The following is a 72,089-nucleotide window of genomic DNA, read 5'->3' on the forward strand; positions in this document are numbered from 1 at the left end:
AGTAGGCTTAGCAGATACTACAACATACACAAAATATTAGATTGCTTCAATGAAACTTAAATTAGAGTACTTAACATGGAAACACTTCACGTCCACAGCAATGTTACTAAGTATATGTTACTGTCTCTGAAGGGAGGGTCTTATGATTTGGTTCTACACAGAATGATGTCATATCTCTATGCACGATTGACTATAAACTTCCATAGACAGATTTGGTTTCTAATACTCCTTGCACTGCTGGATCTGAAGTAATACGATGCCGTTGTAGGAAGCGTTGCTTTCTAACGTACGTACCAATCCAGCAGCGGTGGCGCATTGATCCTCTTGAGGGCACGTCTGCGCCAACATCTCCCATCCGTTGCTCCGTGAGGCAGCGACTGTTATTTGTGGTTCTAGCGTGAGGTACCATGTTTGATATGAGACCTCGTTCTTCGGGAGCCACCACTGACCCTAGATTAAAAAAAAAATCAGGAAGTGAAAGGAAAGTTCCACATATATCACCGAATAGATGGAGAAACGGCGTTTGAAAGGTATCGGCATGTGAAAAAACTAGGAGATAAACAATGACCGAAAAAATTATCTATGTTAGCAAGAGAAAAAGAGATACGCCCATTGCAGAATGAAAAAAAAGTAGAAGAGGATATGTAACGAAAAAATCTCAAAGAATATTTGTACAATATTCGAAGTGTTACGGGTGGGTGGGGGTGGGGGGGGGGGGGGGGGAGGAAGGTGCAGTCGTCATCGTCAACTACACGCCACGATATTTCGACTGGACACTGGCCAGTCATTCACAGGTGAGCCATCGGAAACGGATGATGAATACGTCTTCACTTCCTCAAAATATAGCATACACTGAATATTCGGCGCATGTGTCAAAATTAAAAAACTGACAACTCTAGCCGGCCTCACTGGTGGAACCCCGAAGACAGCTGTCCTGTGCGTTACAGATCGCCACTGCATCCGCGCATTCTGTCGTCTTCCATTTGAGCAAATCGTGCAGATGGTAGGATTCCATGCGTTATCCAGCTAGTAGCCGCTCTCAAGGTTAATCAGATTTTCGGCACTGCGTATTTCCACGAAGTCTTTAATAACTGAGTCCCAAAAAGACACTGCTGTCACCAAAATTATTGTTTTATCTTACTCCTTGAATGACCGGTAGAAATGCGTTATTGGGCAAAAGCAAACTTACTTGGATGCAAAAGGCGAAACAGCGTTGATAAACAAAGCATTGTTCTACAGTGCGCTTGGTATGGCCCACCATACTGACCAGGTCTTTTTAAAGTCAAGTCCTCTGCAACACAAATTGCACTTCACTGATCCCAGCAGATCTGCAGTCTCAGATGATGGGCTTTCACCTGAAAATTGCGGGTGATTTTGCTATTTTACGTGAAACATTGCCAACAAAGGAATGATAGCGAAAAGTATTACCAGATTTTTCCCCTCTTGAGCAACTTTCTGGTTCTTGGTTTTAACTGATAGTACCATGCTAATCTGCTGCGTGGTTTAACCATTTTGCCTGAAAAACACTTATAAATATAGGTCGCAAAGTCTGAGATAGCGATAGTTTGCCTAAAGGGCTCACGTAACTGTAACAGTGTTCAGGGAAAATAGATAATCTGTCCAATAGATTATATAGGCTGTGCGAGTGCTTACCCTGCCCCACTACTTAGGTTCCGACTTGTATTTATGATCATCGGGTGATATCTCGATGGTCGTAAATACAAGTCGGGATGTGACTAATGGAGCAGGGTAAGTAGTCGCACAGTCTAGATAATAGTGCAGCCTTAATGACAGTCAGTCATGAATCATACTAATTAAGATAAGGCTAAGTACACAGCTGACCACTTGCCGACCAGTTTGCATCATAAATTACAATGATTAATGTGAAGCAGATCACAAATTACAACCATTGGGAATATGACAACCATGAAGACTGCATCGGCCCCTACATCTACATCTACATCTACATGATTACTCTGCAATTCACATTTAAGTGCTTGGCAAAGGATTCATCGAACCACAATAATACTATCTCCCTTCATTCCACTCCCGAACAACGCGCGAGAAAAACGAACAATTAAACCTTTCTGTTCGAGCTCACATTTCTCTTATTTTATTTTGATGATCATTCCGACCTATGTAGGTTGGGCTCAACAAAATATTTTAGCATTCAGAATAGAAAGTCGGTGACTGAAATTTCGCAAATAGATCTTGCCGCGACGAAAAACGTCTTTGCTTTAATGACTTCCATCCCAACTCGCGTATCATATCTGCCACACTCTCTCCCCTATTACGTGATAATACAAAACGAGCTGCCCTTTTTTTGCACCCTTTTGATGTCCTCCGTCAGTCCCACCTGGTAAGGATCCCACACCGCTCACCAATATTCTAACAGAGGACGAACGAGTGTAGTGTAAGCTGTCTCTTTCCTGGACTTGTTGCTTCTTCTAAGTGTCCTGCCAATGAAACGCAACCTTTAGCTCGCCTTCCCCGCAATATTATCTATGTGGTCTTTCCAACTGAAGTTGTTCGTAATTTTAACACCCAAGTACTTAGTTGAATTGACAGCCTTGAGAATTGTACTATTTATCGAGTAATCGAATTCCAACGGATTTCTTTTGGAACTCATGTGGATCGTCTCACACTTTTCCTTATTTAGCGTCAACTGCCACCTGCCACACCATACAGCAATCTTTTCTAAATCGCTTTGCAGCTGATACTGGTCTTCGGATGGGCTTACTAGAGGGAAAATTACAGCATCATCTCCGAACAACCTAAGAGAACTACTCAGATTGTCACCCAGGTCATTTATATTTGATCAGGAACAGCAGAGGTCCCAGGACGCTTCCCTGGGGAACACCTGATATCACTTCAGTTTTACTCGATGATTTGCCGTCTATTACTACGAACTGCAACCTTCCTGACAGGAAATCACGAATCCAGTCGCACAACTGAGACGATACCCCACAGGCCCGCAGCTTGATTAGAAGTCGCTTGTGAGGAACGGTGTCAAAAGCTTTCCGGAAATCTGGAAATACGGAATCAACTTGAGATACCCTGTCGACAGCGGCCATTACTTCGTGCGAATAAAGAGCTAGCTGCGTTGCACAAGAACGATGTTTTCTGAAACCATGCTGATTACCTATCAATAGATCGTTCCCTTCGAGCTGATTCATAATGTTTGAATACAGTATATGCTCCAAACCCCTACTGCAAACCGACGTCAATGATGTACGTCTGTAGTTCGATGGATTACTCCTACTACCCTTCTTAAACACTAGTGCGACGTGCGCAATTTTCCAATCTGCAGCTACAGATCTATCGGTGAGCGAGCGGTTGTGTATGATTGTTAGTAGGAAGCTATTGTATCAGTGTAATCTGAAAGGAACCTAATCGGTATACAATCTGGACCTGAAGACTTGCCCGTATCAAGCGATTTGAGTTGCTTCGCAACCCCTAAGGTATATACTTCTAAGAAACTCATGCTAGCAGCTGTTCGTGTTTCAAATTCTGGAATATTCCATTCGTCTTCCATGGTGAAGGAATTTCGGAAAACTGCGTTCAATAACTCCGCTTTAGCGGCACAGTCGTCGGTAACAGTACCATCGGCACTGCGCAGCGAAGGTATTGACTGCGTCTTGCCGCTTGTGTACTTTACATACGACCAGAATTTCTTCGGATTTTCTACCAAATTTCGAGACAATGTTTCGTTGTGGAACCTATTAAAGGCATCTCGCAACCATTAAGATAATGCCCATTTGAATCTATCGCCATGTATACCTCGCCCATTTGTCCTAGAGCAAACGGGATGTGGGGAAATGACGGGGTAAGAGGAGGTGGTGGGTGTGCGTGTATATAACGAGGGCTGGACACCATACAGGCTGTGTCAGTTTGTGTCTGCCACCGATTTACATCTACATCTACATCTGCATCCATACTCCGCAAGCCACCTGACGGTGTGTGGCGGAGGGTACCCTGAGTACCTCTATCGGTACTCCCTTCTATTCCAGTCTCGTATTGTCCGTGGAAGGAAGGATTGTCGGTATGCCTCTGTGTGAGCTCTAATCTCTCTGATTTAATCCTCATGGTCTCTTCGCGAGATATACGTAGGAGGGAGCAATATACTGCTTGACTCTTCGGTGAAGGTATGTTCTCGAAACTTTAACAAAAGCCCGTACCGAGCTACTGAGCGTCTCTCCTGCAGAGTCTTCCACTGGAGTTTATCTATCATTTCCGTAACGCTTTCGCGATTACTAAATGATCCTGTAACGAAGCGCACTGCTCTCCGTTGGATCATCTCTATCTCTTGTATCAACCCTATCTGATACGGATCCCACACTGCTGAGCAGTATTCAAGCAGTGGGCGAACAATCGTACTGTACCCTACTTACTTTGTTTTCGGATTGCATTTCCTTAGGATTCTTCCAATGAATCTCAGTCTGGCATCTGCTTTACCGACGATCAACTTTATATGATCATTCCATTTTAAATCACTCCTAATGCCTACTCCAAGATAATTTATGGAATTAACTGCTTCCAGTTGCTGACCTGCTATTTTGCAGCTAAATGACAAAGGATCTATCTTTCTGTGTATTCGCAGCACATTACACTTGTCTACATTGAGTTTCAATTGCCATTACCTGCACCATGCGTCAATTCGCTGCAGATCCTCCTGCATTTCGGTACAATTTTCCATTGTTACAAACTCTCGATACACCACAGCATCATCTGCAGAAAGCATCATCTGCAGAAAGCCTCAGCGAATTTAACGATGTCATCCACCAGGTCATTCATGTATATTGTGAACAGCAACGGTCCCAAGACACTCCCCTGCGGCACACCTGAAATCACTCTTACTTCGGAAGACTTCCCTCCATTGAGAATGACATGCTGCGTTCTGTTATCTAGGAACTCCTCAATCCAATCACACAATTGGTCTGATAGTCCATATGCTCTTACTTCGTTCATTAAACGACTGTGGGGAACCGTATCGAACGCTTTGCGGAAGTCAAGAAACACGGCATCTACCTGTGAACCCCTGTCTATGGCCCTCTGAGTCTCGTGGACGAATAGCGCGAGCTGGGTTTCACATGACCGTCTTTTTCGAAACCCATGCTGATTCCTACAGAGTAGATCTCTAGTCTCCAGAAAAGTCATTAACCTCGAACATAATACGTGTTCCAAAATTCTACAACTGATCGACTTTAGAGAAATAGGTCTATAGTTTTGCACATCTGTTCGACGTCCCTTCTTGAAAACGGGGATGATCTGTGCCCTTTTCGAATCCTTTGGAACGCTACGCTCTTCTAGAGACCTACGGTACACCGCTGAAAGAAGGGGGGCAAGTTCCTTCGCGTACTCTGTGTAAAATCGAACTGGTATCCCATCAGGTCCAGCGGCCTTTCCTCTTTTGAGCGATTTTAATTGTTTCTCTATCCCTCTGTCGTCAATTTCGATATCTACCATTTTGCCATCTGTGCGACAATCTAGAGAAGGAACTGCAGTGCAGTCTTCCTCTGTGAAACAGCTGTGGAAAAAGACATTTAGTATTTCGGCCTTTAGTCTGTCATCCTCTGTTTCAGTACCATTTTGGTCACAGAGTGTCTGGACATTTTGTTTTGATCCACCTACCGCTTTGACGTAACACCAAAATTTCTTAGGATTTTCTGCCAAGTCAGCACATAGAACTTTACTTTCGAATCCATTGAACGCCTCTCGCATAGCCCTCCTCACACTACATTTCTCTTCGCGTAATTTTTGTTGGTCTGCAAGGCTTTGGCTATGTTTATGTTTATGTTTGCTGTGAAGTTCCCTTTGCTTCTGCAGCAGTTTTCTAACTCGGTTGTAGTACCACGTTGGCTCTTTTCCATCTCTTACGATCTTGCTTGGCACGTACTCATCTAACGCATATTGTACGATGGTTTTGAACTTTGTCTACTGATCCTCAACACTATCTGTACTTGAGACAAAACTTGTGTTGAGCCATCAGGTACTCTGAAATCATTTTTGTCACGTTTGCTAAACAGATAAATCTTCCTACCTTTTTTAATATTTCTATTTGCGGCTGAAATCATCGATGCAGTAACCGCTTTATGATCGCTGATTCCCTGTTCTGCGTTAACTGTTTCAAATAGTTCGGGTCTGTTTGTCACCAGAAGGTCTAATATGTTATCGCCACGAGTCGGTTCTCTGTTTAACTGCTCAAGGTAGTTATCAAATAAAGCACTTAAAAAAATTTCACTGGATTCTTTGTCCCTGCCACCCGTTATGAACGTTTGAGTCTCCCAGTCTATATCCTGCAAATTAAAATCTCCACCCAGAACTATAACATGGTGGGGAAATCTACTCGAAATATTTTCCAAATTATCCTTCAGGTGCTCAGCCGCAACTGCTTCTGAGGCAGGGGGCCTATAGAGACATCCAATTACCATGTCTGAGCCTGGTTTAACCGTCACCTTCACCCAAATCATTTCACATTTCGGATCTCCGTCAATTTCCTTCGATACTATTGCACTTCTTATCGCTATAAACACGCCTCCCCCTTCACTGTCCAGTCTGTCTCTGCGGTATACATTCCAATCTGAGTTTACGATTTCATTACTGTTTACGTCTGGTTTCAGCCAACTTTCTGTCCCTAGTACTATATGGGCGTTGTGACCGTTTATTAATGAGAGCAGTTCTGGGACCTTTCTATAGACGCTCCTGCAGTTTACTATTAGCACATTAATATTGTTATTCCCTGTTGCATTATGCCTACTCCTACCTTGCCGCGACTCAGGAGGCGTCTTGTCGGGCCCTGGGATGGAATTCTCTAACGTAAAAAACCCCCATGTGCACTCCACACGTACTCCGCTGCCCTTGTAGCCGCTTCCGGCGTGTAGTGCACGCCTGACCTATTCAGGGGGACCCTACATTTCTCCACCCGATAGCGGAGGTCGAGAAATTTGCACCCCAGATCTCCGCAGAATCGTCTGAGCCTCTGGTTTAAGCCTTCCACTCGGCTCCAAACCAGAGGACCGCGATCGGTTCTGGGAACGATACTACAAATAGTTTGCTCTGATTCCACCCCGCGAGCGAGGCTTTCCGCCTTCACCAATTCCGCTAACCGCCTGTACGAACTGAGGATGACCTCTGAACCCAGACGGCAGGAGTCATTGGTGCCGACATGAGCAACGATTTGCAGTCGGGTGCACCCAGTGCTCTCTATCGCCGCCGGCAGGGCCTCCTCCACATCTCGGATGAGACCGCCCGGCAAGCAGACAGAGTGAACACTGGCCTTCTTCCCCGACCTTTCCGCTATTTCCCTAAGGGGCTCCATCACCCGCTTAACGTTGGAGCTCCCAATCACTAATAAACCCGTCCCCCCGCGTGCCTGCTCGGACCTTGCTGAAGGAGCAGCCACATGTCCACTCACAGGCAGAGCGGGCGATGCCACACGGCCAGCCTCCACATTTACCCTCCGCCTCGTGCGCCGCGAACGCCGCCGAACCCGCCACTCCCCTTGGGGAGAGGGTGGCCCAACCGCGCCCGGTACCCGCGAAGATGTCTCGGCAGCAGGGACAGTGGGTGAAGCATGTAACACCTGGGGTGTACCATGCGACGCACCAGACTCCCCACTGCCGCTACACTCCGAGGCAGCAGCCTGAAGACGGCTGACCGCGGCCATCAACACGCTCAGCTGTTCGCGAACAGTGGCCAGCTCCTCCTGCGTCCGTACACAGCAGTCACACATCCTATCCATCCTAAGGAATCAATTTACTGAAGAGAGTTAATCAACCTTTAACTAGACTGCTAATTCACTAAATGCGGCTGTTTATTGACTAAACTGTGATTGGCAGCCACTTCTTGTAGAAAACAATGAAAATAGCACTACCTGTCTCTGGACTGTATTGAAAACAAACACTAGCACTACTGGCACTATGGTTGACTAAAGGGACTCTCTCTGACTGTATTCAAAACAAACACGAAATCTATGGAACACTATTACTAGCACTCGACAATTAAAGCTTCCCAAAAGCAAAAACACACGGAAGAAGAAGTGACAAGTAAGAAAAATACAGTTAATACTCAAAGTAAGGTAGCTCGGTGCACAGCAGACGTGAAGCAGACGGCGGTTTACTTTCACAATCATCAATTTGTTATCTGTTGGAAACTATGAGTATGCTTAAAACACTTACGCACAAAGCGCACACAGTCACAGATGAGATAGTTTGCCTAAATAGTTGGTCCTCCTAAAGGCAGTGTCCAGAGAAATTGGATAATTTACCTGCCAGGTTAACAGAGCACTCTCCGTTAAAAACAATAACAAGGAAGTATTTAAAGAGAACAATAAGTCATCAAAATCCCTAGTTTTTCTTCTTCCATTTTTTCACAACATTTCGTATAAAATAGCACTAATTTAAACGCCTCAGGCTGTAGGCAGCCTCGTATTGCATTCTTATTTTCTTAGCACACAACGACCGGTATTACATGCGGGAGTGCGTGATGATTGTAGAGGATCTTCTTTAATTTCTCTTAATTCTAAAATGCATATAAAATTTGTGAAAAACAGTGTAGATCGCAATGGTTATTTTATTGAAAATGACCGGTTTCGGCTAGTCTTACGCCATCTTCAGAAAAGCACTGTAAATGATAAAAATCGTGCTAGTTACATATAGAAGTCTGTGAATTAAAGAAGTTAATAGCTATTAATATCGAAGAGTCCTTACCCATCAGTTGAAGCTGATGTCCAAAACTATCAGTAGGCCTTAGTTGCTGAAACTGTTGCCGTTGGATTGGCATCAGTTCCGTCATATTGACCTGGTGACGGAGTCTTTCTGCTGTATGACGTCAACGTCAACTGATGAAGAAAGATTTACGCAAATTACATACCATTTAAAGATATAGTTTGTCTAAAACTGAATAATTGTAAAAGAGTAGTGCCTATAGAACAGAACAAATTGTTAAAAATAGCGAGATACCGCAATAAGATGATTTAAAAAATATTGCTCTTATTTCTTGTAGTACCATCTGTCAGAAATTATTTATTTAACCAGTATAATATATCTACAGCATCGGCTATTTAATCAATAGAATTGTGTATAGAATAAACAAATGGATTTGCGTAAAATAGTTACGTACGACAATTATACAATAATGATACGGTTGTAAACAATGCGAAATTTAGTAGAACATCGGCACCTTCTTCTGGCTTGAACTTGCTATGTACGGACGTCGTTGCCATAGACACGGCGTAGTAAGACGTATATCACGGACGCCATGTGTTACCATAATGACTGACGTCGATCACAGCTGTCAGAGATAATCAGGATGACGTGTTCTAAAGAGGCGCCAGTGCCACATTTTATGTACGTTTCCAGCAAAAAGCTAGTCATACTCGTAATACAGACAAGTTTTGCACAAGAACAATAGTACTTGCAAGCCAATAAACCGTTATTCGTGGTGAAATTACGTCAACATTTAAAATCTGATTATAGAATAGCTTCTGGTCATATAATAAAATCGGAATGCTATTCATATTCTTTTACACAGAACTACTTTTTCACAAAAATCAATGTACTTGGAAGCTCATAAGCCATTAACTATTGTCGATAAATTACGCCAGCTCATAAAATATGACGATAAAAAGAGTGACGAATTATTTTTGTAATACACAAAGATTTCTAATTCTTCCAGAGTGTTCTGGCATATTCCAAAAGGCTAGTTAGTATAAATTACTTTATTTTAAGTCACTGACTTCTTTATATAACTAGCGCGGTTCCTATGCCTTACAGTGTTATTCTGAAGAGTGCCTAACACTAGGCCGAAATAGGTCATTTTAAATTAAATATCCATTGCGATCAAGACTGCCATTCACTAATTTCATGTAACTTACAAGATCGCTGTTCTAGGAAAATACTACCAATAATCTTAAAATGCATGTTGAACTCATTCTTCTGGTAGTCAGCACAGAGTGAAAGTATGGCCCGTGCAGTGTCCACTCGCTTCAGCTTGCCCTCAGGGAGTGAAGCGAGCCGTTGTGGCCGAGCGCTTCTTGGCGCTTCAGTCCGGAACCGCGTGACTGCTACGGTCGCAGGATCGAATCCTACCTCGGGCATGGATGTGTGTGATGTCTTTAGGTTAGTTAGGTTTAAGTAGTTCTAAGCTCTAAGGTGGCAGGGGTAAATATCCCTGATGTTATTCAATCTGTATATTGAGCAAGCAGGAAAGGAAACAAAAGAAATATTCGGAGTAGGTATTAAAATCCATGGAGAAGAAATAAAAACTTTTAAGTTTCGCCGATGACGTTGTAATTCTGTCAGAGACAGCAAAGGACTTGGAAGAGCAATTGAAAGGAATGGACAGTGTCTTGAATGGACGATAGAAGATGAACATCAACAAAAGCTAAACGAGGATAATGGAATGTAGTCGAATTAAGTCGGGTGATGCTGAGGGAATTAGATTAGGAAATGGTAGGACATGTTCTGAGACATCGAGGGATCACCAATTTAGTACTGGAGGGCAGCGTGCAGGGTAAAAATCGTAGTGGGAGACCAAGAGATTTATACACTAAGCAGATTCAGAAGGATGTAGGCTGCAATAAGTACTGGGAGATGAAGAAGTTTGCACAGGATAGGGTAACATTGAGAGCTGCATCAAACCAGTCGCAGGACTGAAGACCACAACAACAACAACAACAACAAGAACAAAGCTCTAAGGGACTGATGGCCTCAGATGTTAAGTTCCATAGCGCTAAGAGCGATTTGAACCATTTTTAGGCGAGCGACCGGATGTAGACGCCGGGTGCTAAACACAGTCCGCCGTATCCACTGTGAGTAGCCGCTCGCTGTCAAATTCACTGAGGCAGAGGGTGGGGTGCGTCTTTGGCAAGATTAGCAATCCAGAATGAGATTTTCACTCTGCAGCGGAGTGTGCGCTGATATGAAACCTCCTGGCAGATTAAAACTGTGAGGCCGACCGAGACTCGAACTCGGACCTTTGTCTTTCGCGGACAAGTGCTCTACCAACTGAGCTACGCAAGCACGACTCACACCCCGTCCTCACAGCTTTACTTCTGCCAGTACCTCGTCTCCTACCTTCCAAACTTCACAGAAGTTCTCCTGCGAACCTTGCAGAACTAACACTCCTGAAAGAAAGGATATTGCGGAGACATGGCTTAGCCACAGCCTGGGGGATGTTTCCAGAACGACAGAATGAGATTTACACTCTGCACTGTGCAGCCTCAGTGAATGCGACAGTTCGAGGAAGAAAACAGTGGCATGCTGAGTTCAGTTAACTCGCGCAGACCTTGACATAGTGCCGAATATGTACAGGGAGTTTCCTCCACAGGAATGGCCGCCGGCGCCGCCACCGTAAACATTAAGAAGGCGAAGTTACAGAAAGTTTTGGCGGGACACCCTTTGATAGGTCATGACTCGGAATATTTGGGAGCTACAATTTGCCATTCGTTGCCACTGACATGTTTTAGGACGAAGGGGTGGCACAGATAGTCGATCGCAATCTTTCGAAAAGCCATTCCGAACCTTACAATACAAAGTTGTTAAGAGCTTTCGGATTTGAGAAATGAAGTACGCAACTTCATATTGGCCAAATTAGGTGGAAAGCCAAGTATCAGACACTTATTCGCCGGAAGCCGTACAGAGGACACTTTATTATGGAAACTCCAACGTCTCGTGGAGGAGAGAGCAGACTCCTCTGCCGTCATTGGTAGAGGGAGGAACGCACTTGGAGAGGAGCAGTCGATTCACGAGTAAATGAACCGTTCTGTGCCAGCGTCCATCTCTGCCTAATTAGTTCTAAGTTCTAGGCGACTGATGACCTCAGAAGTTAAGTTCGATAGTGCTCAGAGCCATTTGAATCATTTGAACCTTGAGGAGCCATTGATTCTTATTTGTTCTGAGCATTCACTGAATTCGGAACCTATAAATGTAGGTGATTCGCTGACAGTACCCATACTCAGCAACTATTGACGTTTAATGCACCTATGATCGAGGGGTAGAGTCTTTGGTTGGAAGTTTGCCTCCAGCAGAGTAGCAGTGCAAATGTGTTATTTGTGTCATCGCCGCGGAGTGAACGCACGTGTTTGTTTACTCAGTACTTGGCTTAAGCATATACTAGCTGAGGCAAATAAAAGTGGCTCGGACGAGTTGATACCATTGGACATGAATGTATGCATACATCGGTACGCGAGGCCGGCGCTGCCCTCGACATGCCGAGGTGCGTGCACCCGTCCAGTGCCCTGAAGAGACGATGGAAAATGGTCTTGCTCTGCGTTTAACGGCGTGGGGGGAGCACAATGACGCCACACAAGTTACACCTACAGGACCCGCGCCGGTGACGCCAGCAGTTTAGGAACGGTTCCGGCCGTGGTTTCTGGGGTTGCCAGTGGTAACGAAGCAGGATGACACACAACAGGCATTTTCAACCTAATGAATAACTTGGAACCCGCAGTTCGACGACAGGATTACCGTATCGCCGCGATTAACTTCAATAGGATTGGAACGATGGTGAAGATCTATCTGCTTCTAGAGATGCTTCCTGCGTCTGATATAGACTTTGCCTCATTACAAGAACTGCATCTCTCTTCACTCCTCGACTTACAAGGTTGTGCGACATGTATGACACTGGGTGATCAGTGCGGCCATGCCGCGCGGGATTAGCCGAGCGGTCTAGGGCGCTTCAGTCATGGACTGTGCGGCTGATCCCGGCGGAGGTTAGAGTCCTCCCTCGGGCATGGGTGTGTGTGTTTGTCCTTAGGATAATACAGGTTAAGTAGTGTGTAAGCTTAGGGACTGATGACCTTAGCAGTTAAGTCCCATAAGATTTCACACACATTTTTTGAGTACAGCCATACTAGTGCGTGACGCTATTGCCATCGTAGATATGACTTACTTCCTCTCCACCAAGAGGTACACGGCGCTGGTTACACGTATTATTAACGTGTGTTCTCCATTGGGAACCGCGAGGGATCGCTGTTCTACTCAGGAAATCATCCCCTTCTTTCTTGTTCGCTACGATCAATATATAAGGGACGTTCAGAAGGGAACGCGCCGGAGTCTGAAATGCGCAAACTGGTAATACCGTGGCGCGTGTAACGAGGTGTGGTTCCAACCAGAACGTGGATGTTGACAGCACATCGCTAGAGGGCACGCGTGCACGTCACGTGACTATGCATCAATCGTCCAACGCTGCCAGTCACATAGCAAACAGTGACATGGGGCTTCAAAAGAAGAGCAAAGAGGTTTTGTTCGTTTTCTGACAGCGGAAGGAATAGAAGGAAGGGACATTCATCGACGAATGTCTCTAGTGTACGGCGAACACTACAAGTCTCTTGCAAGGGTCAAGGCCTGGCACAAGTGCTTCATGGAAGGATGGTTGCTAGCCGATGATGCACGTTCTGGAGCACCACACTCCATTACGAATTACCTCGAACAGCTGGTGGATGCACTCATTACCGAGGACCGGCGAGTGACATTGAAAGCCATAGCTGCCGTGGTCGGATTGAGCGTTAGAAGTGTTCACACCGTCACGAAGGAACGACTGCACATGCGCAAAGTGTGTCCCCAATTGGTGCGCCACAATCTTCAACCATACCAGGAAGTATGTCGAATGATCCACTATCTTTCTCATCGGCAGCGCTATTCTCGGGAAGGGAAGAAATGTGTTCCTGGCACGTGCGGTGGCTGGAGATGGGTCACAGTGCCATCAATTTGAACCAGAATCAAAACGATGAACTCTCCAGTGGAACCATCCAGGATCACCACCACCACCAAAAAAAAGCCAGGGCCATCCACAAGAGTGCAGGAAAGGTTATGCCGGTATTCTTCTTTGACCAAGATGGCCCGCTGCTGATCCTGCAGCATGGGACAACAATGAATGCCCAGCGCTACTCACAAACCTTGACCACCCTTCGCCTAGCGATCAAATCAAAACGACCAGGCAATCTCACCAGTGGGGTAACTCTACTCCACGACAATGCAAAGCCTCATACGGCCAACACAGTCGCCGCACTCCTGCAGAAATTCAAATGGGAGATTCTCAGCCACCCTTTATGCAGTCCGGACCTGTCTCTCTGTGATTACGTCATTTACTATCTCCTTGAAAGGCTGTGAGGAGCAAACGATCCACGTGGGATGACATCATCCAGCTGTACGTTCGGAACTGGTTAACATCGCACCCCTGGGAATTTTATGAGACAGCCATCACCGCCTTATGCCACAATGGGATAAGTGTCTCAACAGCCAGGGTCAGTACTTCTAACATACAGTACTCATTTCTGTAATTATGCTTCGGCTTGTTTCTTTTTGAACGCCCCTTATATCCTCGGCGGCGATTTTAACTGTGTGCTCCGCCCAATAAACCAGGTACCACACTTTTCGACTTGTTAAGAACTTCGGATACTGGTGCGAAACCTGCATTCCGTCAGTACTAGGGCAAAGTGTAAGGTGACCATATCTTACTAGTCACTCTGCCAGTCGTCTTGATCGTGTGCCAAGAGTGTTGGACACCGACCATAGTGTCTTCAGTCGCATGGTCACCCTCCAGCGCAGGGGTGGTATGAGGAAGATAAATGTGACACACCTCCAGGATCCAGAACACCGTCAGATTATCGCCACCGCGTTCGCAGACAGAGAAACACGTCTATCACGTGGCACTTCGACTCTCGCATGGTGGATGGACTGTGCAAAACCAGCGTTCCGGCGAGTGCTAATGGAATATGGAAAGGACGTTGCTGCATGGTCGTGAACTCGCATCCCAACCGACAGACGGCAGGCCCCGGAATTAAAGCCAAAGTATTGTCTCTTACATGACGAAAATTGGAATGGGTCATCTTTCGGTCGTGGCGTCAAGACCCAGCGAGCGGCGAAATTCTATTTATGCACCACATCGAGCTTGACACCGTCAAGGCCGGCAAAAGTTAATCATGGACTTGATTTTGCCGGATGGTCGATCCTCAACCACCCAGGCAGTCATTGGAAGTGTTCGCAGATCATTACTGACGTTTTTACCATGACGAGACTATAGAGGAGGGAGACGATAACGGCGTATTGCAGCACGTGTCCTACACCCTCAACGGCACAGCAGCACCGTCGCTGTTAGCGGAGATTTCGCAGGATGACATTGAGGGATATGCTAGATCAAGGAGCACTGAACAAGTCGCCTGGGCCAGACGGACTGCCGGCCGCGGTGGCCGTGCGGTTCTGGCGCTCCAGTCCGGAACCGCGGGACTGCTACGGTCGCAGGCTCGAATCCTGCCTCGGGCATGGGTGTATGTGATGTCCTTAGGTTAGTTAGGTTTAAGTAGTTCTAAGTTCTAGGGGACTTATGACCTAAGATGTTGAGTCCCATAGTGCTCAGAGCCATTTGAACCATTTTGAACCAGACGGACTGTCGCTCGAATTACATCGGACTTTCCACACCCTGATGATGCAACTTTGGTTCACTATGCACCAAGAGCTGATGTCTCCCGGTTCTTGCGTGCCATCTGCCTTCGTTGATGGCCTACTCAACCCGATACTTTAGCCTTCAAGAGGTCGGCCGACCGAGGATTATGGCCCCATTACAATGTTAAATTCGGAGCACAAGATCTTTGATCGGCTCCTGGCTGCCCACGTAAAGAAGGTCCTACCACTAATTCTTTCAACGAAGCAAACAGCACAAGGAGGAGAGACCAACACACAAACGGCCACTGTCAAATTTCGGGATTCGACAGTTCTCGCCACAGCCTGTCGCCTTCGTGCTGCTATTATCCGAATTGTCTTCGACCATGCTTTCTTTATGTCAATCCAAGGCCGCATGGGCTTTCCATCTGACTCTCTCGTGCCTAATTTTGCGCCTCCTTCGCGGAGCATCATCTCATGCACAGTTAAATGGCCACACTATGGGTCTCTTGCCAATCCGACGTTCGATTCGCCAACAATGCCCAGTCTTCACATTTCACGCGATCGCACTGGAACCGTTCATAGAAAGTCTTACACGTCAGGTTCTCCCAATGCCGACAGTGACGGCACGCAGGCTAAAGGCGGCATTTGTATACTACCACACTGCTGGATTCCTGTTTAACGACCGCTACGACACCCTCAGACTCCCTCCGCGAGAAGGTGGACTGGGACTTATAAATGTACGAACGCGGACTGCAGCCTTATATTTGTGCACAGTGGTGAAACTGAAGATTCGCCGCCGACCGCGGTAGCCGAGCGGTTCTAGGCGCTTCAATCCGGAACCGCGTGACTGCTACGGTCGCAGGTTCGAATCCTGCCTCGGGCATGGATGTGTGTGCCGTCCTTAGGTTAGTTAGGTTTAAGTAGTTCTAAGTTCTAGGGGACTGATGACCTCAGATGTTGAGTCCCATAGTGCTCAGAGCCATTTGAACCAAGCACAGTTGAGGTGTACCAGGAAGAAGACGACCCCAGTAGTGGGCCTTAAGACGAAGCTAAATGGTTGTCGACTTGGAAGATAGGAAGTGCGCGATGGTCGGCGTGCAGGATTAGTTTTTCATCGTTATTTAAATTTTGTTTTGACCGTGTGGTCGTTTAGTCAATACAACTGTAGAAGTTTCAATTCTCTTATTATTCTTTGATGCATTTCAATTCACTCGCGTGTTGTAAGATAGACGCAAGAATTAAATGCGATTTTTTTAATGTATTTCATGTTTGGATTATTCATGTTATTTAATTTGTTTAATGTGTCTTCCTGCTAACAGAAACAATTTGTATAACAATTATATCACAAATTATGGAGTTGAAGAACAAAACAAATAAATCAATAAAAATAAAATAACAAAAGGAAATAAAAGTGGACGGAGCGTTCAGAGACGGGATGGGAGAGGCATCGCGGCCTGGCCTCGGGTTTCGACGCCTGCACACCCAGCCGCCATCGGCCTGTGGCTGACCGCTCTAAAACAGAAAATAAATAAAAAAGCCGTTAATGTGGTTAAAAAAGAAAGAAGGAATAAAAATAAGTGATCAGAGCGTAGGAAAAATGTCTGTAGAGCACTAAAAAGATAAGAAGACAGGAAAAAATAATTTAAAAAATATCGGTCGAGCACTTGCTCGCGAAAGGCGAAAAAAATCAGTTACGAAAATGTCCTCAGTTCCTGGTTCGAACACCACTATTGCCTAAAAATTTATCAGCAACGGCAGTCGAAGACTTCAGGCATAAGAAGTCAACGGCCTTGTCAAAGACGGCGCAGGATCGGAGCCAACCTCTTGTCCATGGGGTAGGAAACTGCCCCTAAAGGCGGAAGAATCATCAACTGTCAACGGTATAAGTTTGTAGAGCGCAATAGAAACCACTGCATCTAACACAGATATGGTGCATCCGCATATGATACACGAATGAAAGAGATATTTATTGAACAGGTTTTGGGATATGCCAACGTATGTGCTAAGGATATTGCATAGAAAGCACCAGCGCGACCTGTTCTGGAGTAGGGCTCCAGGACTTGAGTCTGTAACAAGTGGTTAGGGCAGCAGTTCAGAATTAAGTGACATCCAACGAAATCTGTGATGCAAATGTCGTGAAAGCCCGAAATATCCAACACGAAAGTGTAACACAGTTGATCGGGGAACTAAATGAGAATTTTTGGGAATAGGCGAAGTTGTTACAATGACACACTGTTGAATATACTGTAAAGAATATCGAAATACCTGCCCTTCCAGCGTAGTATACGTCGCGTAGAGATCGGGAGAGAGAGATGAATGAGACTGGCGTGGATACAGAGGACAACAGAAAGTAACTTTTCCTTCGATAAATACGGGAATGGAGTACTACAGACATTCTGTAATGATACATCTACATCTATACACAATCTCTTCAAATCACTGTCAGGTACATGACAAAGGGTACTTCCGATTGTACTAGTAACTGGGGTATCTCCCCGTTTCGTTCACATAAGAAGCGCGGAAAGATAGGTTCATTAAATGCCTTTGTGCGCACTGTTATTAAACTAATCTATACGGGACTAACGCGTTAGGAGTGTAGTATATTCCCAGATTCATTATGTAAAGCTTGTTCTTGAAACTTTGTATGCAGGCTTTCTCGTGATAATTTGCGTCGACCTTCAAGTGTCTGCCAGTCCAGTTTCTTCATAATCTCTGTGGCACTCTCGCAGTACGTGGGGAACCTTCCTAGCAACAGTGGCTAGTTAAGAGAGAGAGAGATGGACTTCCCCTAAAATTCCGTCAACCCCTGAGAACAAGCCAAGTGCGCGCCGCCGCACGTTCTTGTAGCTGACATAGTTATGCAGCTACGCAACATAAAATGTTGATGTTCCTATAGTTATATTTGTTGATAGAATGGTGTAGACTTATGTAGAAGTAAGGAATATAGCGTTTGAGCGTCATCACAAATATTTTCTCACACTCGCCATTTTACGAAATTACATATATCGGGTTTTAAACATATACAGGTGAAATTTTGACAATGTAGATGTATAAATATAATGCAGAAATGTTTTATAAAGTTACCTCCAATAATTTTGGAGTTTTTAAGGGAAATGTAAGTGTTAGATTAAAACAAAAATCAAAATAAAAGCGGATTATTCACTATTTAGATGTAAGCGAGAACATAGAGATCACCGCAGCGTATTCTTTATAGGAAATGATTAATAATTCAGAAAAAGATTTTAGACATGTAACAAGAGTAAATTGATGACAGAATTGACAGTTCAGAGAGTAAATATCAATTAAACTTCCACGCAAAAAATGGCTCCACCATTATTTATTAAGATTTAAAAATGAAATTATAATGAAAGTTTCCGCAAATAATAGATTTATTGTAGCCAAACTGGCCGTTTAGTGTGTGAAGTACAGGGATTATTCTCCATTCAGTATTATTAATCTTAGTCACTACAGAATTTCACCAGAGGTTCTGTTCTCATCCTACAGATTAACACATGTATGTATGACACTGGTCACCGAGCCTCACACATACACGGCTCGTGCTGGGCTCCCGAAAACTCTGGTTGTTGCAAAGTCTGTGGTGAAATCCATGCACGGAAATTCTTGTCACTACGTGGCGCAGTTCGTATCCTCCCTGCGTCCATACACGGTTTGTCATGCTGCCTGTAACATAGAAATCCTTCCATTTCTTGCGTTTCTTCTCATGTAGTTCCGTCAGTAAGTCCGGGTGGGCTGTCGTCACCAGCAGTAAGTGCTTCAGTTCAAATGGCTCTGAGCACTATGGGACTTAACTTCTGAGGTCATCAGTCCCCTAGAACTTAGAACTACTAAAATCTAACCAACCTAAGGACATCACACACATCCATGCCCGAGGCAGGATTCGTACCTGCGACCGTAGCGGTCGCGCGGTTCTAGACTGTAGCGCCTAGAACCGCTCAACCACTCCGGCCGGCGTGCTTCAGTCGCAGCTCTTCTATGAAGAAGTGCTCTCTGGCCAATTCATACAGAAGCCGCGAGAGTGTGTTTTTCGAGAGACAGAGCACCCTTTTTAAGTAAGTAGCCTTCAGCTTCTCTATTTTTTCGAGATCTGTCTTCTTCAGATGAATCCATATGTTTTCCAGTCTGTAAAATTGCAACAGGTTCACCTTTGAGTTCAAACAGTCGTAGGGTTGTTTCCAGGCAGAGTTTACCTGTCGGCTTGATATCATTTGTGGCTCTCGTTACTGCGCTGGTTCTGTAATTTGTGTGGCGTGTGAACACTGTTCCCTGCGACTGAAGAGTAATTCCTAGGTACGTAAAACTGGTGACTGACTATAGCGGTGCCTCTACACCGTAGAAAGTGCCGGGTCTCCCTCCTCTTCTGAAGGTCATTGAGGCTGTCTTCTCTTCATTCAAGGATAGGTCGCTTTTCGTTCCCAGTTCACTAACTGGTTGAATGTTACCTGCAGATCATCCTCAGAAACTAAGGATAATGCCATGTCGTCTGCATACCTAAGTAGATCGGGTTTTATTGTCTCAATAATGTCCGTCGTAGCTAAGATGAATACTAAGGTGCTCAGCGGGTCACCTTGCAACACTCCAACTGTTTGCTGTATCAGGCTGGACTTACACACACCATCATGTATTTCCACTCGGTTGTTAGTGAGATCATCTCTAATGACTGGCAACAGGTAATGTCTTGAACCTAAGGCGGTTTCCAGTTTCTTCATTAGAGTGGATCTATTGATTGGGTCGATCGCGTTGGTGTAGTCTATGAAAATTATATGAAGCTTTCCCCCTCGGATCACTAAGGCCATTCCTATATCGGTTTTGGAGACAGTGTACAGCTTGTGTCATTGATCTCCCACATCTGAAACCAAACTGTGAATCGGGGAGTTTCTCATCGATGATATCTCTAAGACGCTTGCACAGTAATGTTGTAAAGATCTTGAGAAGGGTGCGCTCTAGAGCAATGTCCCTGTACGCATTTGGGTCAGCCGTGCTACCTTTTCCCTTGTACAGCGTTATCACCTTTGAATGTTTCCACTGATCCGTTACAATTCCTCGTTTCTGGCACTCACTGGGGAGCGCTGTAGTACAGGGAGCGTAGTTTTCAGGTGCTCGTTATAGATGTTGTCTGGGCCACACGCTTTATTGTTCTTCCTGCTCATAATTATGTGGATTATTTCTTCTTCTGTGAAAAATTCAATCTGCTGCGTAGGGGCTTGAGTCGCCGTGTGGCTTCTTGCCGGCGGGTGTGTGCCGTTAGCCTGAATGGTTGAGCTTAAATGTCTTTCCCACACTTCCATTGGAATGTTCTCTGGGAAATTTAGGTTGCTTCGGCTGAAGAACCTTGTACGGTTTCTGTCTCGCTGATTCTATTTGACGTTTTCCCTCTTCCTCGATGTTAACAAATTTCTCTTCTTGCGAAACGCTTTCCTTGCCATTGCCAGTCTACATTTTATATCCTCTCTACTTCGACCATGATCAGTTATTTTACTCCCTAAATAGCAAAACTCCTTTACTACTTTAAGTGTCTCATTTCCTAATCTAATCCCCTCAGCATCACCCGATTTAATTTGACTACATTCCATTATTGCTTTTGTTGATGTTCGTCTTATATCCTCCTTTCAAGACACTGTCCATTCCGTAATATGGACCTACAGCTGGATAAATCAGGGAGTCGTAAAAATCACAGCTTGGCAAGTAATTAGTAATTTAGTATGCTGAGAGGTCCCTTTTAGAATACTGACGCAGGTGCGCAGGCATTTTAGAGGCAGTAGATCTGTTTCGCGTTCCGTCTCTGATCGCACCGGGGTTGTAGAGGGACACGTGATATTACATACTTTCAGGGATGATGGCGAAGGGTAAATGTTTCAATTTGAGGTATGTATGTATGTACGCATTAAACCGGGGACTTAGAAACGACAGAGATGCTTCATCCTGCTGCAGCCATCAGTGGTTCACAACCCCACGACAGGCCACAGCAGTCCACCCACCCCACCGCCGCCCCACACTGATCCCACGGTTGTTGTGAGGTTCGGCCCCCAGTCGACCCCCCCCCCACCCCACCCCTCTCACAGCCCACACCCCTTGAACGTCTCGTACCACCAGACGAGTGTAGCCCCAAATGCTTGCGTGGTGGAAGAATTATGGTGTATGCGTACATGGAAACGGGTTTGCCCAGCAATCGCCTACACAGTGTAGCTCAGGCGGAATAAGGGGAAGCAGCCCGCATTCGCCGAGGTAGATGGAACACCGCCTTAAAAACCATCCACAGGCTGGCCGGCACACCAGACCACAACACTAATCCGCCGGGTAGGTTCCTGCTGGGGACCCGCTCTCCGCCGGCCGGAGTGGCCGTGCGGTTCTAGGCGCTACAGTCTGGACCGCTGCGGTCGCAGGTTCGAATCCTGCCTGGAGCATGAATGTGTGTGATCCCCTTAGGTTAGTTGAGTTTATGTAGTTCTAGGAGACTGATGACCTCTGAAGTTGAATCCCATAGTGCTCAGAGCCATTTTTGAACCCGCACTCCTTCCTGCTCGGGAAGCAGCGCGTTTCACCGCGCGGCTAGCCGGGCGGGAATTTGAGGTAATGGACCCGAGTCCAGAGACGACCGGGGCGAAAGATATAAGTGAAAATCGTTTTCAGTTTCCTTGACACTGTACCTCTTCTAGTCTCTACTCTTTGCTTTCCATATTTTTGAAGGAGGAAAAATGGACAAGAACAAGTACAAACATCTAGTGATCATGAGTTCTAAAATGCATACCTTAAAACCTAAGGGCACTTGTCCACCTTCCATACTGTGGAACTCATCTCTTCTACCACAGGCTATTTGGAATATTTTTCTAGTACGCAGTATGAACCAAAACAAGAAAAAATGTCTACTAAACGAGGGTTTAAGATACACTACTGGACATTAAAATTGCTACACCAAGAAGAAACGCAGATGATAAACGAATATTCATTGGACAAATATATTATACTACAACTGACATGTTACATTTTCACGCAATTTGGGTGCATAGGTGCTGAGAAATCAGTACCCAGAACAACCACCTCTGGCCGTAATAACGGCCTTGATACGCCTGCACATTCAGTCAAACAGAGATTGGATGTCGTGTACAGGTACAGCTGCCCATGCAGCTTCAACGCGGTACCACAGTTCATCAAGAGTACTGACTGGCGAATTGTGACGTGCCAGTTGCTCGGCCACATTGACCAGACGTTTTAAATTGGTGAGAGATCTGGAGAATGTGCTGGCCAGGGCAGCAGTCGCACATTTTCTGTATCCAGAAAGGCCCGTACATGACCTGCAACATGCGCTCGTGCATTATCCTGCTGAAATGTATGGTTTCGCAGGGATCGAATGAAGGGTAGAGCCACGGGTCGTAACACATCTGAAATGTAACGTCCACTGTTCGAAGTGCCGTCAATGCGAACAAGAGGTGACCGGGACGTGTAACCAATGGCATCCCATACCATCACACCGGGTGGTATGGCAGTATGGCGATTACGAATACACGCTTCCAATGTGCGTTCACCGCGATGTCATCAAACACGGATGCGACCATCATGATGCTATAAAAAGAATATGGATTCATCAGAAAAAATGACATTTTGCCATTCGTGCACCCAGGTTCTTCGTTGAGTACACCATCGCAGGCGCTCTTGTCTGTGATGCAGCGTCAAGGGTAACCGCAGCCAAGGTCTCCGAGCTCATAGTCCATGCTGCTGCAAACGTCGTCGAACCGTGCAGATGGTCGTTCTCGTGCAAACTTCTGTTGACTCAGTGATCGAGACGTGGCTGCACGATCCGTTACAGCCATGCGGATACGATGCCTGTCATCTCGACTGCTAGTGATACGAGGCCGTTGGGACCCAGCACGGCGTTCCGTATTACCCTCCTGAACCCACCGATTCCATTTTCCGTTAACAGTCATTTGATCTCGACCAACGCGAGCAGCAATGTCGCAATACGATAAACTGCAATCGCGATAGGCTACAATCCGACCTTTATCAAAGTGGGAAACGTGATGGTACGCATTTCTCCTCCTTACACGAGGCATCACAACAATGTTTTACCAGGCAGCGCCAGTCAACTGCTGTTTGTGTATGAGAAATCGGTTGGAAAGTTTCCTCATGTCAGCTCGTTGTGGTGTCGCTACCGGCGCCAACCTTGCGTGAATGCTCTGAAAAGCTAATCATTTGCATATCACAGCATCTTCTTCCTGTCGGTTAAATTTCGCGTCTGTAGCACGTCATCTTCTTGGTGTAGCAGTTTTAATGGCCATGTGTGTACATACATCAAGAGCTATGAGCACATGGTCATCATCGCTACTGTGAATCATCTCTTCTACTGACCAAATACTCATAGCTCTCATGGTATACGTGTTAGAGATCATATTTACCCGACACTTTTTCTTGCTTTGATCCACATTACCTACTCCAAAAATTCCGAAACCAAAGAGGTTGCAGTAGAAGAGATCTATTTCGCAGTATCTAAGCTGAACAAGTACCCCAATCTCTTAAGGCACACACTTTAGAATCCATGTTTACTAGCCTTTTTCCGTGTTTTTGTCCACGCTACTGCCTCTGAAAGTCGCCTCCGCTACAGTCTCAACAACAACAGTACCAGACATTTATTGCACTGTCAGATGTATCACAAAGATTTCCTACTCTGTCGTTTCAGGAGCATAGTCACGTACCTAGAAAGACACATTTACCCTACATCATCCCTGCAAGTTTGTCGTCACGGAATGCCCCTGTATGAGGAACTCCGGAGCTGACTTGTGGATTCATTGTTGCTAAGGCTTTTGTCAACTGTCTATATAGCCGTTAGTAGCAAGTCAGTGCCGACCTTCGCGATTTTGTGTGTTGTGCAGTTAAGAGGCAACCGAGAACACGAGCACTGGATGGCTGTTTACGGACACAGTTTGGTCGCGAATGTTTTCCCCTCTCGTTTCGGGCCTGGTTCAGCAACTGTAATCCAGTTTAAAATAAAAAAGGCAATCTATGTTGTAGGATGGAAATTGAACTATCGCTTGGACTGTAAATAATTAAATACCTTTTCCGATTGCCGTCTGGCATGGTTTGGCGAGTGGAGCACTAAAACTTACCACTTTCAGGCGAGCTAAAACATTCCGTGAATTACTCTAACAATTTGTCACTGAAAAGGAATCTATGGACAATGGTCAACTGAGCACATGTAGATTCTAAACTGTTCCAAGTGATGATGAGCGTAGAAGAAATTCTATGATTTACGGAAAATTATTTGTGTGTAACCATTGCGATTTGAATATAATACACGATTACTGCCAACAGTGAACTAGCTTCTTGTCGTTACTTCCTCACTCTCTCTAAAGCGTTGAGTACGAATGTATTTTTCAGCCTCGACAAGCTGAAATGTATGTAAGCGGTATGTTGTTGTGGTCTTCAGTCCTGAGACTGGTTTGATGCAGCTCTCCATGCCATACAGTAAAGCTGCATGCCCTCGGGAAAAACTATGGCTGTAGTTTCCCCTTGCTTTCAGCCATTCGCAGTACCAGCACAGCAAGGCCGTTTTGGTTATTGTTACAAGGCCAGATCAGTCAATCATCCAGACTGTTGCCCCTGCAACTACTGAAAAGGTTGCTGCCCCTCTTCAGGAACCACACGTTTGTCTGGCCTCTCAACCGATACCCCTCCGTTGTGGTTGCACCTACGGTACGGCTATCTGTATCGCTGAAGCACGCAAGCCTCCCCACCAACGGCAAGGTCCATGGTTCGTGGGCGGTATGAAGATTACAAGTAACACGATTAGGACCACTTCCTGGTTGGTCATTTATGTAATTTAAAGGCCCTCTCTCACGTGACTGAACTTTCATTCTAGTTAACTGACGCACGCGCAAAATACAACAAGACATCTGTCACCTCACAATAGGGCAAAAAAACCTGTGACCGTCCATTAAATTTCGGGCATGCAGTCGCGCAAATAATTTCTTTTTATTCACTTCTTTGCGCGGCTGAGCGGCTGCATGCCAGAAATTTAATGGACTGTTTATTACGCCGCGAGAAGTTGAAAATGCACAAACCTATAACCGTTCGAGCTGCCTTTCTCAGTAAACATTGATTGATTCTGTACGCATAGTTTTTTCGTTTTACAAGTGCAGAATTTTAGGTTTCCAAAATATTTAAACCAAATTACAAATCGCTGTACCACGTTGATACGATATTCGACTGAATATTTGTGCTGCTTTAGTGGTATACGCCATCCATCACAAATGTGAGCAGTGACTCGGGGAGTGTAAACAAATGCTGGGTAGGCACAGCGTTGAGTCATTACTAGATCTTCATACTAATTTCGTCCACAGACTGAAATAAATCGAGGGAGAAATTGAAACGTCCAATTAGAAAAATTATAAATGACTGTGCTTAAACTGACACACAATATTTTTAGCGCCACGCAATCTGACTTTTAATAATCCCTACAAATGACTGGTCCTGACTGATAATAACCTATTCCTTTCGTGAATCACTTACCTCACAAAAATCTTCATTACTCGAACTACTTTAATACAGCGAGCGCCAATACTGCCAGCTAAATAAAAGATTCTAACTACTGAAGTCACTAACTACTGATAGGCATAGTTAGCAAATGAAAGATTTTGATAAAGAACAAACAATGTATTTACCTTAATAGTGTTCAAAAGTCATTATATATATATATATATATATATATATATATATATATATATTATGAGTTCATGACATCCAGTCTTACAAATTTACTGTCTCTGATGGACACACGTCCAGATCATCCGCTCTCAAAACTCCGCCATCTCTCTCCCCACATCCACCACTGCTGGCGGCTCACCTCCAACCGCGCAACACTACGCGCTGTTAATAGCCAACTGCCCACTACAATAGAGAATATTTCAACAATGCCAACCAGCCACAGACTGCACAGGATTTTCATACAGGGCGCTAGGTGACGTTACCAACATAAAAACCTAAACAGCCTACTTACAAAATTTACGGGAAGATATTGCTACTAGGCAGAACAGATGATGGTTCGTGAAGAGTGCTTGGGAATTAAGTACTAAACATCAAGGTCAAAACGTTCTTTCAGTAGTCAGGAGAGGAAAGACTACAAGATCTTGGAGAAAATTTCTCACCGTCGAGTTGACGTTAGTGCATTTCATTAGCAATAGCTTAATCATCTACAAGATTCATTCATAGTCTGCGGCTGTGGTGACGCACCACACTCGGTCAAAATTTCCTTTCAGTTAAATGCCTTCGTTCACATTATGTTTTGCAAATAACTTTAGATTTATCGAAGAAAGAATATCTTATGCCAGATTATACAAATATCACAGGTAATTGACGAAGTTTCTGCTGGATAACATTTTGATAAGGGAACAATAGTTCCACACACGGTATTGTGAGTAAGGAGTGTGTCACAATGTGGCAATATAACAACATTTTAATTAAGTTTACAAAAATATTTTCTGTTTCTTATGCTGGTACAATGGGAAATGACATGTCAAATGCCACTTACTCAATACTTTTCTATATGTGGCTTTTTTTCAGTAGAAAATCCTTTCATACAAACTGACGGAAAAAATCACAGCACCACAAAATAATTAATGTAGAGTAATGAAATGTCGGGAACACATTTGTCTAGGTAACATATTTAAGAGATTAACATTCGAAGATAACAGATTAATGTAAGCACGAGATGAGCCACTGCAAATGTGAAACGCTGGTATCTTAATAACCGATGTAAATGCTAGAACGTTGAATGCCAGCATGGTTGCGTGCATTGTGTTGAACAGGTTCAAATGGCTCTGAGCACTATGGGACTTAACTTCTAAGGTCATCAGTCCCCTAGAACTTAGAACTACTTAAACCTAAGGACATCACACACACCCATGCCCGAGGCAGGATTCGAACCTGCGACCGTAGCGGTCGCGCGGGTCCAGACTGTAGCGCCTAGAACCGCTCGGCCGCCTCGGCCGGCTGTTGAACAGGTGCCGGATGTCAGTTTGTGGGCTGAAGTTCCACGGCTGTTCCACTTCGTCTGTCAGTACAGGAACCGTTAACGCTGTATGTGAATGACGCTAGAGTTCACCTCCAATGATTTTCCATATGTGCTCGACTGCAAAAAGATCTGGTGATCGAGCACGCCAAGGCAACATAATAACACCCTGTTGAGCATGTAGGATTATGACAGTGGTATCTGGACAAGCGTTGTCGTATTAAAAAAAAAAAAAAAAAAAAAAAAAAAAAAAAAAAAAAAAAACGCCCTGGAATGCAGTTCAGCACAAAAGGTCGAATCACCAGATCGACGTAAAGAATGGAAGTCAGGGTGCGTGGCATAACCAAGAGAGAATTCCTGCTGTCAGATGAAATCGTATCCCAGATTATAGCTCCACGTCTAGGTGTTGATAATGTCGTCTTTGTCGCCTTAAAATAATTATTGACTAACATGAATTCACCACGGCTAATCCCGAAGGTAACTAACGCACACAACCGTCACGACGTGTGTTTAAAGCGCCAGCGCCAACCTTACGTGACTTGGGTGAAATTTGAATTGCCATAATCTTTGAGATTACAAGCAAGCCAACCAACTTTTGTTTATGTTACACAACTCCTTCTTGGTGTTGCGAAATTTTTCGTTGGTGTATTTACTTTGTGCACAGACAGAATAAAGTTACAGGGTTCCTTTCCGTTGAAGGCAGCAGCATGTGTGTCCACTGCTCGAATGCTAGAATACCCTGTCGACAAAAGATTCTTTATCTCCAGAATTCCATAAGTTTATAATAAGACTTCTTCCCTAATACCTTTACGCCGTCAATCCATTTTAGGTCGGTCCTACGTATTTTACGACTGTTAATGCTTCAACTGAATTTTCCGAAATAGCACAATAAACAGTAATAGACCTATTAACGAGCAAAACGAACATTTATTTACTTTGAGTATCAACCGCCAGTTCCTACACCAATCATCGACCGACTGCAGGTCTTTCTGCATTTCGCAGCAATCTTCTGGACTTGAAATATTCATATAAAGTACAGCATCACTGCGACATAAACCTTGGAGCTTATTGGAAACAGTAGCGGTTCTATAACCCAACTACCCTCGAAATTACATTTGCACATATCGATTTCGTTGCTCTAAGAACGACATGTCTAGTGCTATCTGCAAGGAATCGGATCACATCATAAAACAGTACCGTACTTCTCGATAGATGATTAAGAGCGTATGAACTAGCAGACTGTCAGCCTAGAAAGTACGGAACGTTTTACGTGAAGATCTAACTGGAAAAGCATTTTGGAGAATGGGTGTCGACTTTGATGGATGAGGACCAAAATCAGTTGCGAACACTCATCGTTCAGCCCCGCAGGAATAAAGGCTAACTCGGTTTTGTCGGCGTCGTCCTCGTCGTCGTCATCTTCTTGTGCTAAGCCCTCGTGCATGTCCGCTATTTCGTCTGCAAATGTCTCTCCTTCCGTTCAGATTCTAATTCAGAATTTTTTGTGTAGTCTTTCATCTGGAACTGGGTGTATGTTTTTGTACCTATCTCTGTGCCCAGTTATTTCCTCATTAGGCTATACGCTGCATTCTTAACATACGATTTCACTTATACTTAGATTTCTGCTTGTACTGCCTTCGCCTCTGTTCAGGAATTTTCATTGCCGGCTTAATTTTTCTGTCCTCTTTCTTGCTTGAGTACCACAGTAATGGGATCACCACAGCGTTATAAAATTACTTTTCGTATTTGCAACTGTATGCTCGTTTTTCCACAAGTACCTTCTAAGTTTATGCAGCTTTCCATCTTATATTATTATCATAGTCATAACTCGTGCCGCAAGCCCAATATTTTAAAACGTGAAGCCAGTTACATTATTTCATTGTTAGTCACGGCCATTAACTGGCAGCTGACTGCTCTAGGAATGGAGTCGTTTTAAATTCTGGAGGGATCACTTTCAGGTATTCACAGTCCTCACGAAGACTATCTGGATGGATCTATATTTAAAAAAATAAAAAACATTTATACCCTCAACTACGTGTATGGAATGTTCCCTGGGATCCAGGACAAATTATTATAATCTACTGTCTTACTGGGAAGGTGTTCTGAACGAACTGGACGAGGAACTAAATACAGAGAAGGCCTGGATCGCAATCGCAAAACAAAAATCACAATTGACTTCCCTCGATGATGAGAAAATTAATATCGATATGAAGCTGCTGCAACACTAATGCAATTCACAGAATTTGGCACCTTCTTTGTTCTGCCTATTTCAAAATCCTATAAAAGTTTGTCGCAGGGAAAAGTCTTGAACCTAATAAAAAATTTCTTCACATCTTTCTTTTACATATCTGTAGATCATCAACTACTTCTAGAGTTTGGTCCAATACTGAACTACATCTCTAGCCCATTTTAAAGCTGCCCATAGCTTTTCAAGGGTAGTCTGGATCTAAGGAGCAAGAACTTCAGAATATACTCCATGTCACTGAGCGATCACAGTCACGAAGGAAGCATTCCTTATTCTCCAGGTCCCATCTTGCTGCTTGTAGCTGCTGGAGCACTCTCCTAGTCTTCTAGGAGGTTCATCTTCTTTATCTAGGTACCAGCTTCGAATTAGATGTTAAGTTGTAACATGAGAGTGTTCTTTGATTTTAGTCGTATCCTCAGCTCCATACATGGCTTGTACGGCTGGATCAAGACCATCTGCATAAAAGAAGTGTTAGGCAATCCGTAGAACCTGCTCGTCGTTGGTAAACGGGGTTAAAGGTTTTCATGGTAATGGACAGCATTGTCGGAAGCTTTTCTTTTGATTTTTCCATTTTCTGTTTTCTGTCACCAAACCAAACATAGATTGTTTTCTTTTATTTAAACCTACATGTAGCTCAGAAGGGTTACGGAAATCATTCATGACTTTTTTCCTTACCTTCATTAAACACAGTTCAGCTGTTTTAGCATCGTCAGCCGATATGGAAGCCCCTATTATTGCTATAGCTTTCGGCTGTCACTAATCATGAACAAAAAGAAATTTTTCTGTAGCACTATCTGTGTAGATACAGGTTATCACATCGCATCTCACACTACATAATGTCAAATCACGAACCTGACTAGATGATGATATTTGGTTTGTGGGGCGTCCAACTGTGCGCTCATCAGCGCCCGTATATAGTCTTAATTCTTTTCACTGTCCAATTTCTTACACACTACAATCTAGTCACTGTCACAAATGGTGATGATGATAAAATGACGAGGACAACACAAACACCCCGTCCCCGGGAACAGAAAATCCCCAACCCGGCCGGGAATCGAACCCGGGATGCCATGATCCACAGACATCAACGCTAGCCACTAAACCATGAGCTGCGGACAACCTTACAATTGAAGTAAGTACATAGAATTTAAACGTTGATCACTGTACTGAGTTACGTTGTTCGTATCTTGAAAGCTATGAAGACTCTTGTATGTTCCTACATGGACAATGAAATTTAAAAATTTCTTTTCCCTGATGTTAATCGTAAAATAATTCAAACGTGTGTCAAATGCTAAGGGACCAAACTGCTGAGGTCATCGATCCCTAGACTTACACACTACTTAAACTAACTTACCCAACAACCACACACACACACACACACACACACACACACACACACACACACACACACACACACACACACACACACACCATGCCCGAGGAAAGACTCGAACCTCCGGCAGAATGGGCCGCGCAATCCCTGACATGGCGCCCTAAACCGCGCGGCCACTCCTCGCGGCGACAATAGTAAAAAGCGAAATTGATAGTGGTAATAGTCTAGAGTTTTTTGTACCTGCTGATTAATGATACTATTTTCGACAAGTGGACCAAATAAATTTGTATGTCACAGAGAGATTATTACCTTGCATTTTCACTTTGGCTAAGAAATATGGGAACTGAAAATGAGAGTTTGCTTTTCCATAGAAAAATGTGATTACAGTTCCACTAGACTGTGTACATGGCACAAAAATTCTACACGTTTTCAACAATATGGCTCTGAAGTCGTAATTATTGTATTAATAAGAAACAAAATTCAGCTGCACATGTATTTTTATCCAAAAAAGACTTTGCCAGCATGCAACGCAGCACCGATTGCATGCCACAGCGTTCGCTTAGCTGCTGGATAGGGTGGGTAACTTAATTTCGCCTCCTATAAAACAGCACGCGGAGTGTAGCTGGCTTTAACCGACAGCCGACCTTCTGAGTTTACAGTGCCGCTGAAACAACAACGGAGCTGTTGCCTGTAGCACCCACTGGGGTGGAATTGGCTTTGCTTTCCTGTACCAAATAGATTTGCTTCTTTCCGAATGATGAAGTAATACTGTACATGTTAACCTTTTCGCACGTATTTACCTTTTTTGAATTTAACAGCATACTTATCAATCTATTGGGTTTGTGCTCTGATCTGTTTCATAGTTGCAATTTATCGAAGTACACTTGCGTCCTAATTACGCTTTTTCGCATCAAATTTTAAAAAGCAGCATCGTTGGAAAACACTATTATGTGAAATAGCTGTTTCTTGTTTATTATTATGTTGCGACTTAAATATTTGAAGCTCATGAGTTACAAAATTTTGTTGCCTTCCCGCGTCCTGGTGCCACAAATACAAAGAACTGCCTTTTCTTACGGACTACTTTTAGGTACTAAAAATGACAGCTTCAGTGAGTTGATAAAATCACAACAAACAGAGTGGTTACAAAATTGGTGCTGGCTTATACAGAAAATACTAAGAACGAACAAAAAATTTCTGGTTTCAAGATAGCTGATGAACTGCTCACACTCTCATGAACTTTATAAAAGTATATTTGTGATAAGTTAAAGAAAATTTCAGACGCCTTTTTTAATACTATTATTCATTTTCAAAACATAGCGGGCTACTTTTGTAGAAACAAGTGGGACGTAAATGTATTGGATGAACGTATGAAACTCCACTTGCGCTGTTGAACGATTCACAAACATAGCATACAAATACATTTATTCTTATTGGATGCTGTGTATCGACTTGAGCAGTTACGAACATTTAACACTCCGGACTGTTATGTAATTCTGTTCCCGCCCCAACTTACAAAGGCGCTTTAGCGGTATCCCACCTATTTCTGTATCGATTCAGACTCGTGGTAGCAAAGAGTGCTTCCTTACAGTGGTTTATCAGAAGAATTCTAAGGAAATAGCTTTTACAAAATTGTTGAGGCTTTCGTGGCCACTTGTTGACAAACTGCCTACTGGCTTCTGCCTCGGGTTCTTCGGCCGACGTTCATCTAATGATTTTTCTGACGTTTCGCCAGCACGAGTGGCTGGCATTGTCAAAGCTTCACCCTCCATTGCCGGGGGTGAACTGGAGCCGAGCTCGCGGCCGCAGACTATATGTACCTGGGGCGCCAACGTCCGAGGGCTTCTCCGCGGTCATTTCCGGTGCGGTTCTCCTCTTGCTACCTGCGACGGTCGTTCGCTGCAGTACGGGAAGCCAGGATCCGTTTACCTTAAGGCTTTCCTCCTTCTTGTTCAAACTGTTCGCGTGTTTTTGTATTTCTACAGTTTCTCTAAACAAGCGCGTGTGATAGTGCTTCTCTACAGCCAGATCACACGCGCTTGTTCAGAGAAGCCGTGGAAATACAAAAACACGCGAACAGTTTGAACAAGAAGGAGGAAAGCCTTAAGGTAAACGGATCCTGGCTTCCCGTACTGCAGCGAACGACCGTCGCAGGTAGCAAGAGGAGAACCGCACCGGAAATGACCGCGGAGAAGCCCTCGGACGTTGGCGCGCCAGGTACATATAGTCTGCGGCCGCGAGCTCGGCTCCAGTTCACCACCGGCAATGGAGGGTGAAGCTTTGACAATGCCAGCCACTCGTGCTGGCGAAACGTCAGAAAAATCATTAGATGAACGTCGGCCGAAGAGCCCGAGACAGAAGCCAGTAGGCAGTTTGAAATAGCTTTTAATTTACACACGAAGAGGTCATCCAACTAAAGCTTTTTCGACCGATTCCTGTGCATAGCTCGTCATTCTGGAAAATTCACTATCTTGGATTTGGCCCATCAAAACAACGAAAGTCACAATAACAGAAACTGAGATTGGCGGTAGCAGTATAGAAAATCAAATGAAGCTGTTCAAGTGAAGAAACTCATCTGGACTCAACGAGACACGTAAAAGATTCTATGTACATGTACATTATGTGAAGTAACTCGCATTCTAACAAGCAATAGTTCATCACGGAACGCTGGAGCAAAAAATTCAGTACATAGCGATGGCAGAAACGTTGCAGGTCATTACCCTCTTCAAAAAATGGTTCAGATGGCTCTGAGCACTATGAGACTTAACATCTGAGGTTATCAGTCCCCTAAACTTAGAGCTACTTAAACCTAACAAATCTAAGGACATCACACACATCGATGCCCGAGGCAGGATTCGAACCTGCGACCGTAGCAGTCGCGCGGTTCCGGACTGAAGCGCCTAGAACCTCTCGGCCAACGTGGCCGGCATTACCTTCTTCAAGAAGGGTCGCCAGACAAATGTACATATATACAGCCCTATATTTTCACTACAGTCTGATGTATAATTGTTCTACATGTTTTATGCTCTAGAGAACACATACAGTTTGAAATGAAAGTTTTCTCAGTGGCAGTCAATTCGGATTCTGCAAGCAACAAAATTATGAAATGCAACTCGCTCTGTTTGACCACAACATCCAGAAGGTTGTAGGCACAGGCATTCACTTTAGTTGAGGCGTTCCTGTACTTCCTGAAGGCACTCAGTACAATTGCTTATTTGATGAATAAAATACGACCTAGAAGAATATGCTACCAGTTTTGCAGCAGCATTTAAGGCTTCACAACACGTGGAGAATTCTTCTGGCAATGAAGAAATTTCTAGAGTGCCGCAATGGATTGTTAAAGGACCATTACCGTTCACAGTATTTATGAGAGCCGTCGCGTATGTCACTGTTAGTTCCGTGAGCCTGTTGACGGATAATTCCGTAATTCCGTTCCTTTCCGGAAAGTCACAACGCCGGAAAATTATAGCGAAATACAGGGAGCCTGTTGAGGATCATTTACTAGTGCAGGGAATGGCTATTGACAGTCAATGTAAGTAAATGTAACGTATTACTGATAAATATGTGGAAATAGCCATTATTATTCGATTACACTATTAACAAGAAATCATTGGAAGCAGCAACAACCATACAATATCTGAAGTAACATGAAATGGCGAACGACATTTAACTAATTATGAGAAACATGGATGTGAGGCTGAGACTCATTGGCAGAATCCTAAGTTGTTGTTATTCACTAAGAAAAGTGTACTTTTCTAACTTTCGTTTGACCGTTTTCTGATGCATGCTCCTCGTCCTACTTAGATTTAAGGTAGGAAATGTGGTAGATCTGAAGAAAAGTAGCACGTTTCGGGATTGTTTAGTTTGCGCGAGTGCGTTACGCAGATGCTCAAACTCCTATGACAGACGTTGCAAGAGAAGTGTTGCGCATCACGAAGAAATTTACTTACGAAACGCTGAGCACTCAGGTTGCATGAAAGCTCAGGTGGCACAATACTTCATCCCGCATACGTATCACTATATCAACACGACAATAAAATAGCGTGCAGCGCGTATGGAGGATGGAAATGGAGACGGATGTAAGTAGTGTATCCGGGTATGCTCTGGCACAGGGGCAAGGTACGTAGGCAACCCGCACTACAAACTGTACTGCAAAGGGAACCACACAGTATCAAAATGTTGCAATTTTGATCAGCAACCCGCTCCACACCCAAAGAAATCTCAGCGACCTACCCCAATCCTCATGAATGAATGGTGGAAAATACAAACAGAGTTGGAACAAAATGGTTCAAAGACATCCTTTATTCCCGTCAGGCCTCTGCCAATGTCAAGGTGAATTTCATGTCTTTTCTAATCTTTCCACCTCCTTCCAAGCCAACTGATGTAGGGAATTCTGAAATGGGGGATGTGGCATTGTTCTATTCGTTGCCGGATTTTTTCCAAAATGACCGACACTATCACTTCATAACCAAACATGGAGGATCCAGGATGGCGGAAGGTCACCAATACATCGCATACGTGATGCATTAATCCACCCAATGACATATATGCGAAATTATTTGGCCACCGCGTGATCTCACGATTTGGTAACATTCCCTGGCCCCCTATATCGCCAGATTTATGAGTTTGTGAATTCTTCTCTTTGGGGATATCCCAAGAGCAAAGTCTACACGACTCGACCAAGAACCCTGGATGAGTTAAAACAGAGAATTCGGGATGCAATTCACGGCATCCCAGCTGAGATGTTGCAGCGGTCAATGAGGAATCGGAACAACAGATTTCACGAATGTATTCCTACAGGAGGACGCCATCTAAATCGCGTAATTTCTAAAAAAATGATAAATGCCATAAATGCTTCGTAAATGGCAAAGTTGTAAGGTTTCAGTTACTATGAATCCAATTTCTTTCCTTCAACACTTCTAGTGTTATTGGATTGTTGAAATGTCCCCCTTTTTCTGCATCACCCTGTATTATCTCCTTGAGTGAAATGTATCATGTTTTGCTACCATAAAAAGGAGGACAAGGCTACGGATCTCGGATCCAAAGATCCACGGTGAGCCGTGTGCGACTCGTGTTCATGACGTTTATTACTTGACATTTTGTCTTTGCGTTACTGCACTCCCGTTTCTTATTCAATTTACTGGCGTCACTAAGTTGCTGGCTTGCCTTCCCGTGAGTGGCAGCAGCAACGCTGTCGATAAGAGCACTGTCGTACTATCTTTGGAGCGACCCAGAGTCTCTCCGGGTCGTGGTGTGTGGTGAGTTGAACGCCAGTGAGGTCCTGACAGCCAGTACTCGCTCGACCACTACGCACACACACGCACAGTCCGACGGAAGGAGACTTGAGTGGCGACGACCGTTGGCTGGTCGTTCGGTCGGTCGTCTCACGGGTGACGTGTATTTAGTCTTCCGGTCACTTCTGGGCCCCTTCAAGTGATTATCTTGCGGGACGTGGGTCGGTTCCTTGCTTTTGTGGAGAAGTCGAATGGCCAATGGCGAACCGTTCCCTCTGCATGGTTGGGTCCGAGCCAACGTCTCTGGGTCGGCGTGACTCTGAAGGGAGTCGGGACAGAGCACCAGAGAGGTCCGGACAACCAGTAGTCGCCCAACCATTTCTGGGCTCCCTCAGTTTGTCATCTTGCGGTACTTGGGTCGGTTCCTTTCTTGTGCAGAGATGTCGGTTGACCAATGGGCAAGGGTTCCCTCTGCATGTCCGGACAGCCGTGACTCGTCTGGCCGTTGGTGACACACATGACTTGAGTGGGGACGATCTCGGTTCGTCGTTTGGTCGGTCGTCTCATTGGACGACGTGTATTTGGTGTGTGTCGACATGTGATACCTCCGAGTTGTTCCACAGCGACAGGTTTTGGTATTGTTCGAGTTGTTTGTGGAAGTGTTTCACGGAACCATGTGTAGGTTGTGTGGTTTTGACATAGCAGTTATTTTAATGCTCTCAGCGCGCTGGATTGAGTCAGTCGGTTGGGACGGAGCAGCGAAGAAGTCGCCGCAGTGCGGGGCCAGGCTGGGACTGCTGGGGGCGTCCATGTGCTTTCAGATTGAGAGGCGCTAGCTGCGACAGCTACAACTTCGTTGCCCACCGAACCTGGACGCTGAAGTTGAGTGATCAGCTAATCTGTTACCATACCTTAACTACTGTGACACTTCTTTGTTCATTTGCGGGTTGTTGCCCCCTTGGCCGTTCAGGCTAACAGCATCGAATGACGTGTTGGAGTAAGAAAAATCGTGCATCCCTCTTCCTATCATGTCCATTATAATTATCCGGGCTGTTATGCCGTGGTCGGTTGATGAATTCTGAGGTGATTCCCAACGTTTCGTCTCCGACTGCGGGAGACATCTTCAAGGGGGTCCGTAGCTTGATGGAAGGTCCAACACACACACTGGCTCGCTACTGACTGCCGCTAAATTCCTTGTCCGCGCACCCCCGCGCCGCGGCGTGACGTCACGTGTTTTGAAAACGTCAGTGCAATTGTCCGCTGTCCGTCGCCGTCGATCGCCGTTGCCATCACCCAGTAGTGGACGAGTGGTACACATCTTCTTTGACACCGGCATCCATATACCGTTTAATTTGACGCCCTCCTCCTTTCGGTTGAAATTATTTGGGTGTTTAGCGATTTCGATTGCCTCCCTGTAGAGCCTTTCGTAGTATCCGCTCGTGGCCGCTAGTACTTGCGTCTCCTCGAAACGAATATTGTGGTTCCCTGGCTGGAAAGCATGCTCCGCAACAGCTGATCGTTCCGTCTCTCCTCTTCTACAATTTCCCTTGTGCTCTTCCAAAAGTTTAGAAACAGTTCTTTTGGTGGTACCCACATAAACATCACCACAGCTGCATGGGATCCTATACACTCCAGATTCTTCCAATGGTTTGCGAGCGTCCTTGGCAGGCCTAAGGTATTCCTGTATCTTCCTGGTGGGCTTCTAATTACGGAAATATTCCGCTTCGTCAAGATCCTCCCTATTCTTTCCGTTACATTTTTAACAAACGGCAGGAAAGTCTTAGATTTTGCAGTAGCCTGTACGTCAGTATGATTTCTGCGTGGCTGCCTCAAAGCACGTTTTATTTCGGCGGACGAATATCCGTTCTTCGTTAGTGCATTGTGGAGATGTTCCATCTCAGCGTCGAGCAACTCAGGTTCACAAATATTTCTAGCTCTGTCCGCTAACGTCTTGATAACACCCCGCTTCTGTTGTGGGTGGTGGTTCGAATCCCGGTGCAAATAACGGTCCGTGTGCGTGAGTTTGCGGTACACTGAGTGGCCCAAACTACCATATTCGTTTCTAAACACAAGCACATCGAGGAAATGTAGTTTGCCGTCTACCTCCTCCTCCATAGTAAACTGAATTCTTGAGTTTATACTGTTCAGATGTTCGTGGAACCGGCTTAGTTCCTCCCTACCATGTCTCCACAACACAAACGTGTCATCCACGTATCGGAACCATTTGGTTTCTTGCTGGCAGTACCTAAGGCCTGTTCTTCGAATTTCTCCATAAAGAAGTTTGCAATTACGGAACTTAGGGGGCTTCCCATAGCCACGCAATCCGTTTGCTCATAAAACTGTTCATTCCACTTGAAGTATGTGGTCGTCAAACAACACTTAAACAGCTCTAAAATATCGGCAGGAAATATTCGATCCAGCTGTTCCAATCCATCATTAAATGGAACCATGGTAAACAGCGATACCACATCGAAGCTGACCAATATGTCCTCCGGCTGGACCACTATGCCATTCAATCTGCTGATGAAATGTGTCGAATTCTTTATATACGAGTCCGAACGGCCCACATGTGGTTTTAACAGCGTAGTCAAAAACTTGGCTAACGAGTAGGTGGGCGAACCAATGGCACTTAGTATCGGTCTTAACGGAACATTTTCTTTATGAATTTTGGGCAGTCCATAAAGCCTCGGTGGTAGCGCAACGGAGTCGGAGACGAAACGTTGGGAATCACCTCAGAATTCATCAACCGACCACGGCATAACAGCCCGGATAATTATAATGGACATGATATTTCCGGCCGTGAAAGTTTACATTTTAGTATCCCTCTTCCTATGTTGTGACCAATTGTTAAATTAACTGTTGCATCAGTGACGTGCACGAGTGGTATTTTCTACCCTGTGGCCGTTAACGCTCCCGTTATCTGCCCTGGTTGTTATCGTAGTTTGTAGGCAGTTTGCCTTTTCCACGTCGTGTTGTTGCTGGTCAGCGCTGCGTGTAGTTCGACAGCCCTTTAAGTTGTTTGGTTCATATTTGCTTAGAGTTGTTATAGTCCCCCTGGCAGCTTTTAGACGCCAATTTCTGGAGGCGTAGTGCTCATCGTTGTGCTGTTGGCCGCAAGGGAATTGGATAAATTCTTGGTTTCTCCTTGGGCCGTCCCTAGGTTGGGTTGCCATCCGATTACCTAACTTCACCTCTTGGCTGTCTGTCCCCGGTAGCTGAGTGGTCAGCGCGACCGAACGTCAATCCTAAGGGCCCGGGTTCGATTCCCTGCTGAGTCAGAGATTTACTCCGGTCAGGGACTGGATGTTGTGTTGTCCTAATCATCATCATTTCATCCCGACGCGCAAGTCGCCGAAGTGGCGTCAACTAGAAAGTCTTGCACCCGGCGAACGGTCTACCCGACGGGAGGCCCTAGTCACACGACAAAAAAAAAAAAAAAAAAGAAAAAAACCCCTCTTGGCTGCCTGTCTCACCTCAACTTATGTTTGAACTACCTTCCCAGGTCGACCCTTGAAACACTTCTGAGCAGCACTCGTTCTGTTTGTTTTAAATTTTGATTTTCATTTTACCTGAAGTATTGTGCAAGGCCTTTGGCCGTGTATTAATTCAGATTTTTTTTTTTAATTTTACGTAAAGGCCTTCAGCCGTGTTAAATTAAATTTTTTTGCATTGATTGTTTTAGAAAAAAAATTGTTTTTATTCTTAGAAAATGTTCTACCTGTAATTTATTGTAATCCAGGCCCTAAACCGTTAGTTGTTCCATGTGTTATGTGTGGCCATCAGCCGAGGATTTGCGTGAACCCCTTAATAAGGTTCAAGTGGTTCAAATGGCTCTGAGCAGTATGGGACTCAACTGCTGAGGTCATAAGTCCCCTAGAACTTAGAACTACTTAAACCTAACTAACCTAAGGAAAACACACACATCCATGCCCGAGGCAGGATTCGAACCTGCGACCGTAGCGGTCGCGCGGTTCCAGACTGTAGCGCCAGAGCCGATCGGCCACCAGCGGCCGGCCTTAATAAGGCCTTCAGGCGTGTGTATACTCTATAGGAAAATCCTGTGCGCTCTCTGGTTACCTACGAACCAGGTTCCACGCCGTTTGAGTCCTGTAACGATCGCTTAACGTTTTAGCCGAGCGCTGTGCAACTATGGCAGTGAATAGCCCCGTGCATTTTCTGAGGGTCGTTTGTTTCGCCTCAGACGTCGGCGAAGACTCCGGAACAGCGAAGCGGCGACACGGGAAGGGAAGAAAGGAGAGGAAAGAAGAGCAGATACTCGCGGCTGTATATCGACTGCGGAGCCTCTCGACCTTTCGACCTCTGGCGGCGCGCGACTCGAGAGCTCCGGCCGAGTGGAGAGCGCTCCAGGGCGGTGCCAGGCAGACGACGAGTGTTTGCTGCTTTCTGGAGTCCGTCGCGCCGCACCGCGCCGCGCAGTGCTCACTCTTCCCGTCTGAGTCTCAGACGCAAAACGGCGCCGCGACCCCTAGCAGACGACGCTCCTTACCTGACCCGTATAGATCTCCTTCCGGTCTTCTTTTCGTCTCATTCTTTCTTCCGTTTTCATATCGTCTATCTTTCTTTAACTATATGAACTCAACATCTAAACGCCATTACAGGGTGTTCGGATTTAGGTTATGATATATGCTGTAGCCTTCTCCACCAGCCATCACGGCGCCTAGAGTATCAGCAACCAGACTGACAGCCTGCAGCCGCGGGTTGCCCGACTCGCAGGCACACCGAAGCACTATATAACCGACAGGCAATATTGATGAACGGTCACAGTAACAAGCACAACAACAACACCGCAAAGACACCAGCGGCCACCAGGGGCCACTACCGGCCCACAGAAACATAAGGAAGAGGTCGCTGCAGATCCCGGAACTATTTTCACACGTCAAACCACGTGATGGAAAATAGTTCCGAGGTACTCATCCGCCGGAGCGCTGTAAAGGTCGGCACTCGGTCGCACGTCGGCAGTTCATCGACCGCCAGCAGACGAGGAGAGCTGCCGCCCCGGCAGCCCGGCTTGGATCTTCTCGCCGATCTCTGGATTAGGATTGGTATATCGGAGAAGTCTCTGGTGGAGACTAATAGGAAATATATTTCAGTTGTTTTCTCTCTTTTTCTTGTATGTAGTTGTGATTCGAAGACGGACCACTGTTTGTGTTGGTGTTATACTTGGAGAATTTGCTTTGGTTAATTGAACAGTCCAATAAATTGTTTTCGGCCTTTGATCGTTGGTTTTTTCTGTTTACGCAGACATATCAATATGTTCGATATGCCTGTCATCATTGGCGATGATTAGGCGCAGACGAATAGCGACTTTCTGCATGACCCCCTTAAGGTGAAGATACATCGATGCTGTCGATGATGTCCTGAATGGCTGTTCTCAGCTTAGTAACAGTTTTTGGGTTGTCTTTAACATAGCACCACAAAAAGGAGACGCATGTGTTCAGATCCTGAGAATGCGGCGGCCAAACGAGGCCCATTCCAGCCGCCTCTGGGTAACCCAGAGCAACAGTGCTGTCCCAAAGTGCTCCTCCAGGACATTTCTCCTCGGAGGGGTCGAGCTCCGTCTTGCATGAATCACGTCTTCTCGAATGACAAACATAGGTGGAAGAACAAGCGGCCAAAGAAACTACTAGCTACGGCATAGCCACCTACGGCAAGCTAACATACACCAACAAGCGACAAACGTCGGCAAGCCCCTGCATATCAGCAACACTGACTGGTAATTACCACCAGCTATTAGAACCGACCAACAGGCCACAGCAGGGACACCGACGAGCTCGCCCACTGACGCACAAACAATTCGCTGACATCACCCTACACTGTGCATCCGATACATGACCTATCGGACACAAAAACGATGATGAACCCAGCTGTTGCAGGTTGCTGACGCTGATTGAGAGTTCAACACCGGCATCCAGTGGCAGCCGCCGAGCAACAGGACTGCACAACGTCAAAGGTATCGACATGCATGATACCCACTACTAACACAGCTTACCCTTGCACGACCTATCGCAGGCAGCAAGACACCCGCTTCTGCTCTTACCACCCGGCCTAACTACGGCAGAGGTTTTTTTTTCCCTTGGCTCTTGCCTTGGCATTTTTTTTTCCTGTCCCCTTCAAACCGCTACCCTTAGTTCGACTTCGACCCAATATATCTCCGATGAACGCGTATAATGGTTAACGTTTGCTAGACGTACGCAGACATCGCAGTACCCACATCCTGCGGCACCTCACTCTAGTGAAAACTAGCCCTTACGCAGAGATGGCAGTAGACGTTTTGAGTTGGTCATCATGACGGTGTGGGCGTGGAGGGGCTCTACCTCTATACATAATTTTTAAATGTCTTGTCTAAATCATGGTCACTTTGCCTGATGGGGATGAAATCATTTTCCAAAACCCATACGTACCTTTCGGTAGCCACGGCACCGATTATTCCGTGACTGGACATTGCACACCACACAGTCACCCGTTGACTGTGAAGTGACGGTGAAGAGATTTCTCGATCGCGACGTACGGATTCTCAGTCCCCTAAGTGCGCCAATATTTCTTATTGACGGACCCATCCAAATGAAAGTGATCTTCGTCGATAAACCAACCCGTACATGGGCAAACTAATTCCCATCATGCACCGCGGTCAACCGTGCAGTTTGAAGTCCTAACGCAAACAGTTCTGAAGTTATGACGATTTTATGTAGTTCAATAACAGTCACTCTGCAAGTAACGTTATGTCAGCTGCTGTGGGCGACCTGAATTGTTATTCTGAAATAACAGCTACGCCCAAATCCCTTGTAACCTTTTAAATTGTTTACCGGTTTCGGCAGATCTGTGCTGTCATCATAGGATTTTTTAACAAGTTCATGGTCTCTACAAACTATGTGATTCACAAGTCTGTAAAGATCGCAAATTTCTGTTATTGCGTTACATGGCAGCACATCACCTTCCAGTCCAACGAGGAAGGTATGCGTTGTTCTGCTGCTCGCTGACATTAACAGTGAAGTGGGCTGGTGAACCGCCGTGTTGAAACATCGTTCTGCCGACGACAAGGGGTACAGCCTTTGAGAACTGTGGCAGCAAGTTGAAAATACATGTATTGAGACTGGTGGTCGTCGCATTCAACAAGTACTATGAGTTTCGTTGTTATGATGTGTACGCTACGTATGTCCGTACACAAAAAATATGCATTTTCGATCGTTGGTTCTGTATCTCATTATAATCGGGTGTGGACACACTAAGCACCAAAATGGCTCTGAGCACTATGGGACTTAACATCTGAGGTCATCAGTCCCCCAGAACTTAGAACTACTTAAACTTAACTAACCTAAGGACATCACACACATCCATGCCCGAGGCAGGATTCGAACCTGCGGCAGTAGCGGTCGCTCGGTTCCAGACTGAAGCACCTAGAACGTCTCGGTCACTCTGGCCTGCCCACTATCACCTGTTTCAAACTAACCCCAAAATATTTGAGATATGCTGTACAGTACATGGTGGAGCAAATCATGAAAGCATCAAATAAGAACAGAATAATAATAAAAGTTTTCGAAAAGGAAATATCTCTCTATGATAAGTAAACAACATGACGTTGTCATAGATGGAAATACTATCGAGGCATGTAAAAATTATAAATATGTTATAATCTCAGATCAGGATTCCGATAAACCAGAAGACAACAGAAGCTAAACAAGCAGTCCATTGTCGAATTCCATCCTTTGGTCCGATTAAATGAAGAGAAAATAAAAAAATGTTGTATTAATCAATATCACATAAACATTGCTTTATATGGAGCGGAATCCTGTTGAATGAGAAAGCAAGGTACTAGAAGACTTGCAGCCGTGTAAATGGATTTTTTGAGAAGTTGTAAAACTTTAGAGCAAGAGTAGATCGTGTAGTGGTGTTGTGGCAATTCTAGATTTACTTCTGCAGTAGGCTTAGCAGATACTACAACATACACAAAATATTAGATTGCTTCAATGAAACTTAAATTAGAGTACTTAACATGGAAACACTTCACATCCAGAGCAGTGTTACTAAGTATATGTCACTGTCTCTGAAGGGTAGACCTCATCACTTGGTTCTACACAGAATGATGTCATATCTCTATGCACGATTGACTATAAACTTCCATAGACAGTTTTGGTTTCTAATACTCCTCGCACTGCTGGATCTGAAGTAATACGATGCCGTCGTAGGAAGCGTTGCTTTCTAACGTACGTACCAGTCCAGCAGCGGTGGCGCATTGATCCTCTTGAGGCCAGGTCTGCACCGACATCTCCCAGCCGTTGCTCTGTGAGGCAGCGACTGTTATTTGTGGTGCTAGCGTGAGGTACCATGTTTGATATGAGACCTCGTTCTTCGGGAGCCACCACTGACCCTAAATTTAAAAAAAAATCAGGAAGTGAAAGGAAAGTTCCACACATGTCACCGAATAGATGGAGAAACGGCGTTTGATAGGTATCGGCATGTGATGAAACTAGGAGATAAACAATGACCGAAAAAATTATCTATGTTAGCAAGAGAAAAAGAGATACGCCCAGTGCAGAATGAAAAAAAAGTAGAAGAGGATATGTAACGAAAAAATCTCAAAGAATATTTGTACAATATTTGAAGTGTTACGGGTGGGTGGGGGTGGGGGTGGGGGGTGGGGGGTGGGGGGTGCAATCGTTCATCGTCAACTACACGCCACGATATTTCGACTGGACACTGGCCAGTCATTCACAGGTGAGCCATCGGAAACGGATGATGAAGACGTCTTCACTTCCTCAAAATATAGCATACACTGAATATTCGGCGCATGCGTCAAAATTAAAAAACTGACAACTCTAGCCGCCCTCACTGGTGGAACCCCGAAGTCAGTTGTCCTGTGCGTTACCGATCGCCACGGCCATCGGCGCATTCTGCCGTCTTCCATTTGAGCAAATCGTGCAGATGGTAGGATTCCATACGTTATCCAGCTGGTAGCCGCTCGCAAGGTTAATCAGATTTTCGGCACTGCGTATTTCCACGAAGTCTTTAATAATTGAGTCCCAAAAAAAGGACACTGCTGTCACCAAAATTATTGTTTTATCTTACTCCTTGAATGACCGGTAGAAATGCGTTATTCGGCAAAAGCAGACTTGCTTGGATGCAAAAGGCGAAACAGCGTTGATAAACAAAGCATTGTTCTACAGTGGGCTTGGTATGGCCCACCACACTGGCCAGGTCTTTTTAAAGTCAAGTCTTCTGCAACACAAATTGCCCTTCACTGATCCCAGCAGATCAGCAGTCTTAGATGATGGGCTCTCACCTGATAATTGCGGGTGATTTTGCTATTTTACGTGAAACATTGCCAACAAAGGAATGATAGCTAAAAGTATTACCAGATTTCTCCCCTCTTGAGCAACTTTCTGGTTCTTGGTTTTAACTGATAGTACCATGCTAATCTGCTGCGTGGATTAACCATTTTGCCTGAAAAAAACTTGTAAATAGAGGTCGCAAAGTCTGAGATAGCGATAGTTTGCCTAAAGGGCTCACGTACTTGTAACAGTGTTCAGGGAAAATAGATAATCTGTCCAATAGATAATATAGGCTGTGCGAGTATTTACCCTGCCCCACTAGTTAGGTTCAAAAAATGGTTCTGAGCACTATGGGACTCAACTGCTGCGGTCATCAGTCCCCTAGAACTTAGAACTACTTAAACCTAACTAACCTAAGGACATCACACACATCCATGCCCGAGGCAGGATTCGAACCTGCGACAGTAGCAGTCGCACGGTTCCGGACTGCGCGCCTAGAACCGCGAGACCACCGCTGCCGGCACCACTAGTTAGGTCCCGACTTGTATTTATGATCATCGGGTGATATCTCGATGGTCGTAAATACAAGTCGGGATGTGACTAATGGAGCAGGGTAAGTAGTCGCACAGTCTAGATAATAGTGCAGCCTTAATGACAGTCAGTCGTGAATCATACTAATTAAGATAAAGCTAAGTACACAGCTGACAACTTGCCGACAAGTTTGCATCATAAATCACAATGATCAATGTGAAGCAGATCACAAATTACAACCATTGGGAATATGACAACCATGAAGACTGCATCGGCCCACCCATCTACATCAACATCTGCATGATTACTCTGCAATTCACATTTAAGTGCTTGGCAGACGGTTCATCGAACCACAATCATACTATCTCCCTTCCATTCCACTCACGAACAGCGCGCGGGAAAAACGAACAATTAAACCTTTCTGTTCGAGCTCTGATTTCTCTTATTTTATTTTGATGATCATTCCTACTTATGTAGGTTGGGCTCAACAAAATATTTTAGCATACAGAATAGAAAGTCGGTGACTGAAATTTCGCAAATAGATCTCGCCGCGACGAAAAAGTCTTTGCTTTAATGACTTCCATCCCAACTCGCGTATCATATCTGCCACACTCTCTCCCCTATTACGGGATAATACAAAACGAGCTGCCCTTTTTTTTTGCACCCTTTTGATGTCCTCCGTCAATCCCACCTGGTAAAGATCCCACACCGCTCAGCAATATTCTAACAGAGGACGAACGAGTGTAGTGTAAGCTGTCTCTTTCCTGGACTTGTTGCTTCTTCTAAGTGTCCTGCCAATGAAACGCAACCTTTGGCTCGCCTTCCCCCCAAAATTTTCTATGTGGCCTTTCCAACTGAAGTTGTACGTAATTTTTACACCCAAGTACTTAGTTGAATTGACAGCCTTGATAATTGTACTATTTATCGAGTAATCGAATTCCAACGGATTTCTTTTGGAACTCATGTGGATCTCCTCACACTTTTCGTTATTTAGCGTCAACTGCCACCTGCCACACCATACAGCAATCTTTTCTAAATCGCTTTGCAACTGATACTGGTCTTCCGATGACCTTACTAGACGGTAAATTACAGCATCATCTGCGAACAACCCAAGAGAACTGCTCAGATTGTCACACAGGTCATTTACATAGATCAGGAACAGTAGAGCTCCCAGCACGCTTCCCTGGGGAACACCTGATATCACTTCAGTTTTACTCGATGATTTGCCGTCTATTACTACGAACTGCAACCTTCCTGACAGGAAATCACGAATCCAGTCGCACAACTGAGACGATACCCCACAGGCCCGCAGCTTGATTAGAAGTCGCTTGTGAGGAACGGTGTCAAAAGCTTTCCGGAAATCTGGAAATACGGAACCAACTTGAGATACCCTGTCGACAGCGGCCATTACTTCGTGCGAATAAAGAGCTAGCTGCGTTGCACAAGAACGATGTTTTCTGAAACCATGCTTATTACCTATCAATAGGTCGTTCCCTTCGAGCTGATTCATAATGTTTGAATACAGTATATGCTCCAAACCCCTACTGCAAACCGACGTCAATGATGTACGTCTGTAGTTCGATGGATTACTCCTACTACCCTTCTTAAACACTAGTGCGACGTGCGCAATTTTCCAATCTGCAGCTACAGATCTATCGGTGAGCGAGCGGTTGTGTATGATTGCCAAGTAGGGAGCTATTGTATCAGTGTAATCTGAAAGGAACCTAATCGGTATACAATCTGGACCTGAAGACTTGCCCGTATCAAGCGATTTGAGTTGCTTCGCAACCCCTAAGGTATCTACTTCTAAGAAACTCATGCTAGCAGCTGTTCGTGTTGCAAATTCTGGAATATTCCATTCGTCTTCCATGGTGAAGGAATTTCGGAAAACTGCGTTCAATAACTCCGCTTTAGCGGCACAGTCGTCGGTAACAGTACCATCGGCACTGCGCAGCGAAGGTATTGACTGCGTCTTGCCGCTTGTGTACTTTACATACGACCAGAATTTCTTCGGATTTTCTACCAAATTTCGATACAATGTTTCGTTGTGGAACCTATTAAAGGCATCTCGCAACCATTAAGATAATGCCCATTTGAATCTATCGCCATGTATACCTCACCCATTTGTCCTAGAGCAAACGGGATGTGGGGAAATGACGGGGTAAGAGGAGGTGGTGGGTGTGCTTGTATATAACGAGGGCTGGAAACCATACAGGCTGTGTCAGTTTGTGTCTGCCACCGATTTACATCTACATCTACATCTACATCTGCATCCATACTCCGCAAGCCACCTGACGGTGTGTGGCGGAGGGTACCCTGAGTACCTCTATCGGTACTCCCTTCTATTCCAGTCTCGTATTGTCCGTGGAAAGAAGGATTGTCGGTATGCTTCTCTGTGGGCTCTAATCTCTCTGATTTTATCCTCATGGTCTCTTCGCGAGATATACGTAGAAGGGAGCAATATTCTGCTTGACTCTTCGGTGAAGGTATGTTCTCGAAACTTTAACAAAAGCCCGTACCGAGCTACTGAGCGTCTCACCTGCAAAGTCTTCCACTGGAGTTTATCTATCATTTCCGTAACGCTTCCGCGATTACTAAATGATCCTGTAACGAAGCGCACTGCTCTCCGTTGGATCATCTCTATCTCTTGTATCAACCCTATGTGATACGGATCCCACACTGCTGAGCAGTATTCAAGCAGTGGGCGAACAATCGTACTGTACCCTACTTACTTTGTTTTCGGATTGCATTTCCTTAGGATTCTTCCAATGAATCTCAGTCTCGTATCTGCTTTACCGACGATCAACTTTATATGATCATTCCATTTTAAATCACTCCTAATGCGTACTCCTTGATAATATATGTAATTAACTGCTTCCAGTTGCTGACCTGCTATTTTGTAGCTGAATGATAAGGGATCTATCTTTCTATGTATTCGCAGCACATTACACTTGTCTACATTGAGTTTCAATTGCCACTCCCTGCACCATGCGTCAATTCGCTGCAGATACTCCTACATTTCAGTACAATTTTCCATTGTTACAAACTCTCGATACACCACAGCATCATCTGCAGAAAGCATCATCTGCAGAAAGCCTCAGCGAATTTAACGATGTCATCCACCAGGTCATTCATGTATATTGTGAACAGCAACGGTCCCAAGACACTCCCCTGCGGCACACCTGAAATCACTCTTACTTCGGAAGACTTCCCTCCATTGAGAATGACATGCTGCGTTCTGTTATCTAGGAACTCCTCAATCCAATCACACAATTGGTCTGATAGTCCATATGCTCTTACTTCGTTCATTAAACGACTGTGGGGAACCGTATCGAACGCTTTGCGGAAGTCAAGAAACACGGCATCTACCTGTGAACCCCTGTCTATGGCCCTCTGAGTCTCGTGGACGAATAGCGCGAGCTGAGTTTCACATGACCGTCTTTTTCGAAACCCATGCTGATTCCTACAGAGTAGATCTCTAGTCGCCAGAAAAGTCATTAACCTCGAACATAATACGTGTTCCAAAATTCTACAACTGATCGACGTTAGAGAAATAGGTCTATAGTTTTGCACATCTGTTCGACGTCCCTTCTTGAAAACGGGGATGACCTGTGCCCTTTTCGAATCCTTTGGAACGCTACGCTCTTCTAGAGACCTACGGTACACCGCTGAAAGAAGGGGGGCAAGTTCCTTCGCGTACTCTGTGTAAAATCGAACTGGTATCCCATCAGGTCCAGCGGCCTTTCCTCTTTTGAGCGATTTTAATTGTTTCTCTATCCCTCTGTCGTCAATTTCGATATCTACCATTTTGCCATCTGTGCGACAATCTAGAGAAGGAACTGCAGTGCAGTCTTCCTCTGTGAAACAGCTGTGGAAAAAGACATTTAGTATTTCGGCCTTTCGTCTGTCATCCTCTGTTTCAGTACCATTTTGGTCACAGAGTGTCTGGACATTTTGTTTTGATCCACCTACCGCTTTGACGTAACACCAAAATTTCTTAGGATTTTCTGCCAAGTCAGCACATAGAACTTTACTTTCGAATCCATTGAACGCCTCTCGCATAGCCCTCCTCACACTACATTTCTCTTCGCGTAATTTTTGTTGGTCTGCAAGGCTTTGGCTATGTTTATGTTTATGTTTGCTGTGAAGTTCCCTTTGCTTCTGCAGCAGTTTTCTAACTCGGTTGTAGTACCACGTTGGCTCTTTTCCATCTCTTACGATCTTGCTTGGCACGTACTCATCTAACGCATATTGTACGATGGTTTTGAACTTTGTCTACTGATCCTCAACACTATCTGTACTTGAGACAAAACTTTTATGTTGAGCCGTCAGGTACTCTGAAATCTGCTTTTTGTCACTTTTGCTAAACAGAAAAATCTTCCTACCTTTTTTAATATTTCTATTTACGGCTGAAATCATCGATGCCGTAACCGCTTTATGATCGCTGATTCCCTGTTCTGCGTTAACTGTTTCAAATAGTTCGGGTCTGTTTGTCACCAGAAGGTCTAATATGTTATCGCCACGAGTCGGTTCTCTGTTTAACTGCTCAAGGTAGTTATCAAATAAAGCACTTAAAAAAATTTCACTGGATTCTTTGTCCCTGCCACCCGTTAAAACGTTTGAGTCTCCCAGTCTATATCCTGCAAATTAAAATCTCCACCCAGAACTATAACATGGTGGGGAAATCTACTCGAAATATTTTCCAAATTATCCTTCAGGTGCTCAGCCGCAACTGCTTCTGAGGCAGGGGGGCCTATAGAGACATCCAATTACCATGTCTGAGCCTGCTTTAACCGTCACCTTCACCCAAATCATTTCACATTTCGGATCTCCGTCAATTTCCTTCGATACTATTGCACTTCTTATCGCTATAAACACGCCTCCCCCTTCACTGTCCAGTCTGTCTCTGCGGTATACATTCCAAACTGAGTTTACGATTTCATTACTGTTTACGTCTGGTTTCAGCCAACTTTCTGACCCTAGTACTAAATGGGCGTTGTGACCGTTTATTAATGAGAGAAGTTCTGGGACCTTTCTATAGACGCTCCTGCAGTTTACTATTAGCACATTAATATTGTTATTCCCTGTTGCATTATGCCTACTCCTACCTTGCCGCGACTCAGGAGGCGTCTTGTCGGGCCCTGGGAGGGAATTCTCTAACCTAAAAAACCCCCATGTGCACTCCACACGTACTCCGCTGCCCTTGTAGCCGCTTCCGGCGTGTAGTGCACGCCTGACCTATTCAGGGGGACCCTACATTTCTCCACCCGATAGCGGACGTCGAGAAATTTGCACCCCAGATCTCCGCAGAATCGTCTGAGCCTCTGTTTTAAGCCTTCCACTCGGCTCCAAACCAGAGGACCGCGATCGGTTCTGGGAACGATACTACAAATAGTTTGCTCTGATTCCACCCCGCGAGCGAGGCTTTCCGCCTTCACCAATTCCGCTAACCGCCTGTACGAACTGAGGATGACCTCTGAACCCAGACGGCAGGAGTCATTGGTGCCGACATGAGCAACAATTTGCAGTCGGGTGCACCCAGTGCTCTCTATCGCCGCCGGCATGGCCTCCTCCACATCTCGGATGAGACCCCCCGGCAAGCAGACAGTGAACACTGGCCTTCTTCCCCGACCTTTCCGCTATTTCCCTAAGGGGCTCCATCACCCGCTTAACGTTGGAGCTCCCAATCGCTAATAAACCCCTCCCCCCGCGTGCCTGCTCGGACATTGCTGAAGGAGCAGCCACATGTCCACTCACAGGCAGAGCGGGCGATGCCACACGGCCAGCCTCCACATTTACCCTCCGCCTCGTGCGCCGCGAACGCCGCCGAACCCGCCACTCCCCTTGGGGAGAGGGTGGCCCAACCGCACCCGGTACCCGCGAAGATGTCTCGACAGCAGGGACAGTGGGTGAAGCATGTAACACCTGGGGTGCACCATGCGACGCACCAGACTCCCCACTGCCGCTACACTCCGAGGCAGCAGCCTGAAGACGGCTGACCGCGGCCATCAACACGCTCAGCTGTTCGCGAACAGTGGCCAGCTCCTCCTGCGTCCGTACACAGCAGTCACACATCCTATCCATCCTAAGGAATCAATTTACTGAAGAGAGTTAATCAACCTTTAACTAGACTGCTAATTCACTAAATGCGGCTGTTTATTGACTAAACTGTGATTGGCAGCCACTTCTTGTAGAAAACAATGAAAATAGCACTACCTGTCTCTGGACTGTATTGAAAACAAACACTAGCACTACTGGCACTATGGTTGACTAAAGGGACTCTCTCTGACTGTATTCAAAACAAACACGAAATCTATGGAACACTATTACTAGCATCGACAATTAAAGCTTCCCAAAAGCAAAAACACACGGAAGAAGAAGTGACAAGTAAGAAAAATACAGTTAATACTCAAAGTAAGGTAGCTCGGTGCACAGCAGACGTGAAGCAGACGGCGGTTTACTTTCACAATCATCAATTTGTTATCTGTTGGAAACTATGAGTATGCTTAAAACACTTACGCACAAAGCGCACACAGTCACCGATGAGATAGTTTGCCTAAATAGTTGGTCCTCCTAAAGGCAGTGTCCAGAGAAATTGGATAATTTACCTGCCAGGTTAACAGAGCACTCTCCGTTAAAAACAATAACAAGGAAGTATTTAAAGAGAACAATAAGTCATCAAAATCCCTAGTTTTTCTTCTTCCATTTTTTCACAACATTTCGTATAAAATAGCACTAATTGAAACGCGTCAGGCTGTAGGCAGCCTCGTATTGCATTCTTATTTTCTTAGCACACAACGACCGGTATTAAATGCGGGAGTGCGTGATGATTGTAGAGGATCTTCTTTAATTTCTCTTAATTCTAAAATGCATATAAAATTTGTGAAAAACAGTGTAGATCGCAATGGTTATTTTATTGAAAATGACCGGTTTCGGCTAGTCTTACGCCATCTTCAGAAAAGCACTGTAAATGATAAAAATCGTGCTAGTTACATATAGAAGTCTGTGAATTAAAGAAGTTAATAGCTATTAATATCGAAGAGTCGTTACCCATCAGTTGAAGCTGATGTCCAAAACTATCAGTAGACCTTAGTTGCTGAAGCTGTTGCCGTTGGATTGGCATCAATTCCGTTATATTGACCTGGTGACGGAGTGTTTCTGCTATATGACGTCAACGTCAACCGATGATGAAAGATTTACACAAATTACATATCATTTAAAGATATAGTTTATCTAAAACTGAATAATTATAAAAGAGTAGTGCCTATAGAACAGAACAAATTGTTAAAAAGAGCGAGATACCGTAATAAGATGATTTAAAAATTATTGCTCATATTTCTTGTAGTACCATCTGTCAGAAATTATTTATTTAACCAGTATAATATATCTACATCGTCGGCTATTTAATCAATAGAATTGTGTATAGAATAAACAAATGGATTTGCGTAAAATAGTTACGTACGACAATTATACAATAATGATACGGTTGTAAATAATACGAAATTTAGTAGAACATCGGCACCTTCTTCTGTCCTGAACTTGCTATGTACGGACGTCGTTGCCATAGACACTGCGTAGTAAGACGTATATCACGGACGCCATGTGTTACCATAATGACTGACGTCGATCACAGCTGTCAGAGATAATCAGGATGAAGTGTTCTAAAGAGGCGCCAGTGCCACATTTTATGTACGTTTCCAGCAAAAAGCTAGTCATACTCGTAATACAGACAAGTTTTGCAAAAGAACAATAGTATTTGCAAGCCAATAAACCGTTATTCGTGGTGAAATTACGTCAACATTTAAAATCTGATTATAGAATAGCTTCTGGTCATATAATAAAATTGGAATGCTATTCATATTCTTTTATACAGAACTACTGTTTCACAAAAATCAATGTACTTGGAAGCTCATAAGCCATTAATTATTGTCGATAAATTACGCCAGCTCATAAAATATGACGATAAAAAGAGTGACGAATTATTTTTGTAATGCACAAAGATTTCTAATTCTTCCAGAGTGTTCTGGGATATTCCAAAAGGCTAGTTAGTATAAATTACTTTATTTTAAGTCACTGACTTCTTTATATAACTAGCGCGGTTCCTATGCCTTACAGTGTTATTCTGAAGAGTGCCTAACACTAGGCCGAAATAGGTCATTTTAAATAAAATATCCATTGCGATCAAGACTGCCATTCACTAATTTCATGTAACTTACAAGATCGCTGTTCTAGGAAAATACTACCAATAATTTTAAAATGCATGTTGAACTCATTCTTCTGGTAGTCAGCACTGAGTGAAAGTATGGCCCGTGCAGTGTCCACTCGCTTCAGCTTGCCCTCAGGGAGTGAAGCGAGCCGTTGTGGCCGAGCGCTTCTTGGCGCTTCAGTCCGGAACCGCGTGACTGCTACGGTCGCAGGATCGAATCCTACCTCGGGCATGGATGTGTGTGATGTCCTTAGGTTAATTAGGTTTAAGTAGTTCTAAGCTCTAAGGTGGCAGGGGTAAATATCCCCGATGTTATTCAATCTGTATATTGAGCAAGCAGTAAAGGAAACAAAAGAAATATTCGGAGTAGGTATAAAAATCCATGTAGAAGAAATAAAAACTTTAAGGTTCGCCGATGACATTGTAATTCTGTCAGAGACAGCAAAGGACTTGGAAGAGCAATTGAAAGGAATGGACAGTGTCTTGAATGGACGATATAAGATGAACATCAACAAAAGCTAAACGAGGATAATGGAATGTAGTCGAATTAAGTCGGGTGATGCTGAGGGAACTAGATTAGGAAATGAGACACTTAAAGTGGTAAATGAGTTTCGCTATTTGGGGAGCAAAATAACTGATGATGGTCGAAGTAGAGAAGATATAAAATATAAGCTGCATTGGCAAGGAGAGCGTTTCTGAAGAAGAGAAATTTGTTGACATCGAGTATAGATTTAAATGTCAGGAAGTCGTTTCTGAAAGTACTTGTACGGAGTGTAGTTATGTATGGAAGTGAAACATGGACAGTAAATAGTTTGGACAAGAAGAGAATAGAAGCTTTCGAAATGTGGTGCTACAGAAGAATGCTGAAGATTAGATGGGTATATCACATAACTAATGAGGAGGTATTGAATACTATTCGGGAGAAGAGTAGTTTGTGGCACAACTTGACTAGTAGAAGGGACCGGTTGGTAGGACATGTTCTGAGACATCGAGGGATCACCAATTTAGCACTGGAGGGCAGCGTGCAGGGTAAAAATCGTAGAGGGAGACCAAGACATTTATACACTAAGCAGATTCAGAAGGATGTAGGCTGCAATAAGTACTGGGAGATGAAGAAGCTTGCACAGGATAGGGTAACATTAAGAGCTGTATCAAACCAGTCGCAGGACAGAAGACCACAACTACAACAACAACAAAGCTCTAAGGGACTGATGGCCTCAGATGTTAAGTTCCATAGCGCTAAGAGCGATTTGAACCATTTTTAGGCGAGCGACCGGATGTAGACGCCGGGTGCTAAACACAGTCCGCCGTATCCACTGTGAGTAGCCGCTCGCTGTCGAATTCACTGAGGCAGAGGGTGAGGTGCGTCTTTGACAAGATTAGCAATCCAGAATGAGATTTTCACTCTGCAGCGGAGTGTGCGCTGATATGAAACTTCCTGGCAGATTAAAACTGTGTGGCCGACCGAGACTCGAACTCGGACCTTTGCCTTTCGCGGACAAGTGCTCTATCAAACACGACTCACGTTCCGTCCTCACAGCTTTACTTCTGCCAGTACCTCGTCTCCTACCTTCCAAACTTCACAGAAGTTCTCCTGCGAACCTTGCAGAACTAGCTCTCCTGAAAGAAAGGATATTGCGGAGACATGGCTTAGCCACAGCCTGGGGGATAATGACAGAATGAGATTTACACTCTGCACTCTGCAGCCTCAGTGAATGCGACAGCTCGAGGAAGAAAACAGTGGCATGCTGAGTTCAGTTAACTCGCCCAGACCTTGACATAGTGCCGAATATGTACAGGGAGTTTCCTCCACAGGAATGGCTGCCGGCGCCACCACCGTAAACATTAAGAAGGTGAAGTTACAGAAAGTTTTGGCGGAACACCCTTTGATAGCTCATGACTCGGAATATTTGGGAGCTACAGTTTGCCATTCGTTGCCACTGACATGTTTTAGGACGAAGAGGTGGCACAGATAGCCGTTCGCAATCTTTCGAAAAGCCATTCCGAACCTTACAATACATAGTTGTTAAGAGCTTTCGGATTTGAGAAATGAAGTACGCAACCTCATATTGGCCAAAATAGGTGGAAAGCCAATTATCAGACACTTCTTCGCCGGAAGCCGTACAGAGGACACTTCATCATGGAAACTCCAACGTCTCGTGGAGGAGAGAGCAGACTCCTCTGCCGTCATTGGTAGAGGGAGGAACGTACTTGGAGAGGAGCAGTCGATTCACGAGTAAATGAACCGTTCTGTGCCAGCGTCCATCTCTGCCTAATTAGTTCTAAGTTCTAGGCGACTGTTCGCCTCAGAAGTTAAGTTCGATAGTGCTCAGAGTCATTTGAATCATTTGAACCTTGAGGAGCCATTGATTCTTATTTGTTCTGAGCATTCACTGAATTCGGAACCTATAAATGTACGTGATTCGCTGACAGTACCCATGCTCAACAACTATTGACGTTTAATGCACCTATGATCGAGGGGTAGAGACTTTGGTTGGAAGTTTGTCTCCAGCAGAGTAGCAGTGCAAATGTGTTATTTGTGTCATCGCCGCGGAGTGAACGCACGTGTTTGTTTACTCAGTACTTGGGTTAAGCATATACTAGCTGAGGCAAATAAAAGTGGCTCGGACGAGTTGATACCATTGGACATGAATGTATGCATTCATCGGTACGCGAGACCGGCGCTGCCCTCGACATGCCGAGGTGCGTGCACCCATCCAGTGCCCTGAAGAGACGATGGAAAATGGTCTTGGTCTGCGTTTAACGGCGTGGGGGGAGCACAATGATGCCACACAAGTTACACCTACAGGACCCTCGCCGGTGACGCCAGCAGTTTAGGAACGGTTCCGGCCTTGGTGTCTGGGGTTGCCAGTGGTAACGAAGCAGGATGACACACAACAGGCATTTTCAACCTAATGAATAACTTGGCACCCGCAGTTCGACGACAAGCTTACCGTATCGCCACGATTAACTTCAATAGGATTGGAACGATGGTGAAGATCCATCTGCTTCTAGAGATGCTTCCTGCGTCTGATATAGACTTTGCCTCATTACAAGAACTGCATCTCGCTTCACTCCTCGACTTGTAAGGTTGTGCGACATGTATGACACTGGGCGATCAGTGCGGCCATGCCACGCGGGATTAGCCGAGCGGTCTAAAGGCACTGCAGTCATGGACTGTGCGGATGATCCCGGCGGAGGTTCGAGTCCTCCCTCGGGCATAGGTGTGTGTGTTTGTCCTTAGGATAATGTAGGTTAAGTAGTGTGTAAGCTTAGGGACTGATGACCTTAGCAGTTAAGTCCCATAAGATTTCACATAAATTTTTTGAGTACAGCCATACTAGTGCGTGACGCTATTGCCATCGAAGATATGATTTACTTCCTCTCCACCAAGAGGTACACGGCGCTCGTTACACGTATTATTAACGTGTGTTCTCCATTGGGAACCGCGAGGGATCGCTGTTCTACTCAGGAAATCATCCCCTTCTTTCTTGTTCGCTACGATCAATATATAAGGGACGTTCAGATGGAAACGCGCCGGAGTCAGAAATGTGCAAACTGGTAATACCGTGGCGCGTGTAACGAGGTGTGGTTCCAACCAGAGCCTGGATGTTGACAGCCCATCGCTAGAGGGCACGCGTGCACGTCACGTGACTATACAGAGCTAGCACCAGTATGCATCAATCGTCCAACGCTGCCAGTCACATAGCAAACAGTGACATGGGGGCTTCAAAAGAAGAGCAAAGAGGTGTTGTTCGTTTTCTGACAGCGGAAGGAATAGGAGGTAGGGACATTCATCGACGAATGTCGCTAGTGTACGGCGAACACTACATGTCTCTTGCAAGGGTCAGGGCGTGGCACAAGCGCTTCAGGGAAGGATGGTTGCTGGCCGATGATGCACGTTCTGGAGCACCACACTCCATTACGAATTACCTCGAACAGCTGGTGGATGCACTCATTGCCGAGGACCGGCGAGTGACATTGAAAGACACAGCTGCCGTGGTCAGATTGAGCGTTGGAAGTGTTCACAGCATCATGAAGGAACGACTGCACGTGCGCAAAGTGTGTCCCAAATGGGTGCCCCACAATCTTCAACCATACCAGGAAGTATGTCGAATGATCCACTATCTTTCTCATCGGCAGCGCTATTCTCGGGAAGGGAAGAAATGTGTTCCTGGCACGTGTGGTGGCTGAAGATGGGTCACAGTGTCATCAATTTGAACCAGAATCAAAACGATGAAGTCTCCAGTCGAACCATCCAGGATCACCACCACCACCAAAAAAAAGCAAGGCCATCCACAAGAGTGCAGGAAAGGTTATGCCGGTTTTCTTCTTTGACCAAGATGGCCCGCTGCTGATCCTGCAGCATGGAACAACAATGAATGCCCAGCGTTGCTCACAAACCTTGACCACCCTTCGCCAAGCGATCAAGTCAAAACGACCAGGCAATCCCACCAGTGGGGTAACTCTACTCCACGACAATGCAAAGCCTCATACGGCCAACACAGTCGCCGCACTCCTGCAGAAATTCAAATGGGAGGTTCTCAGCCACCCTTTATGCAGTCCAGACCTGTCTCTCTGTGATTACGTCATTTACTATCTCCTTGAAAGGCTGTGAGGAGCAAACGATTCACGTGGGACGACATCGTCCAGCTGTACGTTCGGAACTGGTTAACATCGCACCACTGGGAATTTTATGAGACAGCCATCACCGCCTTATGCCACAATGGGATAAGTGTCTCAACAGCCAGGGTCAGTACTTCTAACATACAGTACTCATTTCTGTAATTATGCTTCGGCTTGTTTCTTTTTGAACGCCCCTTATACCCTCGGCGGCGATTTTAACTGTGTGCTCCGCCCAATAAACCAGGTCCCACACTTTTCGACTAGTTAAGAACTTCGGATACTGGTGCGAAACCTGCATTCCGTCAGTACTAGGGCAAAGTGTAAGGTGACCATATCTTACTAGTCACTCTGCCAGTCGTCTTGATCGTGTGCCAAGAGTGTTGGACACCGACCATAGTGTCTTCAGTCGCATGGTCACCCTCCAGCGCAGGGGTGGTATGAGGAAGATAAATGTGACACACCTCCAGGATCCAGAACACCGTCAGATTATCGCCACCGCGTTCGCAGACAGAGAAACACGTCTATCACGTGGCACTTCGACTCTCGCATGGTGGATGGACTGTGCAAAACCAGCGTTCCGGCGAGTGCTAATAGAATATGGAAAGGACGTTGCTGCATGGTCGTGAACTCGCATCCCAACCGACAGACGGCAGGCCCCCGAATTAAAGCCAAAGTATTGTCTCTTACATGACGAAAATTGGAAGGGGTCATCTTTCAGTCGCGGCGTCAAGACCCAGCGAGCGGCGAAATTCCATTTATGCACCACATCGAGCTTGACACCGTCAAGGCCGGCAAAAGTTAATCATGGACTTGATTTTGCCGGATGGTCGATCCTCAACCACCCAGGCAGTCATTGGAAGTGTTCGCAGATCATTACTGACGTTTTTACCATGACGAGACTATAGAGGAGGGGGACGATAACGGTGTATTGCAGCACGTGTGCACGTGTCCTACACCCTCAACGGCACAGCAGCACCGTTGCTGTTAGCGGAGATTTCGCAGGATGACATTCAGGGATGTACTAGATGAAGGAGCACTGAACAAGTCGCCTGGGCCAGACGGACTGTCGCTCGAATTACATCGGACTTTCCATACCCTGACGATGCAACTTTGGTTCACTATGCACCAAGAGCTGATGTCTCCCGGTTCTTGCGTGCCATCTGCCTTCGTTGATGGCCTACTCAACCCGATACTTTAGCCTTCAAGAGGTCGGCCGACCGAGGATTATGGCCCCATTACAATGTTAAATTCGGAGCACAAGATCTTTGATCGGCTCCTGGCTGCCCACGTAAAGAAGGTCCTACCACTAATTCTTTCAACGAAGCAAACGGCACAAGGAGGAGAGACCAACCCACAAACGGCCACTGGCAAATTTCGGGATTCGACAGTTCTCGCCACAGCCTGTCGCCTTCGTGCTGCTATTATCCGAATTGTCTTCGACCATGCTTTCTTTATGTCAATCCAAGGCCGCATGGGCTTTCCATCTGTCTCTCTCGTGCCTAATTTTGCGCCTCCTTCGTGGAGCATCATCTCATGCACAGTTAAATGGCCGCACTATGGGTCTCTTGCCAATCCGACGTTCGATTCGCCAACAATGCCCAGTCTTCACATTTCACGCGATCGCACTGGAACCGTTCATAGAAAGTCTTACACGTCAGGTTCTCCCAATGCCGACAGTGACGGCACGCAGGCCAAAGGCGGCATTTGTGTACTACCCTACTGCTGGATTCCTGTTTAACGACCGCTACGACACCCTCAGACTCCCTCCGCGTGAAGGTGGACTGGGACTTATAACTGTACGAACGCGGACTGCAGCCTTATATTTGTGCACAATGGTGAAATTGAAGATTCGCCGCCGGCCGCGGTAGCCGAGCGGTTCTAGGCGCTTCAATCCGGAACCGCGTGACTGCTACGGTCGCAGGTTCGAATCCTGCCTCGGGCATGGATGTGTGTGCCGTCCTTAGGTTAGTTAGGTTTAAGTAGTTCTAAGTTCTAGGGGACTGATGACCTCAGATGTTGAGTCACATAGTGCTCAGAGCCATTTGAACCAAGCACAGTTGAGGTGTACCAGGAAGAAGACGACCCCAGAAGTGGGCCTTAAGACGAAGCTAAATGGTTGTCGACTTGGAAGATAGGAAGCGCGCGTTGGTCGGCGTGCAGGATTAGTTTTCCATCGTCATTTAAATTTTGTTTTGACCGTGTGGTCGTTTAGTCAATACAACTGTAGAAGTTTCAATTCTCTTATTATTCTTTGATGCATTTCAATTCACTCGCGTGTTGTAAGATAGACGCAAGAAGTAAATGCGATTTTTTAAATGTATTTCATGTTTGGATTATTCATGTTATTTAATTTGTTTAATGTGTCTTCCTGCTAACAGAAACAATTTGTATAACAATTATATCACAAATTCTGGAGTTGAAGAACAAAACAAATAAATCAATAAAAATAAAATAACAAAAGGACAAGAATTAATAAATGAAAATAAAAGTGGATGGACCGTTCAGAGACGGGATGGGAGAGGCATCGCGGCCGGGCCTCTGGTTTCGACGCCTGCACACCCTGCCTCCATCGGTCTGTGGCTGACCGCTCTAAAACAGAAAATAAATAAAAAAGCCGTTAATGTGGTTAAAAAAGAAAGAAGGAATAAAAATAAGTGATCAGAGCGTAAGAAAAATGTCTGTAGAGCACTAAAAATATAAAAAGACAGGAAAAAATATTAAAAAAAAATATCGGTAGAGCACTTGCTCGCGAAAGGCGAAAAAAATCAGTTACGAAAATGTCCTCAGTTCCTGGTTCGAACACCACTATTGCCTAAAAATTCATCAGCAACGGCAGTCGAAGATTTCAGGCATAAGAAGTCAACGGCCTTGTCAAAGACCGCGCAGGAGCGGAGCCAACCTGTTGTCCGTGGGGTGGGAAACTGCCCCTAAAGGCGGAAGAATCATCAACTGTCAACGGCATAAGTTTGTAGAGCGCAATAGAAACCACTGCATCTAACACAGATATGGTGTATATGCATATGATACACGAATGAAAGAGATATTTATTGAACAGGTTTTGGGATATGCCAACGTATGTGCTAAGGATATTGCATAGAAAGCACCTGCTCGACCTGTTCTGGAGTAAGACTTGAGTCCGTAACAAGTGGTTAGGGCAGCAGTTCAGAATTAAATGACATCCATCGAAATCTGTGATGCAAATGTCGTGACAGGCCGGAATATCCAACACGAAGGTGTAACACAGTTGATCGGGGAACTAAATGAGGATTTTTGGGAATAGGCGAAGTTGTTACAATGACACACTGTTGAATATACTGTAAAGAATATCGAAATACCTGCCCTTCCAGCGTAGTATATGTCGCATAGAGATCGGGAGAGAGAGATGAATGAGACTGGCGTGGATACAGAGGACAACAGAAAGTAACTTTTCCTTCGATAAATACGGGAATGGAGTACTACAGACATTCTGTAACGATACATCTACATCTACACACAATCTGTTCAAATCACTGTCAGGTACATGGCAAAGGGTACTTCCGATTGTACTAGTAACTGGGGTATCTCCCCGTTTCGTTCACATAAGAAGCGCGGAAAGATAGGTTCATGAAATGCCTTTGTGCGCACTGTTATTAAACTAATCTTGTCCTCGCAATCTATACGGGACTAACGCGTTAGGAGTGTAGTATATTCCCAGATTCATTATGTAAAGCTTGTTCTTGAAATTTTGTATGCAGGCTTTCTCGTGATAATTTGCGTCGACCTTCAAGTGTCTGGCAGTCCAGTTTCTTCATAATCTCCGTGGCACTCTCGCTGTACGCGGGGAACCTTCCTAGCAACAGTGGCTAGTTAAGAGAGAGAGAGATGGACTTCCCCTAAAATTCCGTCAACCCCTGAGAACAAGCCAAGTGCGCGCCGCCGCACATTCTTGTAGCTGACGTAGTTATGCAGCTACGCAACATAAAATGTTGATATTCCTATAGTTATATCTGTTGATAGAATGGTGTAGACCTATGTAGAAATAAGGAATATAGCGTTTGAGCGTCATCACAAATATTTTCTCACACTCGCCATTTTACGAAATTACATATATCTGGTTTTAAAAATATACAGGTGAAATTTTGAGAATGTAGATGTATAAATATAATGCAGAAATGTTTTATAAAGTTACCTCCAATAATTTTGGAGTTTTTAAGGGAAATGTAAAGGTTAGATTAAAACAAAAATCAAAATAAAAGCGGATTATTCACTATTTAAGTGTAAGCGAGAACATAGAGATCACCGCAGCGTATTCTTTATTGGAAATGATTAAGAATTCAGAAAAAGATTTTAGACATGTAACAAGAGTAAATTGATGACAGAATTGACAGTTCAGAGAGTAAATATCAATTAAAATTCCACGCTAAAAATGGCTCCACCATTATTTATTAAGATTTAAAAATGAAATTATAATGAAAGTTTTCGCAAATAATAGATTTATTGTAGCCAAACTGGCCGTTTAGTGTGTGAAGTACAGGGATTATTCTCCATTCAGTATTATTAATCTTAGTCACTACAGAATTTCACGAGAGGTTCTGTTCTCATCCTACAGATTAACACATGTACGTATCAGACTGGTCACCGCGCCTCACACATACACAGCTCGTGCTGGGCTCCCGAAAACTCTGGTTGTTGCAAAGTCTGTGGTGAAATCCATGCACGGAGATTCTTGTCACTACGTGGCGCAGTTCGTATCCTCCCTGCGTCCATACACGGTTTGTCATGCTGTCTGTAACATAGAAATCCTTCCATTTCTTGCGTTTCTTCTCATGTAGTTCCGTCAGTAAGTCCTAGTGGGCTGTCGTCACCAGCAGTAAGTGCTTCAGTTCAAATGGCTATGAGCACTATGGGACTTAACATCTGAGATCATCAGTCCCCTAGAACTTAGAACCACTTAAACCTAACTAACCTAAGGACATCACACACATCCATGCCCGAGGCAGGATTCGAACCTGCGACCGTAGCGGTCGCGCGGTTCTAGACTGTAGCGCCTAGAACCGCTCGGCCACTCCGGCAGGCGTGCTTCAGTCGCAGCTCTTCTATGAAGAAGTGCTCTCTGTCCAATTCATACAGAAGCCGCGAGAGTGTGTTTTTCGAGAGACAGAGCACCCTTTTTAAGTAAGTAGCCTTCAGCTTCTCTATTTTTTCGAGATCTGTCTTCTTCAGATGAATCCATATGTTTTCCCGTCTGTAAATTGCAACAGGTTCACCTTTGAGTTCAAACAGTCGTAGGGCTGTTTCCAGGCAGAGTTTACCTGTCGACTTGATATTATTTGTGGCTCTCGCTACTGCGCTGGTTCTGTAATTTGTGTGGCGTGTGAACACTGTTCCCTGCGACTGAAGAGTAATTCCTAGGTACGTAAAACTGGTGACTGACTATAGCGGTGCCTCTACACCGTAGAAAGTGCCGGGTCTCCCTCCTCTTCTGAAGGTCATGGAGACAGTCTTTTCTTCATTCAAGGATAGGTCGCTTTTCGTTCCCAGTTCACTAACTGGTTGAATGTTTCCTGCAGATCATCCTCAGAAACTGAGGATAATACCATGTCGTCTGCATACCTAAGTAGATTTACATTATCGGGTTTTATTGTCTCAATAATGTCCGTCGTAGCTAAGATGAATACTAAGGTGCTCAGCGGGTCACCTTGCAACACTCCAACTGTTTGCTGTATCAGGCTGGACTTACACACACCATCATGTATTTCCACTCGGTTGTTAGTGAGATCATCTCTAATGACTGGCAACCGGTAATGTCTTGAACCTAAGGCGGTTTCCAGTTTCTTCATTAGAGTGGATCTATTGATTGGGTCGATCGCGTTGGTGTAGTCTATGAAAATTATATGAAGCTTTCCCCCTCGGATCACTAAGGCCATTCCTATATCGGTTTTGGAGACAGTGTACAGCTTGTGTCATTGATCTCCCACATCTGAAACCAAACTGTGAATCGGGGAGTTTCTCATCGATGATATCTCTAAGACGCTTGCACAGTGATGTTGTAAAGATCTTGAGAAGGGTGCGCTCTAAAGCAATGTCCCTGTACGCATTTGGGTCAGCCGTGCTACCTTTTCCCTTGTACAGCGTTATCACCTTTGAATGTTTCCACTGATCCGGTACAATTCATCTTTCAGGCACTCACTGAGGAGCGCTGTAGTACAGGGAGGGTAGTTTTCAGATGCTCGTTATAGATGTTGTCTGGGCCACATGCTTTATTGTCCTTCCTGCTCATAATTATGTGGATTATTTCTTCTTCTGTGAAAAATTCAATCTACTGCGTAGGGGCTGGAGTCGCCGTGTGGCTTCTTGCCGGGGGGCGTGTGCCGTTAGCCTGAAGGATTGACCTTAAATGTCTTTCCCACACTTCCATTGGAATGTTCTCTGGGAAATTTAGGTTGCTTCGGCTGAAGAGCCTTGTACGGTTTCTGTCTCGCTGATTCTATTTGACGTTTTCCCTCTTCCTCCCTATTACTCAAATATGGACCTACAGCAGGACAAATCAGGGAGTCGTTAAAATCACAGCTTGGCAAGTAATTAGTAATTTAGTATGCTGAGAGGTCCCTTTTAGAATACTGACGCAGGTGCGCAGGCATTTTAGAGGCAGTAGATCTGTTTCGCGTTCCGTCTCTGATCGCACCGGGGTTGTAGAGGGACACGTGATATTACATACTTTCAGGGATGATGGTGAAGGGTAAATGTTTCAATTTGAGGTATGTATGTATGTACGTATTAAACCGGGGACTTAGAAACGACAGAGATGCTTCATCCTGCTGTAGCCATCAGTGGTTCACAACCCCACGATAGGCCACAGCAGTCCACTCACCCTACCGCCGCCCCACACTGATCGCACGGTTGTTGTGAGGTTCGGCCCCCAGTCGACCCCCCCTCCCCATCCCTCCCACAGCCCCCACCCCTTGAACGTCTCGTACCGCCGGACGAGTGTAGCCCCAAATGCTTGCGTGGTAGAAGAATTATGGTGTATGCGTACACAGTGTAGCTCAGGCGGAATAAGGGGAAGCCGCCCGCATTCGCCGAGGTAGATGGAAAACCGCCTTAAAAACCATCCACAGGCTGGCCGGCACACCAGACCACAACAATAATCCGCCGGGTGGATTCCTGCTGGGGACCCGCTCTCCGCCGGCCGGAGTGGCCGTGCGGTTCTAGGCGCTACAGTCTGGACCGCTGCGGTCGCAGGTTCGAATCCTGCCTGGAGCATGAATGTGTGTAATGCCCTTAGGTTAGTTGAGTTTAGGTAGTTCTAGGAGACTGATGACCTCTGAAGTTGAGTCCCATAGTGCTCAGAGCCGTTTTTGCACCCGCACTCCTTCCCGATCGGGAAGCAGCGCGCTACACCGCGCGGATAGCCGGGCGGGAATTTGAGGTAATGGACCCGAGTCCAGAGACGACCGGGGCGAAAGATATAAGTGAAAATCGTTTTCAGTTTCCTTGACACTGAACCTCTTCTAGTCTCTACTCTTTGCTTTCCATATTTTTGAAGGAGGAAAAATGGACAAGAACAAGTACAAACGTCTAGTAATCATGAGTTCTAAAATGCATACCTTAAAACCTAAGGGCACTAGTTCACCTTCCATACTGTGGAACTCATCTCTTCTACCACGGGCTATTTGGAATATTTTTCTAGTACGCAGTATGAACCAAAACAAGAAAAAATGTCTACTAAACGAGGGTTTAAGATACACTACTGGACATTAAAATTGCTACACCAAGAAGAAACGCAGATGATAAACGAATATTCCTTGGACAAATATATTATACTACAACTGACATGTTACATTTTCACGCAATTTGGGTGCATAGGTGCTGAGAAATCAGTACCCAGAACAACCACCTCTGGCCGTAATAACGGCCTTGATACGCCTGCGCATTCAGTCAAACAGAGCTTGGATGTCGTGTACAGGTACAGCTGCCCATGCAGCTTCAACACGGCACCACTGTTCATCAGGAGTACTGACTGGCGAATTGTGACGTGCCAGTTGCTCGGCCACCATTGACCAGACGTTTTAAATTGGTGAGAGATCTGGAGAATGTGCTGGCCAGGGCAGCAGTCGCACATTTTCTGTATCCAGAAAGGCCCGTACATGACCTGCAACATGCGCTCGTGCATTATCCTGCTGAAATGTACGGTTTCGCAGGGATCGAATGAAGGGTAGAGCCACGGGTCGTAACACATCTGAAATGTAACGTCCACTGTTCGAAGTGCCGTCAATGCGAACAAGAGGTGACCGGGACGTGTAACCAATGGCACCCCATACCATCACACCGGGTGATATGGCAGTATGGCGATTACGAATACACGCTTCCAATGTGCGTTCACCGCGATGTCGTCAAACACGGATGTGACCATCATGATGCTACAAAAAGAATATGGATTCATCAGAAAAAATGACGTTTTGCCATTCGTGCACCCAGGTTCTTCGTTGAGTACACCATCGCAGGCGCCCTTGGCAAATGGTTCAAATGGCTCTGAGCACTATGGGACTCAACTGCTGAGGTCATTAGTCCCCTAGAACTTAGAACTAGTTAAACCTAACTAACCTAAGGACATCACAAACACCCATGCCCGAGGCAGGATTCGAACCTGCGACCGTAGCGGACTTGCGGTTCCAGACTGCAGCGCCTTTAACCGCACGGCCACTTCGGCCGGCGCAGGCGCTCTTGTCTGTGATGCAGCGTCAAGGGTAACCGCAGCCAAGGTCTCCGAGCTCATAGTCCATGCTGCTGCAAACGTCGTCGAACCGTGCAGATGGTCGTTCTCGTGCAAGCTTCTGTTGACTCAGTGATCGAGACGTGGCTGCACGATCCGTTACAGCCATGCGGATAAGATGCATGTCATCTCGACTGCTAGTGATACGAGGCCGTTGGGATCCAGCACGGCGTTCCGTATTACCCTCCTGAACCCACCGATTCCATATTCTGCTAACAGTCATTGTATCTCGACCAACGCGAGCAGCAATGTCGCAATACGATAAACTGCAATCGCGATATGCTAGGATCCGACCTTTAGCAAAGTGGGAAACGTGATGGTACGCATTTTTCCTCCTTACACGAGGCATCACAACAACGTCTCATCAGGCAACGCCGGTCAACTGCTGTTTCTGTATGAGAAATCGGTTGGAAAGTTTCCTCATGTCAGCTCGTTGTAGGTGTCGCTACCGGCGCCAACCTTGCGGGAATGCTGTGAAAAGCTAATCATTTGCATACCACAGCATCTTCTTCTGTCGGTTAAATTTCGCGTCTGTAGCACGTCATCTTCTTGGTGTAGCAGTTTTAATGGCCAGGTGTGTACATACATTAAGAGCTATGAGCACATGGTCATCATCGCTACTGTGAATCATCTCTTCTACTGACCAAATACTCATAGCTCTCATGGTATACATGTTAGAGATCATATTTACCCGACACTTTTTCTTGCTTTGATCCACATTACCTACTCCAAAAATTCCGAAACCAAAGAGGTTGCAGTAGAAGAGACCTATTTCGCAGTATCTAAGCTGAACAAGTACCCCAATCTCTTAAGGCATACACTTTAGAATCCATGTTTACTAGCCTTTTTCCGTGTTTTTGTCCACGCTACTGCCTCTGAAAGTCGCCTCCGCTACAGTCTCAACAACAACAGTACCAGTCATTTATTGCACTGTCAGATGTATCACAAAGATTTCCGACTCTGTCGTTTCTGGAGCATAGTCCCGTACCTAGAAAGACACATTTACCCTACATCATCCCTGCAAGTTTGTCGTCACGGAATGCCCCTGTATAAGGAACTCCGGAGCTGACTTGTGGATTCATTGGCGCTAAGGCTTTTGTCAACTGTCTATATAGCAGTTAGTAGCAAGTCAGTGCCGACCTTCGCGATTTTTTGTGTTGTGTAGTTAAGAGGCAACCGAGAACACGAGCACTGGATGGCTGTTTACGGACACAGTTTGGTCGCGAATGTTTTCCCCTCTCGTTTCGGGCCTGGTTCAGCAACTGTAATCCAGTTTAAAATAAAAAAGGCAGTCTATGTTGTAGGATGGAAATTGAACTATCGCTTGGATTGTAAATAATTAAATACCTTTTCCGATTGCCGTCTGGCATGGTTTGGCGAGTGGAGCACTAAAACTTACCACTTTCAGGCGAGCTAAAACATTCCGTGAATTACTCTAACAATTTGTCACTGAAAAGGAATCTATGGACAATGGTCAACTGAGCACATGTAGATTCTAAACTGTTCCAAGTGATGATGAGCGTAGAAGAAATTCTATGATTTACGGAAAATTATTTGTGTGTAACCATTGCGATTTGAATATAATACACGATTACTGCCAACAGTGAACTAGCTTCTTGTCGTTACTTCCTCACTCTCTCTAAAGCGTTGAGTACGAATGTATTTTTCAGCCTCGACAAGCTGAAATGTATGTAAGCGGTATGTTGTTGTGGTCTTCAGTCCTGAGACTGGTTTGATGCAGCTCTCCATGCCATACAGTAAAGCTGCATGCCCTCGGGAAAAACTATGGCTGTAGTTTCCCCTTGCTTTCAGCCGTTCGCAGTACCAGCACATCAAGGCCGTTTTGGTTATTGTTACAAGGCCAGATCAGTCAATCATCCAGACTGTTGCCCCTGCAACTACTGAAAAGGCTGCTGCCCCTCTTCAGGAACCACACGTTTGTCTGGCCTCTCAACAGATACCCCTCCGTTGTGGTTGCATCTACGGTACGGCTATCTGTATCGCTGAGGCACGCAAGCCTCCCCACTAACGGCAAGGTCCATGGTTCATGGGCGGTATGAAGATTACAAGTAACACGATTAGGACCACTTCCTGGTTGGTCATTTACGTAATTTAAAGGCCCTCTCTCGCGTGACTGAACTTTCATTCTAGTTAACTGACGCACGCGCAAAATACAACAAGACATCTGTCACCTCACAATAGGACAAAGGAACCTGTAACCGTCCATTAAATTTCGGGCATGCAGTCGCGCAAATAATTTGCTTTTTATTCACTTCTTTGCGCGGTTGAGCGGCTGCATGCCGGAAATTTAATGGACTGTTTATTACGCCGCGATAAGTTGAAAATGCACAAACCTATAACCGTTCGATCTGCCTTTCTCAGTAAACATTGATTGATTCTGTACGCATAGTTTTTTCGTTTTGTAAGTGCAGAATTTTAGGTTTCCAAAATATTTAAACCAAATTACAAATCTCTGTACCACTTTGATACGATATTCGACTGAATATTTGTGCTGCTTTAGTGGTATACGCCATCCATCACAAATGTGAGCAGTGACTCGGGGAGTATTAACAAATGCTGGGTAGGCACAGCGTTGAGTCATTACTAGATCTTCATACTAATTTCGCCCACAGACTGAAATATATCGAGGGAGAAATTGAAACGTCCAATTAGAAAAATTATAAATGACTGTGCTTAAACTGACACAATATATTTAGCGCAACGCAATCTGACTTTTAATAATCCCTACAAATGAATGGCCCTGACTGATAATAACCTATTCCTTTCGTGAATCACTTACCTTATAAAAATCTTCATTACTCGAACTACTGCAATACAGCGAGCGCCAATACTGCCAGCTAAATAAAAGATTCTAACTACTGAAGTCACTAACTACTGATACGCATAGTTAGCAAGTGAAAGATTTTGATAAAGAACAAACAATTTATTTACTTTAATAGTGTTCAAAAGTTATTATATATATATATATTGCTATATATATATATATATACATATATCTTCCCGTATATATATATATATATATATATATATATATATATATATATATATATAGCAATGTCTTCCCGTAAATTTTGTAAGTAGGCTGTTCAGGTTTTTATGTTGGTAAAGTCATCTAGCGCTCTGTACGAAAATCACTGGCTGCGCTGTGTGCAGTCTGTGGCTGGTTGGCATTGTTGAAATATTCTCTATTGTATTGGGCAGTTGGCTGTTAACAGCGCATAGTGTTGCGCGGTTGGAGGTGAGCCGCCAGCAGTGGTGGATTGGAGGATGTGGGGAGAGAGATGATCATTTGTTAGACTGGATGTCATGAACGGATTATATATATAAACGGATTATATATATATATATATATATATATATATATATGTATGTATGTATATGTATATGTATATGTATATGTATATATATATATCAGTTCATGACATCCAGTCTTACAAATTTACTGTCTCTGATGGACACACGTCCAGATCATCCGCTCTCAAAATTCTGTCATCTCTCTCCCCACATCCTCCAATCCACCACTGCTGGCGGCTCACCTCCAACCGCGCAACACTACGCGCTGTTAACAGCCAACTGCCCAACACTACAATAGCCAATGTTACAACAATGCCAACCAGCCACAGACTGCACACAGCGCAGCCAGTGATTTTCGTACAGAGCGCTAGGTGACGTTACCAACATAAAAACCTGAACAGCCTAATTACAAAATTTACGGGAAGATATTGCTACTGGGCAGAACTGAAGATGGTTCATGAATAGTGCTTGCGAATTAAGTACTAAACATCAAGGTCAAAACTTTCTTTCAGGAGTCAGGAGAGGAAAGACTACAAGATCTTGGAGAAAATTTCTCACCGTGGAGTTGACGTCAATGCATTTCATTAGCAATAGCTTAATCATCTACAAGATTCATTCATAGTCTGCGGCTGTGGTGACGCACCACATTCGGTCAAAATTTCCTTTCAGTTAAATGCCTTCGTTCACATTATGTTTTGCAAATACACTCCTGGAAATTGAAATAAGAACACCGTGAATTCATTGTCCCAGGAAGGGGAAACTTTATTGACACATTCCTGGGGTCAGATACATCACATGATCACACTGACAGAACCACAGGCACATAGACACAGGCAACAGAGCATGCACAATGTCGGCACTAGTACAGTGTATATCCACCTTTCGCAGCAATGCAGGCTGTTATTATCCCATGGAGACGATCGTAGAGATGCTGGATGTAGTCCTGTGGAATGGCTTGCCATGCCATTTCCACCTGGCGCCTCAGTTGGACCAGCGTTCGTGCTGGACGTGCAGACCGCGTGAGACGACGCTTCATCCAGTCCCAAACATGCTCAATGGGGGACAGATCCGGAGATCTTGCTGGCCAGGGTAGTTGACTTACACCTTCTAGAGCACGTTGGGTGGCACGGGATACATGCGGAAGTGCATTGTCCTGTTGGAACAGCA

This window comes from Schistocerca serialis, chromosome 1 (genome assembly GCF_023864345.2).
Source record: "Schistocerca serialis cubense isolate TAMUIC-IGC-003099 chromosome 1, iqSchSeri2.2, whole genome shotgun sequence".
NCBI classification, from domain to species: domain Eukaryota; kingdom Metazoa; phylum Arthropoda; class Insecta; order Orthoptera; family Acrididae; genus Schistocerca; species Schistocerca serialis.